Genomic DNA, 72,089 nt, shown 5'->3' with positions numbered 1-72,089 from the left:
TTCAGTGCTGCACCCAGGAGAGTCCCAGGCAAACCAGGAGGGTTGGTCACCTTAGGCTATTAGGAGGGTAATGCTGGTAAAGCATTTATCACTGTACCTGGCACATAGTAATAGCTTCGTAAATAACTGTTATCCTTCTTACCTCAAATGTTTAAAGAGTACATTCTGTTTGCCATATTTTGTGTTAGGCACTATTGACATAAATTACAAACATTTGTAGAGTTCACTTTATAGTTTATAGAGCATTTTCATGTAGATGATCTCATTGATCTTCACAACAGCCCTATGAGGGAGGTAAAACTTTTAATATCCCCATTTTGTAGGTGAGATAACTGGAGCTCAGAAAGATGAAGGACTTGTTCATGGTCACTCAGCTCGTAGGTTTCTATGGACTGAAAATTTGTGTCTCCCGCCCACCTCATGCACATGTTGAGGCCCTAACCCCAATGCTATGGTGTTTGGAGATGGGGCCTTTGTGAGATAATTAGGTTTAGATGACATCGTGGGGGTGGAACCCCCAAGATGAGATTAGTGCCCATATAAGAAAAGAGACTGGAGCTCATGCTCTCTCTCTGTCTGTCTCTCTACCATGTCAGGGTACTTTAATAAAGTGGCCATCTGCAAGCCAGGAAGAAGGCCCTCACCAGACACTGAATCTTCCAGCACCCTGATCTCGGACCTCTCAGCCTCCAGAATTGTGAAAAATAAGTATTTGTTGTTTAAGCCACTCAGTCTATGGTATTTTGTTATAGCAGCCCGAGCTGACTAAGACATAGGTGAAGGGCAAAAATGTGAACGTAAGTCCCTTGGCTCCAGAGCTTCAGGTAATCCTAGTCCACCTGGGCTACTGATAGCTCCTGCTCCTTCTCCTCATCTTCAGGCAGGATTCCTCACTGCAAGCAACAGAAACAGATTCTGGCTGACTTAAGCAGAAAAGGAGTTGTTGAAAGGATAACAGGTAGCCCACAGAATCTCCTGGAGGGCCAAAGGACCAGACTTGGACCTCTCACTTCAAGATCAGCTTCTAAGTTCACCATATATAACTGGCTCAGTGAACACTCGACAGCCACCACTCTGAGGAAGGGTTACCACAGCAGGCACCATCCAGATGACAAATGCCAGACACTGGGACTCTGCTGCTACAACTGCTGCCTCTGCTGCCAGCCACAGTTCACACTGATTCTGCACACTCTGCTTCTTTGCCTCACTAGCTTCCAATTCAAAGTCTATCTTGGCCTGGTGTGGTGGCTCACACCTGTAATCCTAGCACGTTGGGAGGCCAAGACTGCAGGATTGCTTAAAGCCAGGAGTTTGAGATCAAAGTCTATCTAAGGCAAGTGTGTCTGAGTTGCAGCACTTAGATCATGTGCCATGCCTTAGTTGCAAAGGATGCTGGAAAATTGAGTCTGGCATTTTCAGTTCCTGTGATGGGAAGCTGGCTGCCTGCCTCATAAGATGGAGAACTCTCCAAACATGATAAAGAAGTCCTGAAGCTCATCAGCCCCAACAATAACAACAGTGTGCTATCCCATCCCTTTTCCACTTTCTCTGCACCTCCAGGCCATCTACCTCCGAATTTCACATTTTATTTTATCTCAATATACCTTACTAAAATTATCCTAAGTCCTGTGATTTAGTTCAAGGTGAACTCTAAAGTCCTTAAATAGTTTGCATATACTTTTACACAAGCATCTTAAGCCAGGCCCTACAAAAAGCAGAGCCAAGATGGGATTAAATGTGCCAAGGATTTTGGCCGGGCACAGTGGCTCACGCCTATAACCCTAGCACTTTGGGAGGTTGAGGGGGGAGCATCACTTAAGGCCAGGAGATCAAGACCAGCCTGAGTAAGTGAGACCCCCATCTACAAAAAATAGAAAAATTAGCCAGGCATGGTGGCGCATGCCTGTAGTTCCAGCTACTTGGTAGACTGAAGCAGGAAGATCACTTGAGCCCAGGAGTTTGAGTTTGCAGTGAGCTATGATGATGCCATTGCACTCTAGTCAGGGTTACAGTGTGAGACCCAGTCTCAAGAAACAGAAAATAAATGTGCAAGAATTTTACTGGAACCACATGTGAAAACAAATGGGAGGGGAGAGTTTAGTTGAGCCATAAGTCTGCCAGGCAAGTCCAACCCTAAGTAAAGGAGAAAGGGAAGGGAGGTTGGGTGGACATGTTCTAGACTGCCATGCAGTCTAGGGAAGGTTGGGCTGTCCTGAAGCCAAAGTTGGCTGTCAGAGGAGTCCATGTCTCTCAGGAATATACCTGTTTTTGCATCCCTGCTGTGCTCAGTCTTCCACTGGGAACAACCCACGGGAGGTGTGGTCTCAGCACAAAGTAGGCAATGTGACTCTACTGAGCAAACTCTGGGGCCCTTGGTCTATCACACTCCTCCAGTTGGAGGTCTGCAAGGCACATTTTCAGGGTCCCCATAGCATGCTCTTCTCTCCACCTACAGTGCCTTCCATCCCCGCGTTTTCTTTTGGCCAACTCCTCTTGACCTCAGGCCTCAAGCCTCAAATATCATCTCTATGAAGTCTTCTTGGAGCTTCCTAATCACAGTGCCCCATGGCGTCTTCCCTCTGGCAGTCGCCTCACAGCCATCACTCTCTATAATTATCTGTATAGATGCCTGCCTCCTCCTCTAGGCAGAGCCCCTTGCCAGTGGGAACCATTTTTGTATCCCCAGCACTTGGCACATCTGTAAACGGTGGGGCATGCATGAACCAGTGGATAGAAAAGACAAATGGGTGGATACTACATTATCAGGCTCCTGCTCTCACTTAAGCAATTCTGACTAGGTGAGATGCACTAAAATTATCCTTACTTGTCATGATCTCTCATAGCCATCGCTGCTGCTACATCACTAGTTCAAGCCCTCTTCTGCCATCTACCATCTGGGCTGTGGCCACAGCCCATGAACTGACCTATGCCCTGTCTCTCCTCCACTTCATCCTCTGCACAGCATCAAAGTGATGTTTGGGAGACAAAATAGCCTTCAACAACTCTCCATGAAAACTAGGAAAATCCACATTGTTTGGTCTGAGCTCTAAGGCCCTTCATGATATGACCCTCGGTGACCTCTCCAGTCCCTCTTTGGCTGGGCCCCAACCTTCACGACAGTGTTGCCCATCATTTCCCCCAATACACGTGGCTGGTCCATGCCCCTATCTCCTCCCTTCTGCCTAGCAAGGCAGCAACCCCCTTTTAAGACACTCCTCAAAGTCATTTCTGTGTAAAGACTTTCTAACTGCACTCCACAAGGAGAATCGACCAGTCACACCTTTGTGTCCAGTTGCACTGTTAGTGTGGGACCTATAGCACTCCATCTTCCCTCTGCTCAACTGTGAGCTTCTTGAGGGCAGAGTGTTTTATTTGTTTCTGATCCCATGGGATTAGCAGAGGGCTTGGCAAAGAGTTTTTAGGTACTTAATAAATGTTTACAGTGATTGCAGGCATACATGAATGGATGAGTGTTTGAAGGACAGGTTAATTTGAAATATGTGCATTTTAATTGGGGTTATATATATGTATAAAGGCCAGGTTTAAAAATTTTTGTTTGTTGCTTGGTTGGTTGGCTGGCTTACCTAGCATCTGACCCCCTTTCTTATATTTGGAGAATTGTCTACCATGTGAGTTGGAGGGAGACAGATCTTGTCTCCCATTATAGAAGAGAAAAGGGCCAGATATTTGCTTTCCCAGCACCCCCTTACAACCAGGGTATGCACATATGATCCAGGCTCAATCAAGCAGGTACATGCTCCCAGAGCTTTGATTAAGAAACTTGCGCTACGAAGTAGGGAGAATGAAGAGTTCATTGTGGCAGTGTTGGAGGCAGTGGCCATAATGTCTAGGTTTGGGAGCAGCAATGCCAGGAGAGCGATTGGTGGCCTCTGAGTCCAGGGTTCAGGGTAGGGATAGAGGTGGCAATGGTGTCCTTACTGAATTGGTTCTGTAGCATGGTTTGGGCTAAGATAATACCTATCTTGGCTACTTTTGTTTCTGCCATTTTTTAAAAAGCTTTATCGAAATATAATTCGCATATTATACAATTTTCCCATTTAAAGTGTACAATTCAATGACTTTTAGTATATTTACAGATATGTGACACTATCCCCATAGTCAATTTTAGAACATTTTTATCATCTCAAAAAGAAACCCCATACCCTTTAACTTCCGCTCCCTCCTCCTCACACCTCCCTAGCACTGAGCAACCACTAATCTACTTTCTGTCTATAGATTCCCCTATTCCAGACTTTTCTATGAATGGAATCACATAGTATGTAGTCGTTTGTGACTATCTTATTTTACTTAGCATAATGTTTTCAAGGCCCATCTATGTTGTAGCATGTATTATCAGTACTTTATTGCTTTTTATGGCTGAATAATATCCCACTGTATACCATATTTTGCTTATCTGTTCATCCGTTGATTGATACTTGGATTGCTTCCATGTTTTACTTATTACAAATAATGCTGCTGTGAACATTCATGTACAAGTTTCTGTGTGGATATGTTTTAGTTTTCTGCCCGTTTTTGAGTCTAATTCTCCAGACTTTCTGATGACTCCATGAGCTATAGAAAACCATCTTAACAACTTTATTTCTTATTCAAATAAGATGTTGATTTCTGTTCTTCATAACCATGAGGTCTTTACTCCCTTCCCTTGGGGCCAATTTCTTAGCCCCAGAACAGAAGGGCTATAATTGGCTGATGTGACACACTTCCCAGCTAATCTTCAGTGTTAAGGTTGGCTTTCCCCATACTTTGATATAAAGAATGAGGTCCAGAGAGAGAAAGTGACTTGCTTAAGCTCACACAAGCAGTCAGTGGTAGAGCTAGGATTAGAATGCAGAACTCCCCAAGCCCACTTAATGTTCTTTCCCCTACACTATGCTTCCTTTCATCAACTCAGCGAATATTTGAGCCATAGTATATACGGAAAGAGCAGAGAATATAGGGTTCAAAGACATTATTTCTACTCCTGGCTTTGCCACTTCCTAGCTTTGTGATCTTGGACAAGTTACTCCAGGTCTCCGGGCCTCAACTATCTCATCCAAAAAAGTGGGAGTTGAAGGCTGGAGGCTGGCAGGGGAGAGGAATTGGATTAGAGGGTGCAATCTCAAATAAGTACTGCCTCCAGAAGGTGTTACTGTTTCACTTATTCAATTATATTTTATTCACTTATAAATAATTATAATTTATATAATTTATAACTTATAGCAGAAACATTAATTTGCATTCCAAAGAACAAATTATGTTGAAATTGTAGTCCTTTTTTCATTTTGTTGCTTTTTGACCTCACATCTTTTCCATATTCTTCTTATAGTTCTTATTGTGCTTTATTTTCACAATGGCATCTTAGGTTGTGTTCTTGCAACACAAACACATCATGCTTGCTTCATTTTCACAAAGAAATGTGCTCTTTGCCGTCACTCCTTTATTTGAAACTTATAGTCCTCTCAGTCTAGGTCTTATTTTCTTACTTTTGTTGAAGACATGGTCAAGAAATGTTGTACTATAAGTAAAAAAGTTTAGGAAAAATAGTAGTACAAGTACCTTGATCATTGGCAAAAGAATTTGGCCTACATGTAGGGGAGAATGTAGGAAGTGGTATGAACTAAGGGTCATGATTGGACATAAGATGGCAGCCAGATAATTAGATTTTTTTAAAAAAATGCCTGAATTATTATTTTTACCAAAAAATCCCCTATTGTTTAAATTCAGGCAATCAACCTACCTTCATTGTTATTCTCCACTTGAGGAAGGAGCACCAGCAGCTCCTAACGGGAAACGGCAAAAGGAGAGGTGACTGTGCCATCTGCTGCTCATTGATGGTATGTACCTGCCAGTCCTTTATTAGGGCTCAGGTGCCACCTCCCTAAAGGGTCAGCTCTGGAAGGCCTTGTTGGGGACATAGACTCCAATATCTTGATTTTATGGTTGGGGTGTTGGGGGCACATGGAGGTCTCACATCTCAACATCTGGAAACCATGTCAGTTCCTAGGTAAAACCCACAATCAGGATCTGTCCTCCAGTGAACATCAGGCATGTGCTGGCACAGAGCCCAAAGTGTGGCTGCAGAAGGACGAGGGGAGAGGGGAAAGGACTGCCATGGGAGTCACCAAAGAAATCTGGCGGCCACTGCGGAGCTCCAGGAAATGAGGCAAGGGCTAAGGTAAGAAAATGGAGAGAAAAGACTGGATTTGAGAAACAGTGCAGAGAGAAAATCAGACTTGGTATGACACTGGATCTCGAGAACAAAGGGGTGGGACTGCCAATGCCTGCCAATGAGTTGTACTTTGTGCTACCAGTTAATCTTCATAAAACCAGTTTGATCATTAATTAACCCCAGCCTCTTCTGGCTTCATACTGAAATCAAGACACAAGGCAATTTATTACCAGGTGGACACTAAATAACCTTCCCATCCCCAGCCAGTCACCCCTACTAGTCTATTAGGAATCCTGCATTGGGTAGGAGTCAAGAAGTCTGAGTGTGAGTCCCAAGCCCAAGTTCAGTCGTTTTCTGGCTACGTGACCTTGGGGAAAGTCACTAAACACCTGGAAGTTTAGTTTTCTCATCTGTAGTTTACCCATAGGAACAGTGGAGCAATAACAATGGCTCCTTTTATGCTGAGCCACGCTGCAAACGAATGAATGTCAGACATCTATCATCTTATTAAATCCTTGCAACCCCAGGAAATGGGCACTACCATTACCCCTGTTGTTCAGATGAGGACATTAAAGTTCTGAGAGATGGAGTAGCTTGCCCAAGGCCACATAACTAGAAAGTGGTAGAGCTGTAATTCAAACCCAGACAGCTTAGCTCAAAAGCTTTATTGTTCTGAATCTCTGTTTCAGTTAGCTTTTGCTATCAAATGACTCACCCTGAAACAGTGGCTTAAAGCATCAATCATCTTATTTGGTTCATGATTCTATAGTACAGTATATTTGTATAGCTCACAATTCTAGTCTTGGCCAGCTCAGCTGATTTGTATTGGGTTCCCACATGGGTCTATGGTTACCTGGAGAGTTGGGTGGTAGATGGATGATCTAGCATGGCTTTGCTCACATATTCGGTGTTTGGCAGTTGGCTAGGGCACTTGAATCTCCTCCATGTAGTCTCTCATCCTCCAGCAGGCTAGCTTAGGCTCATTCACATGGTGGTCTCAGGATGCTAAGCATAACAAGAGAAGGCATGCCTCCATGCTCAAGCATGTTTATAGTCACAGCAAATCACAAAGCCAAACCAGAGTCAGTGTGGAAGGGCACTTTCAAAAAGTTTAGTAGAGGGAAGGGGATAATTTTTGGCCATTTTTACAATCTGCCATAACTGCTGTGCTATAATATCTGAATATCTCATGGAGTTGATCAAATGAAATAAAAGATGTGAATCAGCTTTGTAAACTTCTATAAAACACCATGCAGATGACAGGTGTTGTTTAATTTTTAGCACTATATTCTAGTAGCACCACAAACTCTATATGTCAAATAATTATGTCCATTTTCCAGATGAGGAAACTGAAGTCCAGAGAGGTTAGGTGGCTTCCAGATGGTCACACAGCCAGAATCTGAACAGAGATTCTGTGTGTGTGCGGCACTATTCAGCAACTGGATTCCTTATTTCTTTGTTCTCTAATCAGTTTTCCTGAATAGGTCTTGTTTCTCCAACTTAACTAAAATTCCTTGAGGACTTAGAATATATCCTTTATTCCTTTTGTGGCCTCTGCTAGCATTGTGCTAAACTAAACACACAATAGGCATATGGTAGAGACTTATCAAATGACTGAATCATTCATTCATGTATGTATCCCCTTTCTGAGCAGACATTTATTAAGCACCAATTATTACATATGTCCTGGACACTTGGAATACAGAAATAAAATTACATACTATCCCTTTTTCTTAAGAAACTCACCTAGTAAAAGAAACAGTCAACCCGACACTGTAATCTAGTATGATGGAAGCTCAAAGGGCTTTGGGATCAAAGAGGAAGAGCCTTAAACTACCCTGGAAGCCAGAGAAGGCACCTGATTTCTTAATGGCAAAGGAAACTGGGGAGAGTACTTCTCAAGAGGTCATAGCATATGCAAAGACTTGTGAAAAATAACACAGTACATGCAAGGATTTATCAGGAATCTGTGTTGCTGGAGCACAGGTGAGAAGCAAGGAGGGGTAAGAGGTGAGGTTGAAGAGGTAAGAAGCTTAAACTTGATCTCAAAAGCACAGGGATCTGCCCAAGAGAAATGAAAACATGTTCACACAAAGACCTGCATGCAAATTTTTAGCAGCAGTTTTAGCACCAAAACTGGAAATAATCTATCATGTCTATCATGTGGCGAATAAATAAACAAAATGTGGTACATTCATACAATAAAATACTACTTACTCAGCAATAAAAAGTAACGAACTGTGGATATTTTACTAACATGAAAGAAGCTATATGAGTTTGCTTGGGCAGCCATAACAAAGTACCATAGACTGGGTGACTTAAATGGAATTAATTTTCTCACAGTTCTGGAGGCTAGAAGTTCAAGATCAAGGTGTTGGTAGAGTTGATTTCTCCTGAAGCCTCTTTTTTTTGACTTGTAGATAGCCATCTTCTCCCAGTGTCTTCACACAGTCTTCCCTTTGTGTGTATGTGTGTCCTAATCTCCTCTCTTTATAAGGACACCAGTCATATTAGATTAAGGCGCACCCTAATGACCTCATTTTAACTGAAGTACCTCTTTAAAGACTATCTTCAAATACAGTCACATTCTAAAGTACTGGAGGTTAGAACTGCAACATATGAATTTGGAGGAGACATAATTCAGCCCACAACAGACACAAAAACTTCATATTGTATAGTTCCATTTGTATGAAATTTCTAGAAAAGACAAATTTACAAAGACAGAAAGTAGATCAGTGGTTGCCAGGGCTGGGAGTGGGAGCAGGGATTGACTACGTAAGTGGGGATTGAGGGCATGAAGGAATTTTGGGGGGTGATGGAAATGTTCTAATATTGGATTTTGGTGATAGTTGCACAACTGTATAGATTCACCAAAACTCAGCAGGGTGCAGTGGCACACACATGGAGTCCCAGCTATTCAGAAAGCTGAGGCAGGAGGATCACTGAGCCCAGGAGTTCAAGACCAGCTTGGGTAACATAGCAAGACCTCATCCCTAAAACAATAAATAAATAGATTTACTAAAACTCAACCAAAATTCACTTAAAATGGGTGAATTTTATGTTAAAGTAGTGGGAGCCTTGGAAGGAGCTGGGGTGGGGGGTGCGGTGGGTGTCAAAGTCAGTTTGGCATTTAGAGCCATCTTTCTGGGGGTGAGTGTGGAGGACAGGCTGGAGGACATGGAACTGGAGACAGGGAGACCAGTGGGGAGGCTGAGCATAGGCCTGTGCTCAGGGAGGGCAGTAAGGATGGGAGCAAACCTGGCACCTGCTCTTAAGAGAGGTAATCTGTGGGAAGTGTGCCCCCTGGGGACGGCCACAGAGGGAGGACGGCTTCCTGGAGAAGGAAGTGTCTCGTGAAAGTGCCCAGCAGATGGATGGCCACTTTGTCTGGCTTAATGGGGTTCTCAGAGGCAGAGATGTATGGACAGAGGCTGAGGATTTATTTCTGGGTATGAATCAGCTCTGAGAACAATGGGGGGTGGGGGCAGGTAGTCAGAAACCCCACCCTCCACGATGGGAAATGAAGGCATTCTTCACTGACCTGCTACCCACACTTCCCAGCCCCCTCTGGCCACAGGGCAGTCTGGCGGCCCATCTGTGGCCTGACCACGACAATCCTTAACATGCATTACTGCTCCTTTCTGAGCCAAGCCCCAGCTGGACCAGGGACCAGAGATGAGTCAGACACAGGCCTGGCCTTGAGGAGCTCATGGCAAACTCAGGGAGAGAAATGTGTAAGGTGTGGACACCTCTTTAAATCTTTTAGCAACTGGTGACAAAATATCCTGAGAAAGGATTAGGAGAATCTATGATAAAATACCTGTGAGTACATAACCATAACCAAAGCCTCTGGCCTGATGCTTGGATGAGACAGAGAAGGTGGTATGGGGTTACATGAGACAAGGGAGGTTTACACACACACACACACACACACACACACACACGTTTCTAATATGGAAAAGGAGGCTGATGGAAATACCCAGGGCTGGGATGCTGGCTGAAGGAAGGGAATTTTGGAAAGAAAAACCTTGGGTGGGAAGATTTAAGTGTGAAGTATGGTGACTGTGCAGTGTACCCCCTCCCCCCACCACACATGCTTCTCACATCCTCAATAATCTACCCAAATCCCCAAACGCCTACTGAGATTGGATTTCTTTTGGAAATCAGAATCTGGCCCAGCCAGACAAGGAGCAGCAGCACCATCTGGGCTATGTGTATAATCAGCAGGAGGCTGTGAGAGGGATGCCAGGAGGAAGCCTCGGAGCTTTCAAACATAAATGGCTCAGAGTGGACGGCAGAGTCTCAGGCTGCAGGAAAACAGGAAGCAACGGCTTATGGCTGTGAGAGCCCGCACGACTGCAGTTTGACAGTCCTGAAGAGGGAGATGGAAGCAGGACCAGATCCTGAAGGGCCTTGAACACTCCCTCCTTCTCTGCTAACAAGTTGGGACTTTGTCCTAAAACCCACAGGGAACCACTGGAGGGTTTTCAGCAGGAAGTGACATCATCAGATCTGTGCTTTAGAAACATCCTCCTGGAACTAGTGTTAAAGATGGACCCCGGCAGCAGAAGACAGATCGGAAGAGAGATGAAGATGAGCATGAATTTCCTTTCTAAGCAGAAAGATAATTGAAAAAAAAAAAAGATTGATGACAGGAGGGTCTGAAATAAGGCAGGTACAAGGAGATCAGAGGTGTGGTGGAGGTATCACAGAGAAAGGGGAAATTCAGAGAGTGAGTTGGGGAAGTCTACCATTTGATTTTGTCTTTTACTCCAGAGTCTTGAAGAAAATATTGAAAGATAGGACACTTCAAATTAGTCAACCCAAAACATATGGAGAGTTTTCTAAAGTACTGTGTGAAAGGCTGTGCATGTAGGAATGTATAAAGCCTCCCTCTGGGATCTGCAGCAGCAGTGCTCTTTGCAGCTCTCAAGCCTGTTTAGGACTTGGGCTTGGGCCTAACTTTTGTTCCTAAAAGGCCACCCCTCTCCCCCCATTTCCAATCACTGGGCCTTTGAAGGAAGCTGGATTTCCCCGTTAGCTTATCAACAATGCTTACCCTGATAGTAAACTACATAGTAATTTCAATGGTGGAAGGAAAGTAGACAACACCTTCCACAAACAATATCCTGTAGCTCAACAAAAGAGATTATAGAGCAGAACAATATGTAATTCCATTTCATCCACCCGTCTATCTATTCATTCAGACAGTCAGTTATCAGTCAACAAATATTTGCTAAGGGCCTACCCTGTGCCAGCTTTGGCCAAACAAACTCAGTGATGAAAAGACCTTTGAAGAATTCCCATGCTGTGGGAACAGAGGATCTACTGCAGGCCCCCTCCTGCAGATTCTGGCCTTCAGTTCCTGCAGTCAGGCATCCCTCACCAAGGGTGCTCTAGATGGAGGAGACCCCACAGTGCCTGTCATGGCTCTTCTAAGACACATGCCCACCACCATCTCCAGCCCTATTGCCAAGGCAGACATGTTATGAAGTTCATGGCCATCTGCACCCCCACCCACTTCCCCATTTCCACATGAGGAACTGGCCAGAGTTGTCTCCACCCTTTATCTTCAGTTCTTCTCATTCTTCCTCACTCCTCAATGTACCGACCCCAGGCTTTTGTGCCTCTCATTCCTCTGGCCAGTGGAGGCCACATCCAATGCATTCCTCTCAATCCATACCCCTCTCAATCCATGCCATTGTGGGGAGGCATTTGACCCTGTCAGTAACCCCCTCCTTCAAACTCACTTTTGTTTCCACACTGAGCCCTCCCCAATGCTCCTTCTCCCTCTTGGTTCCCTTTTTAAGCTTTTCCTCTTTTGCATGTCCTTTAACTGCTGGTGTTCCCTGGGTTCTGCCTTCAGCTCTGTCCCTGTGTGATCTAATCCACCTCCCCCTGCCCTCCCATAGCCACAGTTACCATCTGTAAATTGTGCATCCCCAATCTAAGCCTGCATCTAAGCACAAGCACAGCCCACAGCCTACTGGACATCTCCAGTTGGGTGCACCCTGCTCATTTCCTCTCTTATAACATGGTCTTCTAACTGTCCGTTAACTTACTTGTCTCCAACCCGGGCCATATGTCTCTTGTGTTCTACTGTATCTCATATGTATACTGAGCTCATAGAAGGAACTCAATGAACAATAGTGGAATGAATGAATGAGCGTTTGTCCAAGAGGAACCTGCCCACTGGCTGCTTAGTACCCTGAAAAAGATTTTGATAATCTGAGATTTAAAAGAAAAAAACCAAAAACTGAAATTGATTGAGAAAATCAGGTTCAACCATTTAGGAATAACAAAATGGGGGAAGTGTTGAGAAAATCTATAGTTAGTGATGGGGCCGAGGCTGGGTGCAGTGGTAGAGATGAACCATGGCAACTACAGCTGTGTTTAAACTAAAATCATAAGGAAGTAGAAACTGTGGTTAAGCCAAAGAAGAAAACAGAACAGTCATACAGAAAGAAGCAGTGGTGTCAAGGGGGAGAGAGAGCAGCCTACTCCATCAGGACTGTGTCCAGCAGCCTTTGGCTTTCTTTATTCAATGCTAAATCTGAGCCTGCACGGCATTTCCTCAGAAAGTCTTCCTGACCAGCAGCGTTTGGGGATGAGAAAGCCATGGTCTTTGAAAAAAGGATCGATCATATGCTTCTTTTTAGCCCTGAATGCCAACCTCCCACCTCCACACACGCACTTTAAAAATTCAGAAGTGAGGTGCTTAAGACAAAACTTCTCATAACCAGTTTCCACTTATCTTCACTTTTACCATCACTACTCCAAAGCACCCTCCCAGCCCCCAAGGCAAGGGAGAAAGGGAAAAAATACACAAGATGTGGGTAGGGTGTCCTCCTGCTCTTTTTTTGAGTGTCTGAGGCAACAAAGGTAGAACTGTGAACCTCCGGTGATTGAGCTGAGGAATAAACCTGCTGGGGTGTGAGCGTGGCTGGGGACAGGGTGGGGCTGTGTAGGTGTGAGACACAGGAACTGTATCTGAGTGTCCTCTTGGCTCACTCAGTTTTTGTAACTGAGAGATTTTATATCGATTTTTATAGAACTGATAAGGTGTTTTAGAACAAACACCTAAGGCTTATCTAAAGGTCCTTGGGCTCCCGCCTTGCGAGCTGTCAGGAAGGTTGATGTGTCCGGGCCTTGGCAGCTGTGCATTCCACAAGACAGTCTGTGTAAGATACACATGTTCTCATAAAACGACTTTTTAATTTTAAATTAATTATCTATTTATTTATTTTGAGACAGCGTCTCGCTCTGTTGCCCCAGGTAGAGTGCAGTGGCATCATCATAGCTCACTGTAACTTTGAGCTCCTGGGCTCAAGTGCTCTTCCTGCCTCAGCCTCCCCAGTAGCTGGGACAACAGGCACACCCCAAGACACCTGGCTAATTTTTCTATTTTTAGTAAAGACGGGGTCTCACTCTTGCTCAGGTTGATCTCGAACTCCTGAGCTCAAGCAATGCTTGCTGATCGGCCTCCCAGAGTGCTAGGATTACAGGCGTGAGCCACCACACCCAGCCTAAAACAACTTTTTTAGAGAGAGGGAATACAGGCTTGTTATGTTTTGTTAAAAGCTACAATAAAGATAGCACTCTGATTTCCTTTCTTATGTATTTTGCCTAATGTGAAAGGAGGGTCTAGCCCTGGATACCCAAGTCCACAGTTTTCCCCATATTTCCTCTTCAGACTGGGTTAGCTGCCTCCTGCAGATTCCCCTGGGACCTTGTGAGTGTCTCTCTCTCTCTCTCTCTCTCTCTCTCTCTCTCTCTCTCTCACACACACACACACACACACACACACACACACACACTGTATTGCTGTTTGCTCTCCACAGACCGTAGACTCCCAGAAATGAAGACTATGCTGTGTCCCCATTAGTCCCACGAGGCCTGGTATATAGGAGGCCTTTAGAAGTGTTTGTTGAGTGAATGAATGAATGGATGATCTAATTACTAAATACATTATTGTTAATAAGTCCTGGGCTGCTGGGCTCCTGGGCCCCTGGGACTGTGGACTTTTTAATCTTGTACTCCTTGGTTCTGACCTGTTACCCTGCCTGGAATGTCATCCCCAAGAAACCTGTGGCAGCCTGAAGCCCAGCTAGTTGGTGGGGTTCCTGAGTTGCTCTTATGGGCCTCCTTTCCTGGCCAGAGGCTTAGCCTCCTTACCATATTCTGAGTCTGGGGATCCTGCCTGCATTTATGTTGATTGCTCCTCACCCCACTTCAATATTGAGCCCTGTCTAGATGTCCTACTCCATGCCCTATTGGAATTATTAGGCCCTCTGATTCCAATCATTTCTGGGATGAAGTGGGATGAATTGGGATAAAGAAGAAAGAGGAGGATCAGCCTTCTGACAACAACCTTGGGTTCTTTCTCGAGACATGGAGGCTGAGGAGTGTTAATCCTATGGCTCCCACTGCTGGTATCACCTGACACCAACGTCCCCAACAGTTTTGTCTGGCCTCTCCTTTGGTAAGCAAATACTTTGGCTGATAGATTGTTCTGGTTTCTGGAGAACCGCTCTTGTTCACAATATGCAGTACCTATGTTAAGCCTCATCCTTAAGGAATAGGGAGTGAGGTTTTTATTTATTTGTTTGTTTGTTTGTTTTTAAATAAGTGACATTTAAGGTGTAGGTAGGAATGATGGTTCTATTCCTTTTTGCAGATTGCCTTTTACATTTCAAATGGGGAAAATGTTACAGATGACAGGAATAAGCAGATGAGTTAATTTTGCATTGCTAAATGCCCCACTTTTTTTCAAAATGAAAATATGTTCATGTTTTTCTGACTATAAAAATGAAACAGACTCCTGTAAAAATTCAAACACATATAAGGAAAAAAGCATATAAAGAAGAAAACAAAAAGCAGCCAAATGCTGTCACCTAAAGACAAGCACAATGTTAAGACTATGGCCTTTGGGCACACTTGGGCTGGAAACACATCCCCACCACTTACCACCTACCTGGTTTGGGACAAATTACTTAACTTCTCTGAGCTCCAGTTTCTTTATCTGTACAATAGGGATAATAATTTAAGCTATGTGACATCTATAAAATAGGGATAATATAAGGTAAGTAATATTATTTACTTCATAGATTATTTTGAAGATTAAATGTGAATATTGAAGTCAAAGACCTAGCATGGTGCCTACACACTCATTGAATGATAATAGTGAATACTATCTCAGGTCTCCTTGTTTCTTAACTTAGTGTTTTTCCCTTTAAATCTGTCTTTAGTGTAATTGCATTTAAGTCAATAAATACTTATTGAGAACCTATAAATGCTAGTGTTAGGTCTGGCAGAGGGTAAACAGGTGGTAAGGAGGTGGCTAAGGGCAGAGAGCGGGAACTGAACTGTAGGTAGGAACCAAATTGTGGCTAGCAACTGTTCCCTGGTGGGAACATACATAGTAAAAAGTTCCTAGTAACCTTTAACTGAGGTAGAATTTATTACCATCTAATTAGCACAACATGGGTGGAGCTTCATGGAGAATTCTAGAAGACACATGTGCAGAAAGGGGAACTGTTATATAACCTGCCCTGTTATGTAACCTGTTATGAGATCTATTATGTAACACCAACTTGTCAATCACCCCCAAAAGCAGGAAATGGCAACCAATCCTGCCAGAGGAAAGGCGGGACAAACGAGTGGGCTTATTAAAGGCAACATGTGCTCAGTCTCCCCCAGTGTCCAGTTGGGGAGGCTGACCTGTTCCACTCTCTCTGGAACGTATTTTCTCTTTGTGTAAGCTTCCTTTACTTTCATTTCATCTTTTATGTGATAAACTGTATTAAGTTGCTCTGTGTTTGTGATCACTCCGTCATCGGCTTGACTTGGTACCAGTATTCATTCTTGATATTGGGAACTGGGGAACCAGGAAACATCTGCACAGATGAACCTAACACTAGTGTTGCTGTTTTTGTTGTCATTATTATTATATTAGGATGAGGCCAGTTCTAAAATTCTACTTGGTTATTTGCTTAAGGAAATCTTGTCTTAGAACCTATATGGAGTTGTTTCCTATTCACTCTTCCCATTAACAATATTACATTGATCTGAAATCTAGGCCTTTTTTTGGTGAAGGGATAATAGAATCTAACAGGATTGTTTGAGGACCAAATGAGTCACTATGTGAGGTACCCATGACAGGGTAGGTGCTCTATATATGATAATTATTATCTGAGCAATGTACATGAGCTAAAAGACTATCTTCATCTGTAGTTTATGGGAGTAAAAGTACAGAGGAATCCTCTTTTCTGGTTTACTTTTGATCCTAAAACTAAGCCTTCAGGTATTACTTAGATAAAACACTAATCTCCTGGACACAGTCCTAGGTTTATTTACTGGCATTTGCCAGCTGCAGTTTTCTCCTGAACCTAATGATAGATCCACATATACCCCTGACCTTAACCCTAACTCCTGACTTGAAAAATTCCAAGATTTAACTTCTGTCTGCCTGGACTCTAATGTTCCCGCATCATGTAGATACTCAACATATCCAATTTGTTACTTGGCTTCTACTGAAAACAATTCTCATTTGACTGATGTGCACAGGGATTCCAAAGTTCTGCAATACACTGTATTAGAGTTCACTGGACTTACTGGTTTTCTATATGCGTTGTAAACTGACTTACTGGTTTTCTATATGCGTTGTAAACTAATAATGAGACAGCAAAACATAGTGTTTAAGATCATGGATGCTGCAGCTGGACTGCCTAGTTTATAATCTTGGCTCTGTAATGTTGTGACCTTGAACAAGTTATTTAACCTCTCTGTGCCAAAGTTTACTCATCTGAGAAAAGCAGATAATAACATGCCTTACTTTAGGGCTGTTATGGAGCTTCGATGGGTTAGTATTTGTAAAGCACTTGGAACAGAGTCTGGCACATAGTTAGTGGTATATAAGTGTTTGTTATATAATAATAGTTACCATTTATGGAGCACTTAGCTATCTTTGAGGCACAGAACATGTTACTTTCAACCCCTTAAATCATGCAAGGTGGAGAAATGGTAATATTAATATTTACAGTAGTGTGTGAGAGCTGGCTGGTACTTGCTTATGACAGCTGAATGTTAAATTTTCAGAAAGTTTGCAGGTCAGTTTTAAACAGAGCCGTTACTAAAAAGTATATAAATTTACAATCAAATAAATTATGTTAAAAACAAATGTCACTGGGATAGCCTGACAAAGCAGATGAAAAAACTTTAACAGATTTTTGTTTGTTTTTAACAATTCTTTTTAGTATTTATCATCTAGAAGCACAGCTGTTCAAGGACACCAGGTGGCCCAAATGTTATAAACAGCCATGTGACCTCTCTTGCCTGATGTCAGAAGTCTAGACCTGCAGAAAGCCAGGGCAAACCCCAGCAGGCAATCTTTATTATCTTTAAATGATTTAAAAAACACTCTCTCAAGTGAGAATGGATGAAGTTTTCTATTCGTGTGATATATAAGAAACACATATGTGAACTATATCTGTGCGTCTTAAACTCTACCCTGTATATGTTTACATACTTCCTCTGTCCCATATGTTTTAAAAAACTCTCACATCTCCCTTTGCTTGGGGAGAGGGTGCCTTTAGAGCGAAAGCTCACCCTTCTCCGTTCTTTGGCCAAAGAATAGAAAAACTTGAATGCCTTACCAATTGGATGTTCTTTCTTTGTAGCTGATATAGAGAAAGAACACAGTTTTCGGTAAGACAAAGACAATAAATATTCAAATTTCATCACTTCCTAAGTGTTTGACTACATTTTATTACTATCTATGCCCTTAAGGTTATTTATCTTTATTGTACCTGTATGGTGGTGTTAGGGACAGGTGCAGGCTGGCAGCACTAACCACAGGAAAAGAAGAGGCGGGCAGAAATGAGGAGGCCACAGAGCATTTAGAACCAAACCTGCAACAGAAGGAACTTGAGGTTAGGGACTTTTCCCAGCCAGGAGCATGCACAGAAACTAGGAGCTCATGCCCAAAGGTAACCTTTTCCTCATTATACATTAGCATAGTAAAAATCACACCTACCAGCACCATGACAGTTTACAAATGTCATGGCAACCCCTGTAAGTTACCCTATAAGGATAAAATTGGCGAGGGCCCTTAGCTCTCAGAACTCTCCACCCCTTTCCCAGAAAAATAATAACTATTACACCTACCATTTAGCATGTCATAAGGTGTAGACATAAAAGTAGAAGTGTGGTAAAACCTCAGGGTCTTCTCCACTCCCAGAGACAGACCCCTTACCCCTAGGAAATGTACTTTCACTTTGTACGCTGAAAAGCCTGCAATAAAAGCTGTTTGTATAGAAGTGCTAAGTGTCTGTCATCACTTTGTTGCGCTGGCCCTGCTTGCAATTTTTCCAAGCAAGGAGCCAAAGAACCAGGACAACATCCCTCAAAAATCAACAGTGGAAATAATGGTCTGATATTGTGCATCTCTTCCTAACTCTGCATTTGGTGACATCAAGATCTATAGCTTGAAATCTGCTATGCGGAGTATTTATACCACAGGAGTTGGCTACCACTACAAATCAGGGCTTTCTTCCACTGCACACCACTGGACATTATATCCCTTCTTTTAAGATGATGAAATTGAGAACTAGAGAGGTAAATGATTTGCCTAGGGCCACACATCTAGGAAGTGATAAAGCTGGGATTCAAACACAGGTTTTTTGAATTTTGCTTACTTGCTTTTTAAAAGAAAAATTGTTTCCACATGCTTTCCATTCAACCGCCCTTCCCTGAACGTAGGAATACCCAAGCTGGGTAGGCCTCAGACACAGAAACAGAAAAGTTAGCCCTTCTCTTCCCCTCCATCTCCCCTACCCTTAATGTACACACACAACCCCTAGCCTATCCCCTCCTGTGCTGAGCTGTGCTCATTCCTTTCTAGTTCCATTATCCCAACGGATTTCATAATCCATTACTGCCTTGCCTGTGGTCCTTTTTTGCCCATTATGCCTTCTTCCCAGAATCTCCTTTCTTTTGTCCAAAGTTAAGATTAAACCCATTCTTTCCTTTTTTTATTTTTATTTTTTCATTCAAGCTCTCCCATCTTTCTGTATAAACCCATTCTTTCTAATACTGCTGCCTATTTTCTATTTTCCTGGTTTGAGAAGGCTTGACACTGTAATGAAGATTCCTCTCAGAGGATTGAAGACTATTTAAAATAAAATAAAATAAAATAAGATTCCTCAAATAATCAATTCCCTTAAACTTTTGGTTAATGTAAACATCCATGTAGAAAACTATACGTACATATCAGAAGTGTACAACTCAGATCATTTTCACAAATTCAACACACCCATGTACCAGCACCCAGATCAAGAAGCCTCATACCGCTTCCAGTTCCTACCCTCCCAAGGGTAACCACTAAGGTGACTTCTAAAAGTCATGTGACTCTTTTAATATTAGCATATTTAGGACTGGTTTGGGCTGGGTACCCTATACAGTATTATCATCTGCTCCTTTTTGGCATGAGGGTAGTATCATGACTCTTCTCTGGTCAATTATCTTATTTCCCACTCCTGTGGAGCAATAAGAGACCTAAATTCTGATCCCAGCGCAACCACTTAATAACCCTGACACCCTGGAAAATCTATTATATTATACTTCTCTCTGAGCCTCAGCAATCCACTCTCTAAAACACTCACAGCACAATCCATTTTCAGTATTGCTATGAGGACTAAATGAAATATCACTCTCAAAGCACCTAGTACAGTGTGCCTGGTATGTAATAATGTAGTAGCCAATTGTTTCTGACTTTATTGTGTGCAGGCACAGCATGAGGGCTTTATGTATGTTATCTCATTTATAACTCTGGCGAAATTTGATTTTCTCATCTTCACCTAGTCTTTCACCTGTCAGTCAAGGGCATCTCCATTTACCTAAATCTAGGTATTTTCCTTGATTCCTGTTTTTTCCACACTCCACTCATCTAATTCATCAGCAGGTTTTGCCAACTCTAAAAGAAAACTCCAATCACTCAGTTCTCTCAATTTCCACTACCATTACCCAATTTAAGCCAATGCTATCCTTTACCGTATCTCCAGGAGAATATAAATTACATGTGAACAGGCTCCATGTATTATTGATCACACCTGTAGTCCCAGCACGCCAGCACTCAGAACAGTGCCTGGCCCTTGGTAGGCTTCTGCTAACTATGACTTGAATGAATCCATGTTGCAACAAACCTTTGAAGTGAGTATTATTATTATCTTCATTTTACAGATGAGGAAGCAAGCTCCCAGTGGTTAAATAACTTACCCACCCAAGGTTACACAACAATTGGCAAAACCAGAACTGAAATCCAGGTAGTCTAACTCTAGAGCCTGCTGGCTTACCCTCTATGCCATGGCACTGAACTACCAGCTTCTGCTGAAGTCAATTATGAAGGGGTTTTTGGGTAATAATAGAAATTTTTGTTGAAATTCTCCAACCTAAAAACTTTTCTTCAAGTTTTCCTGAGAATAAAGTTCATGTGCCCCTTCACACAGCCTCTTAGGTACAGCATGATTTGGTTTCTGTTTCTCCCAAGTCTCATCTCTCCTCATTGGCCTCTTCTCCCAGCATTCCAGCTGTAATGAACTCTCTTCTATTCCTAACAGCAGTCCCTCCTTGTCCGTGCTTCAGTCACCTGAGGTCAACCGTAGCAAGAAAATATTACATACAATAAGAAATTTTGGGAGACCACATTTACTATTATTAGACTGTATTGTCATAATTGTTCTATTTTATTATTAGTTGTTATTGTTAATCTCTTATTGTGCCTAATTTATAAATTAAACTTTATAATAGGTACGTACACATAGGAAAAAAAAACATAACTACAGACCTCCCTTGGTATACCTAAATCCCTGCATATTCAAGTCCCCGCAGTTTGCCCTGAGGAACCTGCATATAGGAAAAGTCAGCTCTCTCTATACTGGGGTTTCGCATCCTACACCATTTTCGATCGCATTTGGTTGGAAAAAACCTGCGTGCAAGTGGACCCGTGAAGTTGAAACCCGTGGTGTTCAACGGTCAACTGTGTATATAGGGTCCGGTACTATCAGTGGCTTCAGGTGTCTGATAGGGGCCCTTAAAACGTATCCCCTCCCACCCCGCGGGAAGAGTGTGCCCCCAGTGCCTAAGAAACGCCTGGAATACAATAGGTACGTTATGAATATTTGCTGAATAAAGGTATCAAAGGGCAAGGACTAGTTTATCGATTTACAGGTGGAAAGGCTGTGGCTCCTACAGGTGAGGTGTTTTGTCCGGATCAGTCGTTAAGTGGATGAAATTTGAAACCTTGTGTCCAACTACTCTCCCGGACCAAGCCGGTCCTCCCAACCCCTCCCTTCCGCAGTTCCTACTAGCTCCACCTACTGCAGCCTGCGCCGTCTCCGTGACTAGTTTGACCCTCAGACGGCCGCCGTAGCGCGTCGCCTCTGTTGCCATGGGAAACGACCCCGGACGTGGGAGGGAGCAAAGACGTTTCCCGCCGGCGGGAGCTGCGGCTGTAGCTGAGAGAGGGGCTCCGAGGCGGCAGGTCCCAGGCTGCAGCACCATGGCGGACCAGTTTTATTTGGAAAATATAGACGAGTTCGTCACGGACCAAAACAAAATCGTGAGGAGATGTGACTGGGAAACGCGGGCGTGTGACTGGGGTGTTGGGCCTGGCTAGGGCAGCGGGGGCCTTGACCCCTCTGCTTGTGGCCCCGTGGGAACTGGCCAGAGGGAGACAGGTCCCCATGCCTCGTGCCCTGGGGCGAGCGAGGACCCGCCGCGGAGGTCCCCTGACACGCGCGCCAGTCCGCGTTCCTTGGGTGGGCGTGCTGAGAACAGTGCCCGGGGAGGGGCCGCGGGGATTGGGCGGGGAGGGCGGGGCGTTGGTTGAGAGTATTTCTAAGGCGTCCCTACACCTGTCTTATAAGGTGGCTGGCGTTTAAAGCTCTAAGTTTACAGCTGAGGAAATTGTGTCGTATCGAGGTTAAGCGACAAGTGTTTAACCTCCAGACACACGGTTTCCTCTCCCTGGAAATATAAGCACTGATAGAAGCTTGACCCGCCTTACAGGGGCGTTGTAAAGATTAAGTAAGGCGATGGATGTGAGTGCACTTTGCAAACCGTGATGATTGAGTGCCTGCTGTATGCTAAGGCATTTTGGATACATATTATTGTATTTAATCTTTACAGTGACCCCCGCCCCCGACACACCCCACTCTGGTCGGTGGTAACATCCCTAGAGGAGGAAATTGAAGCAGAGGGGCCAAATAATTTGTTTATTTGCTGTCAGTAATAGAGAGGCAATTTTCGAACGTAGGTCTGCTCTTCCACTGATGCCTTCTGCTACATTACACTGCCTTTGCCTAATGTATGTAAGTCTTCTAATTACTGGAAGCTGAGCATTTAGAATTGGAAGAGACTTTGAGAGATGAGAGTCACAGGCATACTGGATCAAGGAAGGATGAAAGCTTGTTACCTGTAGTTCCCAGTCTAATCTCTGGTAAAATATTCATGCACTTTATTCATTCTTTGCCTGACCCCTGCACCACCTGTTTGTATGGCTGCACCGTTCCTTATAAGTTTTGGAGTCATACACTTCAAAATTATCTAGCTTTTGGATGAGTTTTAGGATAGCTTTGGGTGGTGGCCCCCCAAAAAAGACAAAATGTGAAGAAAGGGCCTAAGTAAAACAAGGAATGTGAGGAATATTAGAGCTTTCTCTGTTATATATATTCAGCCTGCCTTTTTAGATTTTTTTGCATTAATCAGTCTGTGAAACAAACTTACTAGCATTTGTAAGATATATTGGTCCTGCCTGCTCAGATAGTTCTTGGCAAAACTGTGGTGGCATGTATTGTAGTTTATAAGGCATAATCATCTAGAATAGGAATCTTTAGGAGCAGGCCCTTTGGACTGATCTGCACTCTAGAGTCATCTAATAAAACATTTTTAAAATTCCTTCTTACAGGTGACATACAAATGGCTGAGCTATACGCTAGGGGTTCATGTAAACCAAGCCAAACAGTAAGTCCAATTTACTACCAATTTTAATCATATTGGAGTTTTTTGTTTTTTGCTTTGCTTTGTTTTTAACTCTACAGATAGACTCTAGATTACAAGTAATTTTCTGTTTTCTGGGTGAATGGGAAAGAATACTATTTTTACTAGCTTTTACTACTTTTTGTCTCTTTTAAGAGATTGGTGGACTTGTAAGCAAATGTGTGAGGATAAATTTACTGGATTTATTGACAGCCTTCGTCTCTGGTTAACATTGCTTTGTTATTTCAAATTGATTAAATGGGCTAGCTACTTTTGTTTACATCTCTGATTTATGTTTGTTTTGTACATCTTCACTACATTTTCACATATGCTCCTTAGGCCCATCTCTGGGTGTTATTGAAATACTTTCAAAATGAGGTCAACAGGTGTTTGACACAGCTGTATGACAGTACAAGATGGGGAGAACTATTTAAGTGAAACTAAAAAGAGTGTTTAGGATGGTGCAGATCATTGCCCTTCTTGAATTTTGCCATATCACCTTTTCTTGCTGAAACTTGTGATCCAACTTGAGGCCAAAAGAGAAAAGGCAAGCTTTGAATTAACTTTAGAATTTTTTGACCTGCAAGATACAGATATTGTCTGTGTCCCAAGGGGAGGAATTAATGAATAGGCTGAGGACACATATATTGGGTTAAATGCTCATTTAGTTTGTTTTATTCCTAAAGGTTGTCTGATTTTTCTCTATTTCTTGAGTCATAGGAACATTATTTGAGTCATAAGAACATTCCACGAGCCTTAGAAAGTCCCTGATCTCTGGAATGGGTTGATCTGTTTTTATCTGTGTTACTGTTAGATAGGTCTAGGAGTCTGATTTTGGCTGTGATGTTTAACCTTTCACGACCTAAAACTCTTAGCCCAGGGATGGATTTGGACTGGTTTTGATTATCTGAGCTTGTCCAAGACCAGTCCTGGCCCAAACCCAGGTAACTTTGGGAATGGACACCTATATAAGAGTTATTGTTTGTTGTGGTTATGAATATTTAAATTGGAAATGAAGCACCTGTTAGTATATAAGCTTGCTGGGCTTAAAGATACATATTGAGGATTGGAGTTCCTTAAAGATGAAATATAGGTGCCTGCAATTTTACTGTGGCTATCCTGATTACCTATAATTTTGTTTTGGTTTTTTTTTTTTTTTGAGACAGAGTCTTGCTCTGTTGCCCGGGCTAGAGTGCCGTGGCATCAGCCTAGCTCACAGCAACCTCAAACTCCTGGGCTCAAGTGATCCTCCTGCTTCAGTCTCCCGAGTAGCTGGGACTACAGGTGCTCACTACCATGTCTGGCTGCCCAGCTAATTTTTTGTTTCTATTTTTAGTTGCCTGGCTAATATTTTCTATTTTTAATAGAGATAGGGTCTCACTCTTGCTCAGGCTGGTCTCCAACTCCTGACCTCAAGCTATCCTCCTACCTCAGCCTCCCAGAGTGCTAGGGTTACAGGCATTTGCCACACAGCTGGGTTTTTATGTATTTATTTATGTATTTTAATTTTTTTTTTTGAGACACAGTCTCACTCTGTTGCCTGGGCTAGAGTGCCATGGCGTCAGCCTAGCTTACAGCAACCTCAAACTCCTGGGCTCAAGCAATCCTACTGCCTCAGCCTCCCGAGTAGCTGGGACTACAGGCATGCGTCACCATGCCCGGCTAATTATATATATATATATATATATATATATATATATATATATTTTTTTTTTTTTTTTTAGTTGTCCATATAATTTCTTTCTATTTTTAGTAGAGACGGGGTCTTGCTCTTGCTCAGACTGGTCTTGAACTCCTGAGCTCAAACTATCCACCTGCCTCAGCCTCCCAGAGTGCTAGGATTACAGACGTGAGCCACTGCACTTGGCCCCAGCTGTTTTTTTTTTTTTTTTTTTCTTTTTTTTGAGACAGGGTCTTGCTCTGTTGCTCAGGCTGTAGTGCAGTGCTGCAGTCATAGCTCACTGTAACCTTGAGCTCCTGGGCTCAAGTGATCTTCCTGCCTGGGCCTTCCATGTAGCTAGACAGGCACCTCAGCCCAGCAAAATTTTTTGTGTGTGTTTGGTAGAGATGGGGGTCTCACTATGTTGCCCAGGCTGATCTTGAACTCCTAGGCTCAAGCAATGCTCCTGCCTTGGCCTCCCAAAGTGCTGGAATTACAGGTGTGAGCCACCATGCCCAGTCTACCTATAATTTTTATAGCATTAACACACTGTCTAGCTCCTTCCTGTCTAGTCAACTTCATCCCATATCACTCTCTACCTCACTTATTATATTCTAGCCATATTTGCTTTTCTCTTCTTCAAATATGTGAAAATCATCTGCACTCTAGGATCTTTGTACCCTCTGCCTGGAATGCCCTTCTAGCTGTCCTTATCTTTAAGGGTTTCAGCTCAAATGTTACATGTTACTTCTTAAAAGGAGCCTTGCCTAATCCTCTATTTCAAATATCCCCACCCCTCCCTAACTCTTCATCATATCATTCTATTAATTTCTTTCATAATTCTTTTTTATAAAGGATATTTTGATATATAATTCATCCATTTAAAGTGTACAATTCAATGGTTTTTAGTATATTCCTAGAATTGTGCTATCGTCACCACAATCAATTTTAGAACATTTTCATCACCCCAAAAAGAAATCAAGGTACCCATTATCAGTCACTCACCATCCCTCCCCAATGCCTACCCCCTCAAGCCTGACGACAACCTTTAATCTTTCTGTCTATAGATTTGCCTATTCTGGACATTTCATGTAAATGGAGTCACATGTAGTCTCGTATGTCTGGTTTCTTTCCCTTAGCGTAATGTTTTTAAGGTTTGTCCATGTTACAGCATATGTCAGTACTTAAGTTCTTTTTATGGCTAAATAATATTCCATTAAATGGTGTGTTGGTTTCCTAGGGTTGCCATAAGAAAGTGCTACAAAATTAGGTGGCTGAAAACAATAGAAATTTATTGTCTCACAGTTCTGGAGGCTAAAAATCTGAAATCAGGTTTTTTGGCAGGGTCATGCTCTCAGGGTCATTCTCTCTGAAACCCATGGGAAAGAATCCTTCCTTACCTCTTCCCGCCTTTTGGTGGTTTGCTGGCAATCTTTGGCATTTCTTGGCTTATAGCTGCATAATTGCAATCTCTGCCTTCATCATCACATGGCGTTCTCCTTGTGTGTATCTTCACATAGCTGTCTTATAATAGCTATGTGGTATGCTTGTATTTTAGGAGCCCACCCTACTCCAATATGATCTTGTCTTAGCTAATTACATCTGCAATAACCTTGTTTCCAGATAAGGCCGCATTTTAAGATATTGGGGTTCGGACTTCTGCATATCTTTTTTGGGAGACACAGTTTAGCCCGTCATGTGGATATACCAAATTTTGTTTATCTATTCGTCAGTTCATTGATCAACATTTGGGTTGTTTCCACATTTTGACTGTTATGAATGGTGCTGTTATGAACATCTGTATACAAGTGTTTGTAAACAAATGTACACGTTTTCAGTTCTCCTGGGTATATATGGGATTGGAATTGCTAGGTCATATGGTAATTCTATATTTAAGATTTTGAGAAACTGATGAACTATTTTTCAAAATGGTAACACTATTTTACAATCCCAATAATGTATGAGGATTCCAATTTTTCTACACTCTTATCAACACTTTTTATTACGTCTTTTATTTTAGCCATCCTAGTGGATGTGATGTGATATCTCATATGGTTTTGATTTGCATTTTCCTAATGACTAATGATGTTGAACATCTTTTTATATGCTTAATGACCATCATATAACTTATTTGGAGAAATATCTGTTTAAAACTTTTGCCCATTTTTTTTTTTTTCTTTGGGTTGACTTTTTACTGTTGGGTTTTAAGAGTTCTTTATGTATTCTGAATATTAGACCCTGGTTAGATATATGATTTGCAAAAATTTTCTCCCAATTTGTGTGTTGTCTTTGTACTTTATTGATGGTGTCCTTTGAAGCATGAAAGTTTTTATTATTGATGAAATCCAATGTATTTTTTTCTTTTGTTGCATATGGTTTTTTTAATTTAAATTTTTATTTTACAAACTTTTTTAAATCGACAGATAAATTTTATGTATTGTATAAAGCATGATGTTTTGAAGTATATATACATTGTGGAATAGTTAAATCTAGCTAATTAATAAATGCATTAGCTCACATAGTTATTTTTGTGGTGAGAACACTTAGCATTCACTATCTTTGCATTTTTCAAGAATACAATGTATCATCATTAACTATAGTCAACATGCTGTACAATAGATCTCTTTTTTTTTTTTTTTTTTTTGAGACAGAGTCTCACTCTGATGCCCAGGCTAGAGTGTTGTGGCATCAGCCTAGCTCACAGTAACCTCAAACTCCTGGGCTGAAGCAATCCTTCTGCCTCAGCCTCCCAAGTAGCTGGGATTACGGGCATGTACTGCCATGCCCGACTAATTTTTTCTATGTATTTTTAGTTGTTCAGCTAATTTCTTTCTATTTTTAGTAGAGACAGGGTCTTGCTCTTGCTCAGGCTGGTCTCGAACTCCTGAGCTCAAACAATCCACCCGCCTCGGCCTCTCGGAGTGCTAGGATTACAGGCGTGAGCCACCATGCCCGGCCAGATCTCTTGAATTTATTTTTCCTAACTGTAACTATATATCCTTTGACCAACATATCTCCACCCTCATCCCCTCTCCCTCCTAACCACCCTAGCTTCTTCTAACCACGGTTCTATTCTCTACTTCTGTGAAACCAACTTTTTTAGACTTTACATATAAGTGAGATCATGTGGTATTTGTCTTTCTGGGCCTGGCTTATTTCACTTAAATTAACATAATCTCCTCCTAGTTTATCCATGTTGTCACAAATGATAGGATTTCATTGTTTTTTTTTTGGCAGAATAGTATTCCATTGTGTATGTATACTAACATTTTCTTTGTCCATTCATCTGTGATAGACATTTAGGTTGATTCCTTATCTTGGCTATTATAAATAGTGCTGCAGTAAACGTGGGAGTGCACATATCTCTTTGACATACTGATTTTATCTCCTTTGGATATATACCTAATAGTGGGATTACTGGGTTATAGTTCTATTTTTAATATTTTGAGGAACTTTCAACTGTTTACATAATGGATGTATTAATTTACATTCCCATCAACGGTGTATAAGGGTTCCCTTTTCTCCATATCCTCACCTTATTTTCTTTTTGGTATGTTGCTTTTGCTTTGGATGTAATATCTATGAAGGCTTTGCCTAACCCAGGTCACGAAGATTTACTCCTATGTTTTTTCCTAAGAGTTTTGTAGTTTTTACTCTTACATTTAACTCTATGGTCCATTTGGGGTTTTTTAAAATTTATCATTCCTAATTGTCACTATTTTTAAGTTTTCTGTAGATCATGTGCTTGTTAATATTAAAAATGCTTCAGTCCTAACAATAAGAATACCCTGAAGCTTTCAGATTAGGTATTAGTTCAAGGTAATTTTTAAAAGAAGCACTAAAATGTGTTAATGTTGACTATGTCTTCTAGAAATCATTTGGAGTTACGTTTTGGGTATGACGTAAGGAAAGGGTCCAACTTCATTCATCTGCATGTGGGTATACACTTATCCCAGCATGTTGTAATTCTTATTACTGTCTTGACATTTTCTTGGTTATTGTATGTGTCTCCCACTAGAATGTAAGCTCCATGAAGGCAGGAAACTTGTCAAGTTTATCATTGTTCTAATTACTATTGCTGTGTAACAAATCACCCCATTTAATGGCTAGAAATAATAATTTTATTACACTTATAGATTCTTTTGGTCTGGAATTTGGATAGGGCCCAGTGGGAATGGCTTATTTTGTTCTATGATGTCTGGCATCTCAGCTGCGAGGTCTCAATGACTGGAACCCAATTATCGGTAGGCATCTTTATGCACATTTCTGGCAGTTGATGCTGGCCATCAGCTGGGACTTTAGCTGGGGCAGTTGGCCAGAGTACTTGCACATAGTCTATCTATATGGCCTGGGCTTCCTCACAGTGTAGTGTTTTCAGGTAGTCAACTTCTTACACAGCAGCTCAGGGCTCCAAAAGCTTGTGCTCCAGCACAAGGCAGAAGCCAATTGCCTTTTCTGACTAGCCTCAGAAATCAAGCAGTGAATCACTAGCCCTCTCAGGTTCAAGGGGGGCCGGGGGATGGACTCTGGGGGGATGTAAAAGAATATTATGGAATAGGAGATGCTATCTCAGCCATCTTTGGAAGATAAAATATGCCATTGTATTTACAGTGCCTAGCACATAATGAGTGTCAGTAAATACTTTCTGAATGAATACTAAGCACTATGGGTTGTGGGAGGTTTTCTTGGTTTTTTGTTTTTTTTTTTTTTTTGAGGTAGAGTCTCAGTCTGTATCCCAGACTAGAGTGCGGTGATGGTGTCAGCCTAGCTCACTGCTACCTCAAATTCCTGGGGTCAAGCGATCCTCCTGCCTCAGCCTCCCAAGTAGCTGGGACTACAGACACACACCACCACACCTGGTTATTTTTTGTAGAAACAGGGTCCTGCCATTGCCCAGGCTGGTCTCAAACTCCCGGGCTCATGCGATCCTCGAACCTCGGCGTCTTAAAGTGCTAGGATTACAGACATGAGCCACTGCACCTAGCTAAGCACTATGGTATTTCACAAATATTTCTCTCACATAATCTTTGTAATAATCCATTGTGATGGGTATTATCAACTTTTTCTTAACAGATGAGAAAACAGACTTAGATGTTCTCTTGCACCTTTTTTTCCTTTACCTATAGTAGAAGCATTTATCACTCTTGGGCCTGAGAACTGTGACTGGGTTACTGATTTGCTTAAGTTCATTCAAGAAGAATTTTTTTAGTTATTACTCTATTTTTAGCATTATTTTAGGCTTTGTCATAAAATGGTAAACTTGACAGACAAGGTCCCTCCTCTTATTTGATTAAAACAAGGTAATTTCAGGCTGGGCACGATGGCTCACACCTGTAATCCCAGCACTTTGGGAGGCCAAGGTGGGAGGATCACTTGAGGCCAAGAGTTTGAGACCAGCCTGAGCAACATAGTGAGACTGTGTCTGTACAAAAAAATAAAGAGTTTGCTTTGAGCTTCTTGTTAATAATAGAGAAGAGCTGGGGTTGATGTAGGGAGACAAATGCATAGAGGGCAATGACTGTGATGATATAGGCAAGACCAAGAGTTGTGGGATAAAGTCAGTGCATTTGATCAGCAAGCTTGAGGGCCTCTTGGGCATGGTACCTGCCTATTGTTTCTTCTATGGTCCAAACTAGCATAAATAATCCAAAATGTTAATGGATCTGTGTTACCTCATCTGTCCTTCTAACACAGTTGTTTCAGTGGAATGAAACATTAGGAAGTAAGGTGGAGGAATCAACAAAAATGCTGAATAGGGCACATTTTTGTCCTTAAGGAGCTTATAGTCTAGTGGGGATGAAAGATATGTAAACTAAGTAGTTAGAATACAGTATGGTAGGTGCTATAATAATAGGTATAGGTTTAGTTAGAGCTTAGAAGGCAGGGGTGCCCTGCTGGTCTGGTGGTGTTAGGTAAGGTTCCACATAAGAGGTGAAAATTGAGCAGCTGTCTTGATGAGGAATTAGGTGGATGAGGCCTGAGAAGAGCATTCCAGGCAGAAGGAGGGGCATATACAAAGGAACAAGGGGAACTGCAGAATGTTTCATAAGGTGCAAATAGTGTGGGTGTGAGGGGAATTGTCAGAGGTACAGGGCCCAGAACCACAAGCGTCTTGCATGTTATTTATAGGGATTTGAGGTTGATCCTTAGGGGATGGGGAGTTTCTGAAAATTTTGGGACAAGGAATAATACTCCAGACAAGAATAGCCAACTACATGTTCAGTGTCAACAATGACTAATAGGCACCACAAATTTAACATGCCCCAAAAGCTAACTCCTATTCCTCCCCTCAACACCTCCTTCTGCTGCCCCCCCCATGAACAAAAGCTGCATTCTTTGAGTTGCTCAGCCCAATCATCCTTGACTCTTCTTTTCTTCACACCTCACAACAATATATTGGCAAGTCCTGTTGTTTCTCCCTTTAAAATATACCCAAAATTCATCTACCATTTACTACTTCCACTGCTGCCACCCTAGTCTGAGCCACCATCATCTCTAGGCTGGATTATTGTAGTAGCCTCCTGACTGGTTTCCTTGTTTTCCTCCTTGCCCCTCTACATTATATTCTCCACATAGCAGTTAAGGATCCTTCTAAATGTGAGATCACGTTAATTCTGCTCTAAACTTTCTAATGGCATCCTTTCATAAAGTCATTACAGTGACCACAAAGCCAGGTGCGCGCGCATGTGCACGCACTCTCTCGCTCGCGTGCGCTCTCTCTTTCTCTCTCTCTCTCTCTCTCTCTCTCTCTCTCTCCCCCCCCTCCCCCTCTCTCCCTCCCCCTCTCCCTCCCTCTCCTCCCCCTCTCCTCCCCCTCTCTCCCTCCCCCTCTCCCTCCCTCTCCTCCCCCTCTCCTCCCCCTCTCTCCCTCCCCCTCTCCCTCCCTCTCCCCTACTCCTACTACTCTCCTTCATTATTCCACTGCAGCGTACTGGCCTCCTTTCCGTTCTTTGGACCTTGCTAACGTTCTTGCCTCAGAACCTTTGCATTTGCTGTTCTCTCTGCTTGGAATATTCTTCCCTAAGATATCCACATTGGTGGTTCCCTCACTTTCTTCAGGGCTCTAATGAGGCTTTCCCTGATCCCCTTATATAAAAACAAGACTTCTTCTCAGCTACTGTCTATGCTCCTTACCTTACTTTATTTTTTTCCCGTAGATTTAACTGCCATCTGTGATTAATATTGTTTATTGTTTGTCTCTCTTTTCTAGAATGTAAGCTCTAAAAAGATAGGAACTTTGACTGCTTTTTTCACTGCTCTATCCCCAAGGCGTAGAACATGAAGTACCATTCAATAACGTTTTGTTGACTGAATGACTTAATTTGCATTTTTAAAATTTCACTGTGGCAGCATCATGGATAAGGAAAGTAGAGGAATAATTGATACTTGGAATTGAAAAATAGTCCAGTCAAGAGATTTGGAAAGCGTGGAGTCAAGAATTCCTTGGGAGAGGACAGATGCAGTAGCTCACGCCTGTAATCCTAGCACTTTGGGAAGCTGAGGTGGGAGGATCGCTTGAGGCCATGAGTTTGAGACCAGCCAGAGCAAGAGCAAGACTTTGTCTCTACTAAAAATAGAAAAATTAGCTGGGCATTGTGACATACTCCTGTAGTCCCAGCTACTTGGGAGGCAAAGGCAGGAGGATTTCTTGAGCCCAGGAGTTTGAGGTTGCAGTGAGCTATGAAGAGGCCCCTGCACTCAAGCCTGGACATCAGAGGGAGACCCTGCCTCAAAAAAAAAAAAAAAAGAGAGAGAGAGAGAATTCCTTGGGAGATAAAGGCGACAAGACTTGGCAACTCAATGGGTAGGGAGAAGTGAAGGATAATGACTTCTAGATTTCTGGCTTGGGTGGTTTGAGCAGATGATGTTGGAGACAGATGAAGCCATGAGTGTGAATGAAATAGACTAAGGAGAGTATGTAGTAGGGTCCTGGTTTGCCCATCCTGGTTTGCCTAGGACTGTCAGTTTTGGCATTGCAAGTCACGCATCCCAGGAAACTCCTCAGACCCAGACAAATGAGATAGTTGTTCATTCTAATACACAGAGAGAAAAGATAGCTAAAGACAGAACACCAGCAGTTAAGGAAAGGGAGGAGGTAGAGAAGTCTGTGCAAGAAATGGAGCAGAGGCTGTTAGAGGAGTAGCAGCAGACTCAGTGGGGCATGGAAGCCAAGAGAGGGAACACTTCAAGAAGACAGTGATCAACAGTGTAGGTTGAGTTTCTCTGGGGATTTTTGAGTTTCCAGCTGTCCTTGGCAGAAGTGTATGTTATAGAGATTCAGTAAATGTTTCTTGAAATAAAAGACACAAATGATATGTCTGTTTTTATTGTTGCTAAACTAAATTATTGATTGAGGAAAGCCAACTTTCGATAGTTGCTGGAGCATAGGGATAAAAATGAATTTAGAGATTTTACTGAAAGCAACATTATTTCTTCATTTAGTGTTTGGCTCTCAAGTTAATAAACATTCTGAATATTGGGCAGCATGAGTAAGCTGTCACATTCTGCAGTTCCAAACCAGCATTGAATCTGAGTAACTACAAATTGGAGTTTCAGAGCTGGACATTTGTGAGCATGTATGTAGTAGTTCTTAACGTTTTGGCGTAATGAATTCTTTTGAGAATTTGTTGAAAACCCTGACCCATCTCCTCCCCCTCCCCCCCCTGCAAAATCACAGAAATATTTGCTGAAGCTTTGGGGGTGGAGGTTTATAGATGGCCACCAGAATCCCAGGTTAAGAGAATCACTAATGTAGTACATTTTATACCTCGAGATATTAAGAGGCCTAGAAAAATTAATTAACTTGTCCAGGATCACATAGAGAGTGACTGAACTACTTTTTCTTTTCTTTCCTTTTTTTTTTAAGAGGTGGGATCTCACTCTGTCACCCAGGTTGGAGTGCAGTAGCACTATCATAGCTCACTGCAGCCTTGTACTGCTGGCTCAGGCAGTCCTTCTGCGTCAGCTTCTCGAATAGCTGGGACTACAGGCACGCACCATACCTGGCTCATTTTTTTTTCATTTTTTAGAGACTGGGTCTCTCTATGTTGCCCAGTCTGATCTTGAATTCCGGGCTCAAGTGATTCTCCCTCCTCAGCCTCCTGAGTCGTTGGGATTACATGCAAGAGCCACTACACCCACCTGAACTTCTTGATTCAGTGTTCTATCCATTATATATCATTGCCATTGTTTTAATGCAGGTTCAGTCCCTCTTGGCCTTTTATTATTAATAGATTTATTTTATTTCAGTTGCTGTGCCACCTCAATTCAAATTAACTCTAATCCCCATGTCCTATCTAAAGTCCATCCTTTTTTTATCTCTCAATAGACCACGCAAAGATGCTGCTGTTTAGAAAATTTAATGGACTATCAGATTTCATATATGTAACTTTTAAGTCATGAATTAAGAGTTGATGAGGTAAAAACTCTTACTAATGGCTTACTTTTGCCTTCTTTTCTTTGGAATAGGATGCTGTATGATTATGTTGAAAGGAAGCGAAAGGAAAATTCAGGGGCCCAGCTGCACGTCACCTATCTGGTATCCGGCAGTCTCATTCAGAATGGACATTCCGTAAGTTCTCAGAATCTTATAATGAGCTTAAATGGTTTTGAGTTACAAATAGTGTTATAACCTAATACAGAGGAGAGAAAACAACCAATATTCAGTAGTATGGAAGTTTTAAAAGCTACTTGAAGTTGATGATTATTTTGGATTTTTAGACTAAATCTAAAACTGAGAAGTTTGGATAATATTGTTGGCTATGATGCATAGACTATCATTATTACCCTGTTTTCCTAGGCAACGAGACGTTAGAAGACTGCTTCCTTCCTTTTGAAAATGGTGGTTAATCTTTAGCCTATTCAAAATTTAAGCCACAAATACAAGTGTTCACAAAATATAATTTTATTTTTTTGAACTGAACTTCATTTTCATTTTGAGCATTCATTTGGGTAAGCTGATGTCTAAGTGGCTGAAAGATAGGGGTTGTCGGCAGGGGCTTAGCTAATGGGGTGCATGGGCTGGGAACATCTTTATTCTGCATCTTCTCTTTATAGTCCCATCTGGCTGGCCATCCACCAACATGGGTCACTGCTGTGTTTTCATCGTCTTGACCATCAAGCTTTCTCAAGTGTGCTGACTTTCTTTTAGCTACTTCCATGTCCCTCTCAGGGGCTCAGGGATTATTGTACTGCTCGCATGCCTTGGTAGGCACCAAAAGTTCTGCTGAGATATCTCATTCCTTCTCTTGCACCAGACTGAACCCTGGGAACTTTAATAATTCCCTCTCTCTGGCTTCCTCTCAAAAGTAAGCCATACCTCCTCTGTTCTCACTTCTTTCAAACCTCCTATCTGAAGGTTCTTTTGTTTTTACCACCATGAGCCCCATGGGACTTGGTCCAAAGATCAGGGCCCCTTCTCAGATCCATTAATGTATATTTTCCTCTTACCTTTGACTTTCCCTTGGAATCATAGGTTCAGAGCCCTGCTTTGTCAAAATATTGACTGGATTTTTTTTTTAGTGATAGAGCATGTAAGATTTTAAACTGGAATGTCAATTTAGTAATTTACAAGGAGAAACAAAACTGCTAAGGGGATCAGACCCTTATATTCTCTAGCCAGTGTATTCTTTCCTGTTGGCAAGCTATTTGGCAAGCCAAATGATAATCAAGATGTTTGAGGTGTAGAATCAGATGTCATTATATCTCTGAAACACAGAATTAAGCAGACCTGATTCAATAACGCTCAGAGATAAACCTGCCTCCAGAATTCTCTCCTTGTATGGCTCTTGAATGGATACAGTTAAAGTTTACAGCTGAATGTCATATTTTCTTGTATTGCCAGGGTTAACTAACCTCATTCTTTATCTTTCTTTAGTTATGTCAACACCTTCAATCTAATTGTAGTCAAGTCTTTACCTGGGAATCATTGTGTTCCTTTAAAACAATGATTTGTATTCTTTTTTTGGTTACTGATCCCTTTGAGAATCTGAAAGAGAAATGCATATGTTGACATTCATAAAATTTTGAGAGCTCATAGATCTTCTGGGATAGGATCCAAAGTTAAGAATTTGTTTTAAGATAATGTTGATTTTTACTCTAATTGCTGCATTATAATGGGCTCATAATTTGGGAACCTTAGGTGGTTTTGTGGTTGGTCTTCAAAGTCCAGGGGATTCTTGGATGCGACTGAAAGTGCATTCAGATTGTGTTCCTCAGTGCATTTTTCTGAGATCAGTTTTCAAAATGATGTGTAACCTATAATCAGTTAAAAACTTGTAAGCCATAGCTTGCTTATAGAGGGCCTTCTATTTCTAAATTTAAGAGGGCATTTAAATTCTGCCTATCTTTTTTAAAGCAGCAGAATGCTTTTTCAAACAAAATCTTAATCAGAATCCTATATATAGAATAACTTAAAGAATGAGGTTGCTGTGGTTGAAGTGATTGTGAGGATTTTGGAACTCTAGATTTGTCCTCCTGATAGCCTCACTGGGAATCTCTTTGGAACTCTGTAGAATTAACTGACCAAGTGTGGATGCTTACCCATGCTTTTTTTCCTTATATTCCTCCTAAGGAAAGGCAAATTTTTAAGCACAATATCGGGTTTTGTTATTCAAATTCTTCTAATTTCTTTTTAAAGTTGTAAGTGTTTCTAGAAAGAAAAAACATTATAGCATCATAGGCTTTATGTGGGTTTTTAAAAAATATAAATTTTGGCTGGGCACAGTGGCTCATCCCTGTAATCCTAGCACTCTGGGAGGCTGAGGCAGGAGGATTGCTTAAAGCCAGGTGTTTTGAGAGTCGAGCAAGAGTGAGACCCTGTCTCTACCAAAAATTGAAAAATTAGCTGGGTGTGGTGATGCGCTCCTATAGTTGTAGCTACTTGGGAGGCTGAGGCAGGAGAATCCCTTGAGCTCAGGAGTTTGCAGTTGCAGTGAGCCATGATGACGCCACTGCAGTCTGGTGTGGGCAACATGGTGAGATTCTGTCTGAGGAAAAAAAAAAAAAAAAAAAAAAATATATATATATATATATATATATATATATAAAAATTTTATTTTTCCAATGATTGGGATTATAAAAAATGTTTAACAAAAGGCAGAAAGTGAAAGCCTCCTTCAAATCTCATCCCAGATATTCTTCCAGAGAATTTGAAAATTTCAAGGTAACATTTGGTTGATTATCTTTTTGTGACATGAGGGGCTGTCAACCTGACCTGTCCTTTATGAGTTCCCCATTAGCTTTTCATCTAACGATTTTAGTTGTATTATTGCCTAAATCATTAATTCACTAGAGGTTACAAAATAACGATGTTTTAATCCTTCTGTATTATTAGCTGGAGGCTTTCCTGTGAAGAATTTTCTCTGATCAACTAGCCATATTTTCCCTTACCTGCTAAAATGCTCAAGGCGCTTGCCCCTTGCTAGACTCTGGGTTTGTGGATGTTGAACTTACTCCTTGTGTCCACCTTACCAGGAATCCATTGAATCAAGGCTCCACTCTGGTCTGCATTGTTTTAGCACCAGTTGGCATTTTCACTCTGTTGTTTTTATGCATTTTCATATATCCCCTGAGGCAGCATTTAGCCACACTGAACTGTCTGGACTGTCCAGATTTTCTCAGGAGGTACAAATTGTGTTTTTAGGGCTCTTACTCCAAGTGGCATAGGTTTTGAGTGGTGAGTTCCTAATGCTCTGTAATTTTTATAATAAGCTCTGTAATTTTTAGTGTGCAGTTTTGCAGAACATGACATTTTTTCTTCCCTTGAATAAACCAACGAAAATGACATTTTTAGGTATGCTTGTTTTGGTTTTTTTTTTTTTTTTTTAAGAGAAAACACATTATGAAAACATACTAATGTTCCCAGTTCAAATTTATGATTACACTTCTTTTTTAACTTCTTTGAGTTTTATATTGCTCTTTTCTCTTATGTTGTAAATTTTGGTGGTTCCTAACATTAACATAAATATGTATTTACTTTAGCCAAATATATGAGGTTTAGAAAAGCAAAACCAATATTATTACTAATAATTTGATTACTGAAAATAGTTTAAGATTTCTTTGCAGTTTTTTGTCTGTAAGATATGTCCTGCTAAGGATGCACAGTCATCCTGTGTTTTAGAATCACTTGAAATAATTCCCCACTGTGGTAAAGCCACTAATTCAATATCTAGTTATATGCAGTTTGTTTTTCCGTTTTGCTTTCAATAAAGGTTCCCGCCTTTCCCTTGCAGGTATTAGTTTTGCCTTCTGTTTCGATTGTTTTTGTTGTTGTATATGTTTATAATATAAGCAAATATATATTCATATTACCCCCTTTCTTAGATAAAAGTTTTCAAACTGTACAACTTATTTTGCACTCTGCTTTTTTTTTGCTTAACAGTAGATCCTGAATACCATTCCATAGCAATTACAGAAATATTTCTCATTCCTTATAGCCACATATAGTGCTACATTGATAGATATACCTTAGCTCATTCAGCAGTCCCTTATTGATAGTTATTTGGGTTATTTACAGTCTTTGGCTATTAAAGTAGGGCTGTAGTTAATAGTTCAGTGTATATGTGTTTTGTATATTTTTGCTAGTGTGTTTTAGGGTTCTATTCCTAGAAGTAGGATTGCTCAAAGGGTAAATGTATATGTACCTTTGTTGGGTATTGCGAAATACCCCTCCATTTCCCCATTTCCATTCTCACCAACAATGTATGAGGGTGCCTGTTCCCACACAGCGCATGTTATGTTTTTCAGGGCTATATGCATTTCTTTTTCTGTGAACTGTCTGTTCATTCGTCTTGCCCATTTTTCTAAAGGGTGGTGAGTCTTTGTTTTCTTATTTTTAGAAGCTATATTTTAATGCTTTATAAGTTGCAGATATTTTTTCTACTTTATCATTTGTCTTTGTACTTTGCTTAAAGTTTCTTTTCACTCAAAAGTTGTTGATTTGTTAGTTTTTATGGGTTATTTCAATTATTTCTGGATTTTAAATTAAATTATATTTAGGAAACTCCCTCATTCTTAGGTTATAAAAGAATTTAATGTTTTCTTCTAGTGTATGTATGTTTTCATTTTTTACATTTAAATCTCTGACCCATTTGGAATTTATTCTGGTATATGGTGTGAAGTGCAGATCTAATTTTTATCTGGTTCCATGTGATTATGCAGTAATTCTCAATCACTCACTAAAAAGTCTTTTCCTCACGCTGATTTCAGATGCTGTATTTTTTTAATTGTAGTATTGAAATCTATATTATAATACTTTCCTTAACCTTATTGAGAAGTTTTAAAGTAAACAAATAAAAACTGAGTCTAACTTTATTAAACTGTAACATATATTTTAAGGAATAGCTAGTGTTTTCCTAATTTCACATCCAAACACAATTATATGTGAAACTTTAAAATTGCAAGTACTACTTTAAACACTAACGAAGTGTTATTTCCTTATAGTGCCACAAGGTTGCAGTAGTGAGAGAAGATAAATTGGAAGGTAAGTGTTTTAGTGATTTAGCAAGTTTTTCCTCTTATGGCATCAGTGTAGGTTCAATAAAAATCTGCCCCTAACATCTGCATATAATTTATTTAGCTATTAACTGAGGAGTCCTATATTCCTTTTATTAGTAGTTTTTGAAACATGTTAAAATATGATACTGTATCTGCCTAACTTCCCATTTTTTAAGGCCAACAGCTGCTGACATTTATAAAGCACTTTTATCACTGGATTACAAAACTTGTGACAGACATGCAAAACTATTATGAGTACCATATGGGACACTTTCATCAACTGTAAAAAGACAGTAGTCTAAATATTGTGTTGTATTCCATAACGGTTTTTTAGGAAGCAAATTAAAGAATGCTTTTCTAGAAGTCAGAAAGAGTTCTAAATTAAATAACTTCTAAATTAAATTTGTGGACTATTTCAAGACTATTAATGCTACTGTTATATTCTTTAAAAACGTAATTCAAAGGAATTTTATAACAGTTAGAGTCCTTGTGATCTTGGACCTGTTTCTCAAGACAAAACCTACACTGTTGTACTTTGTATATAAAGACTCCTCCCAGTGTGTGGGGTGGAGTGGGGTTGGGGGTGTTTTCTTACCAAGTTAACTCTAAAGTATTCAGGGTGGTGGGGATGTCCACTTTTTTTTCCCCCCTGAATTACCACAGTGGTAGGCAAAGCAAGATTTCTTCATTCTGTAGATACTTAGTGATTGTCTACTGTGTGTTAGGCATTGGGAACACAGAACAAGTTAGGCACAACCCCTTCCCTTGTGGAACCTAAAATTTGTTTTTGTGAGTTCTTTTGTGTTTTTCCTCTGCAGACTTAATAGAGTTGCTTTCTCTAAACTAAAATTGAAATACATAAATGAGTCTTCTCAGATAGTAGCTACTGATTCTTCTTTAATTATATGCTAGAGTGTAAGGTTCTTCCCTGACTGAAAAAAAAAAAAAAGAAAAAGATCATCATAGTCATCATCAATCATTAATTAATATTTACTAAGTGTCCACTAGATGAGTGATACCCTCACAGGTGCTGTACTTAGAAATGACTCACCACCACCTACCTTGTCATAATGTTCCCATTGCAGACAGAAGAGTTGATGTTATACTGTATATGTGGCAATTTGGCCTGTTAGAGTTTTTTGGACCACCACAGATTGCAAATGGTTTTAATGCAGAAGGGTTTCTTGTTAAAGTCCCCACATGCTATGAAGTTTGTGTATTAACAGACTACTTTTCCTGTTGACTTGTAGCAGTGAAGTCCAAGCTAGCTGTGACTGCCAGCATCCATGTGTACAGCATCCAGAAAGCCATGCTAAAGGACAGTGGGCCTCTGTTCAATACTGACTATGACATCCTTAAAAGCAACTTGCAGAACTGTAGCAAGTAAGCTCCTTAATGTTCCTTGTGGGCTTCTTTACGAATTGATTTTGTAAGATGTTTACACAGTGGCTGCCTCTTAAGAGTGAATGCCAAGTCTAGTAAAACCCCATTTATCTTGCAGTAAGACACATGCCTGGTTTTATTAGTACATCATAAGGTGAAAAATAGCAGCCACAACCCATATTGAAAACCTCAGTGGACTACCCATAAATCTATTTCTCATATATTTATCCTGTCACTGCCACCAGTAATGTTTGTTGTGCCCCCTCTAACTCCCTTACCCCAGTCTCTGCCTTTCTAAATCCTACCCATCCTTCAAGAACCAGTTCAGATGTTGTCCTTCTAAAAACTATTCCTAATTTGATATCCCTCTACTTTCCATCCAAAAGCAACTTTTTCTTGAGCCTCCATAACCAGGATCAGATCTTGTAAATCTTTTGTGTCCTTCACAGCATAGGGAGATAATGGCGTATAATGCATACACATTTTGGAAATTGATGGTCAAAGTCTTCAGTCATGGCTTTGTTGCTTAATAGCCCGATGACTTTGGACAGATTCCTTAAACACTTTGAAGTTTAGTTTCTTCATCCTTGAATTAGATGTAATAATGCCTATTTTGTGGGGTTTTATTGAGAGTTCAAGTCAGTTTCCCAAACATATATTAAATACTTACTATTTTGACAGATACTAAGCAAGATAATTTGAATTCAATATCTGATGAGTACCTATGGCATGTCACACACTGCAGAATGAATATGGCCCAGTACCTGCTCATGGAACTGATGGTCTGATGGGAGTAATGGTGTAGGAAGATGTTTGAAGAGGCTTTACCCACATTTGGATGGGTAGAGTGAGGGGGCAAGACAGAGAAATCTTGAAGGTTATGACATACAAGTTGAGGCCTGAAAGCCCAATAGAAATAGCCAGGCAAAGGAAAAATGGGAGAGTAAGGACAGAGCTAAGAGAGAATACATAATACTGTGCAGAACCATAATAATTTTCTATGGCTGGAACTTAGAGTGAGAGGAAATAATTAGATAGAAGACTGAAGAGGCCAACTAGGATAAGAAGTTAAGACTTTTATTCTGAGGGCACGGGGGAGCCACTGAAGATTTTTAAGCAGATCAGGTAAAGTGATCAGAATTAAATTTTAGAAAGATCACTGACTGTGATGTTGAAGATAGAACAGAAGGGAATAATCTGGAGGCAGTGTCATCAGGGAGGAGAAATATTACAATGATCCGGGGTGGAGACTGCAGTTACCTGAAGTAAAGTAGTGTAGTGGTGTTGGGGATGGAGAGGGATGGAGGTTAAAAAGTCACAACCATCAAAAACCTCAATGTGTTATAGTGGTTGGAGGGTGCCTGTTCATAGTGTTAAAAGAATGATACCCATGTTTCTGGCTTGGGCACGTGAGCACTAAGAAAGGGAATATAAGAGGCTTTGGGAGAGAGGGAAAAATGATAAATTGGGTTTTGGACATACCAAGTTTGAGAAGCCTGTAGGAAATCCAACTGGGGATGTCCATTACAATAGATAGGTGAGTCTAGAGCTAAGGAGAGAAATCTAGGGTGAAGATATAGAGGTTTTGGAATCAGAGAGAATAGGTAAGTAACTGGGCCATAACAGTAGATACAGTCATGCAGAGAGAATGTATAGAATAAAAGAATGGCAGAAAATAAAACTCTAGGCCACAGTTACTAGCTGTGTGACCTTGGGGCAAGTTATTTAACCTCTGTGCTTCAATTTCCTTATCAGTAAAGCTAACAATAGTACCAACCTTACAGGGTTGTAGAAGATTAAGTGGCTTAATATACGTTAAGTACTTAGAATAGCACTTAGCACATAGTAACCACTATTTAATAATAGCTTTAAAAAAGGGAAGGACAGGAAAAGAGGGGCCCCTAGGGAGAAGCCAGAGATAAGAGTAAAATCACAAGAGTATATGGGGTTCCAGAAGCTAAGGGAAGAGTTTCAGGAAGGAGGGATTGGTCAACCATGTGAAACATTTGCTGAGAAGCCTAGTAAGATTAGAACTGTGAAGTGTCCATTGGATTTAGTGATGGCCTTGGTAAGAGCATTTTCAGTGGAGTAACCAGATTCTGGTCAGCTGAGTAAATGGGGACAAGAGGAAGTGAGACAGCGAATGTGTGTAACTCTTTCCAGGAAATTTGACTGTAAAATGGAAGGAAAAGTGTGGGAGGTTTCTGTAAGTTCTATGAGAATGGGGATTGTGTCTAATTTGTTAACTGTATATCCAAAATGGTGCCTGGCGTATGATAAGCATTCAGTAAGTAATTGTTGAGTGAATTAATGATGGAATTAGTTGGTGTTTTTTTTTTCCTTTAGCTCAAAACCTTGAGTAAAATAGGCATACAAATATTTATTTTAAAAAACATATAATTATATAGCCAAAGAGTAATAATTTACAAGTCTAGTGTCTTTTAGGGAAGGATTTCAGGAAAACATTAATACCCTGATGAGTTTATGTAAAATATTAGATTTCAAAAATAACGTGTATTAAAATCTAGTTATAGCATGTCAAGCTCTAAAAATCAGATCTTATGTTGTATCTAGCAAGTAAACAAATAAAAACAAAAGTGACTCAAAAGTTCAAAATGAAATTTGCACAAGGCTCACTAAAATAAACATGGTAATAGGAAGCACTTCAGTGAAACGTTACCTAAATACTTAAAAGTATCCTCAGTAGAAATGTGAAGAATTTATTTCCAATAAAGAAGTATTTGGTCCTGAGAATTATGGGCCAACTGAGATCTGACTCATGATTTTGTGTGTTTTAAGAACTGCTGTGACAGGAAGAAAGTTGAAATTTTAGTGTAGAGCAGAGATTCTTCTCTCTTCGGACATGCTCCCAGCCTAACTTGGTTTCTTCCTTATTGCCAATTCCTGGTCCTGACCCTAAGGTGTGGAATGCAGACCAAACAGAGAAAGGGTTGTCTCAAGCCAACTTTAGATGTTGACAATGAAATAAAACATTGCCCTTTTCCTTGTACATGGAAGCACTGCAAGGCCAGAAAGGAAGAGCAGTGGGTGAAAGTAAATGATTTCCTTCTGTTCTTAACTCTGATGCACAAAAGATGTGTGTTACTGTAGGGTTTCTATAATAAATCAGTGGAAGATTTTTGGAGCTGTTGGGGCTGCTCAGTCTAAAGTTACTTCTTAAATGAAATGATTTATCAGGGATTTTTTTCTTAGGCCAGGTATTCTAGCAATTAATCTCAAAGTTGTGCCTGGTTGATTTAGAAGATAATTGCTATCACCACATAGTTTCTACATCTCCCCCATCTCCCACCCCAACTTGAGGTGATACACTAAAGAAGGGAAAGAAACCAGAAACCTCACTTTGTCACTTTAAATAGTCACTATTTCAACTTGTCTTTCCTGACACTTGCTATGTGCCAGGTCTTGTTCTGGGTGCTTGCAATTTAAAAAACAAATAAAACCATCAAGGAACTCTTCCCCAGTAAACAAGACTGAGGAAAATAAAATGTTTTTCTTTGTTAGGAAAAGTTGGGGAACTTTGCTTTAAGTATAACCCTCTGAGAAGGCTGAATCAGTTATCTGTTGACAATGTGGAATGTTACATTATGTATTTGTGTGAAACAGGTACATCTATAATGATTAGAGAAGAGATGAATGTTCCTTTTAATATGGCATGCAAACTGTTCCACCAAATTTCTTTACTTGGCCTTAGGCATACTTACTTATCTGATGCTGTGAGTTGGTATTATTAGAAATTATTAACAAATGGCTATAAAAGGACAGTAGGTTATAGGAGCCAGTGTCTCTGTTCCCAGCTTCTTCCATATTTTAAAGCATGACCCTCTCTGGCCAGGAGAGTTGCCAGGTAATTTGTTAATATTTAAAGCTCTTAGTTTTCATTCAGTTAATATTTATTGTATGTCTAGCTGTATAAGAGGAAAGTTTTTAAAAACATGAGCTAACCATTTGGTTTCCCAAGGATGGTAAAATTACTAAATATTTTATTGTTTGGTGCATTCTTTTTCTTTTGAATTAGGATGATTTTTCAAAGAAGCAAGAATATTCAATATGGTGTGGTGGAGGACACTGATTCCAACCCTATCTTTATTACTAACTAGATGTGTAACTTAAAACAAGTGACTTTCCTTCAGAGTAGAGGAGGGAAAACAGTGACTTATTTCTCTCTGGTATTTGTTTATATAATTAAGAGTTTTGTACAAAAAATTTCTAAAATCCATTCTAGTTCTAGAATTTCCTAATTTTATAATATTAGAGTTAGAAAGTATTGTAGAAAAAGCAAGAGTTCGAAAATAAGGTTGGATGCATTACTTTAACGTAACATTTCTGTCTTCAGGTTTAGTGCCATACAATGTGCAGCTGCAGTCCCTAGAGCTCCTGGTGAATCTTCATCTTCCAAAAAGTTTGAGCAGTCACACCTTCAGGTGTCAAGTGAGATACAAGCCAACAACGAGCTGACTATCAATGGTCATGGCCCACCTGCCTGCAAACAGATTTCCCAGCAGCCCAAAGGGATTATGGGAATGTTTGCCTCTAAAGCTGCTACTAAAACCCAAGAAACCAACAAGGAAACCAAAACAGAGGCTAAAGAAGTAACAAATGTAAGTCTTCCTTGAAGATATGCCTTTATTAAAGCTCAAAATGGGTAACTAGAAAAGTATTAATAGTTCTAGTGGTAGTAGTTTAATTTTATAAGGTTTTAATATTCAGTTCTGATTTTTCTACTTTAGTTTGAACCCTTTAATACTTGATATTCTCATCTGAAGTAGTTCCTTTTTCTTTTGACAATGCTTCTCATCAAGCCTTGGGTTCTGCTTCTGTAACATGGTAATTCCTGCTTGTGCACATCATAAGATTGTTGTGAGATCCAGATGAAATAATCCATGTGACAACACCTCAGAAATTATGAAGTTCAAAGAATTGTTTATTAGCAATATGTCATTTTGGGTAACATCTTGTACTCTGGGCTTTGCCATATATGTTTGTCTTCCTAGTGTATTTGCCATTCTTGTTCTATTTTATGCATTTTTTTCTTATATGCTTCATTCACTTCCCTTAGTTTTTAATTGTTTCATCATCTGAACTAACTTAAGGGCATTGACTTAAGACGAGTATCATTAAGATACCATTAAAAAAATCCAGAGAAATATAATTATTATTATTACTATTATTACCATCACTGTCATTTTCAAGCTTCTGTTCTTTGGGAAAGGAGAAGGGGAATGGAGGGAAACACTAACATATATTGAATTCCTACTGTGTGCCAGGAGTCTGATCTTTGTTTAAATCCTCATCAATTTTTTGAGAGAGATATTACTATTTCCATTTTGCATGTGATAAAATGGAAGCCTAGACTTAACTAACTTGCCAATGAGCGGTAAAACCAGGATTCACATCGACTTCTCATGGTTCATACAAAAGGGAATGTTTTGGGTTTTCCCCCCATTGTGTACCATACTGCCTCTGATCTGTTTTAATTCTGTCAAACTAAATAGTTTTTAAATGTGCTCAAGAAATATTTAGATACATCCATGGATAGTAATTTTATAAGAACTATGAGAAACTAAGCTTTGGAGATTACAGCAGGTACTGTCTTGTCTGGATTATTATTCTAGATTTGTTCTTTTGTCTAATGCTTAGACATTTGGCATGATTATAGAGACTACCATTGTGACAGTGTGGTGTGCTATTGAAGAGATTTCTCAAGACTGTGCTACTTCAAGAGCAACCTAAATGCTAGAAAAAAATCTCATGTGTTTTCGTGTGTTTTTGTAGGCATCTTCGGCAGGCAGCAAGGCACCAGGGAAAGGGAATGTGCTGAGCAATTTTTTTGGAAAAGCTGCTATGAGTAAGCATGTTCTTACTTTCCTTTGACTAACAAATGAATGTTAATGTAATAATATATCTTACTTGAGGTGAAAGCCACTTTGTCCAGTGTTTGGCCAGCCAGGAGACTAGTAGGTAGCATTCCTGCATCCTAACATAAATTTGCAGTGTACTGGCCAATCAGTACATTGATGAAGGTAACCCAACTAGAACAGTGGACTTTATGGGTGAGTTGGACTCAGTTGAGATTTCTTGGAGGGTAGTTTACTGTTCCTATTTTTATTTCCTGCATTGAAAAGAGAATGAAATATTTGCTTCAAGAACCTTTTTTTTAAAAAAAACTTATTTTTATTTTTTAAGAGACAAGGTCTTGCTCTATCACCCAGGTTGGAGTGAAGTGGCACAATCATAGCTCACTGTAGCCTCCAACTTTTGGGCTCAGGTGATCCTCCTGCCTCAGCCTTCTGAGCTGGGACGACAGGCATGTACCACCATGCCCAGGTATTTTTTTTATTTTTTGTAGCGATGGGGTCTCACTATGTTGCCCAAGCTGATTTTGAACTCCTAACCTCAAGCAATCCTCCCATCTTGGCCTCCTGAAGTGCTGGGATTACAGGTGTGATCCACCATGCCTTGCCTCATGGGGCTCTTGAAAATGAGTGATGAAAATACAAGAGACACTGCCTGGTTAAGCAGTGTTGAGGTTAATAACATGGATGCTAGAGTCAGTTTGCCTAGTGGGAACGTTATCACTCATGGGGTCACAAAAACAAATCTTCTGCCTTTTTTTAGTTGTTTTTGCAGATTACTCATAGTAACGAATTAGACCTCAGTGTGAATTAGAAGGGCCCAGGTAGTAATGAGCATTTAAAAATATTTATTTTTTGAGAAAGCAAAAGTCTTTATTTTAAAAAAATATTTAAATAAGAATTCTTTCATATGAGAGGAACCAGTAGTCACATATTTTCATACTTCTCATATCAAGTACACATTCCTTGAGGGTATGTGGCAGAATACCAGGAAGAATTTGGGAGCCACAGGATAATTATGGCACACTTTCTCAGAGCATCAGTTTTACAAAGATTTTGCAGGGAAGTGTTTTGTTATGTGCTTAGGCAAGCAGAATTACTCAGAATTCTGCTTTTCCATGATGGCTAAATTGGTGGTCAAGGGAGGGATTGGGATGACAGTTTTTTTTATTTGCCATAAAAGCTATCAGAGAAGAACATTTTTGTGTTCTGCAAGTATATGGAAAATGTGATATTTTCAGATTATTGGGAAGCACAATTATTGTATTATTGCAGGCACAATGTACAGGGAGAACGCTGTGAAAATATCATGCTGATGTCATTGGCCTGCCTGGCTGGTACTGGGCCACTATACCCAATCAGATTACGGTTTCTTGGGAACTTTGATGAAGATTGCATGTTTGTTGGTTGGGTTTTTTTTTTTTTTTTTAATTCTTATTTTTAAAATATATAAGATATGTGAATATTTGCTAAAAAATCAAACTTAATATATAGGAATATATACTTATTTATTCATGTGTTTAGCAAATATTTATTGAGCACCTTCTGTGTGCTTGGCGTTATTGTGCACTGGTGATATAATGGAGAAAAAGACAAATAAGTTCCTTTCTCTCTTAGCCCTTATATTCTGTGGGGAGAGACAAATAAATATGGAAAAATTAAATAGTTAATGATTGTAATTGCTAAGCAGAGAGTAACAGGGTGTTAAGAGAGCATGTAATAGAGTAAGGGGGAAACCTAGATATTTAAAAGAATTAAGTATTCACCTAATAAAAGAATTGCTTACAAAGTTAATTTACTTAACAGACATTTTTTCAGGGCTGAATGTGCAGAATAAAATTATGATTTTTTTATTATATTTGACATATAATAAGATCAATGCAATGAAAATGAAGTGTAAGAGTTAGATGAAGGGAGTTCATTGCGGGGGCTTAAACCACTTAAAACTTAATGCTGGGCAATAACAAGTGTTAGCAAGGATGTAGAGAAATTGAACCCTCATACATTGCTTTGGGGAAGGTAAAATGATATACTCCCTTTGGAAAATGGTATGGCAGTACTTCAAAAAGTTAAACATAGAGTTTACCCAGAAATTTCACTCTAGGTATCTACTCAAGGGAATTAAAACTGCATGTACACACAAAAACCTGTATACAAATATTCACAGTAGCATTTTTCTTATTAGCCCCAAAATAGAAACAACCCAAAGGCCCGTCATCTGATGAATGGGTAAACAAAATGTAATATATCCAGACGATGGAATATTACTCAGCCATAACAAGGAATGAAATATGGGTACATGCTACACCGTTAATGAACCTTGCCACATTATGCTAAGTGAAAGAAGCCAGACACAAAAGACCACATATTACGTGATTCCATTTATATGAAATGTCCACAATAGGCAAGTCTGTAGAGCAAGATTAGTGATTGTCAAAGGCTGGGCTGGGGTTGAGAAATGACTGCTGATGGGTACAGGGTTTCTTCTCGGAATGATGAAAATGTTCTAAAATTTGATAGTGCTGATGGTTGCAGAACTAAAACCCACTGAATTGTTCACTTTAAAAGGGTGAATTTTATGGTATGTGAATTATGTCTCAATTTTTTAAAGTAATGCTTTATATGTGATAAAAATTTATCATTGGTGACAAAATTAAAAAGTCATTATCAGTTATCTTTCTTTCCTTGAAAAGTTTTCGTATTTTCTTGAGTATTAAAAGGCAATACTTTTAATCAGTCAGATCATGTAAGTGACTTGATCATTTAGGTAACAAGAAAATATCATTAAATTTTCCTTAATAATTGCCTTTAAATGCTGCATTGGACTACCTCTTTACCAGCTAATTGACTAATTATAGCTGCATATATGTATAAGTTTGAGTCCCTAAAATTCTGTGAAACCACCACAAAGAAACTCTGGGTGCTGAACTTAATGTTTGATCAGTGGTATTTTAATTCTGATCGGTTTTCTGAAATTAGTAGACGCAATGCAATAGGTTTTCTTTCCTTAACCCATAAGATAGGTTGGAAATTTTTGGAGATTTTTCCTCCTAATGATGTAATTTTAAAACAGTTACTATTAAAACAATATAATTTCTTTAATAGAATGCAAAATTTCCGTAGATTTTAAAGATACACATAGGACTTCAGAGAAATTTTTGGGGGTTGGTTGGTGACCTCTAAAGCCCCTAGAGATACATATTTTTATTTCTATACAATGTGGAATATTTTGGTAGAAAAGTTTGAGAAGCACTGATACTTGAGAACAACAATATTAAAAATGTAAGAGAGTACACCACCATTGGGCTGGTGGATTCCACCATTCAGATTTCCCATTCGGGTCTTCAGGGAAGAAAAGTGTAAATATTAATAGATTGCCTTTTACACTTTGATCCGTCTTCTACACTTTGAAATAATATACAAGTTATTATAGTAAGCTGTATGTAATAGCCAAGACTGAGGTAGAATTTTTTTCCTATACTCTAGATGGTTTAAGGGGATGGAGAACCTGTGGCCTTGAGTCCCCATGTGGCCTTCTGGATTCTTGAGTGTGACCTTTTAACTGAATCCAAATTTTACAGAACAAATCCTTTTAATAAAGGGATTTGTTCTGTGAAGTTTGGATTCTGTCGAGGGGCTGCACTTGGGGATCTAGAGGGCCACATGTGGCCTTGAGGCCGCAGGTTCGCCACCCCACTAGGTTTACAGCTTTCTAATAGTATTTTCTGACTTTGCTTGCAAAAAGCTATCACTGAGTGTAGCAGGAAGGCTATGTTATGTGTTTCTCAAATGGCTAGGCCCATCCTACTAGCATTTCTTAGTCCTCTGTACTGCATGGTAGTTGTTTTTCATCTTGGCATAGGGAAAAAGATAAGGACTTTGAGTAGTTAAACAGACTTAGGTTCAAATCCTGACTCTTACCTTTTCTATCAGTGTTACCTTCGACAACTCACTTAACCAGTACTGATCTCTTTTAATCCTTACAATAATCTTGTACATATTATCCCCGTTTTTACAGAAAAGACTGACTTTTAGATAAAATAATTTGCCCAGAGTGAAGCAGAGTTTGAACCAAACTTTTTTGATTCCAATATAGTCTTTAAATTTTATTGTTAAGGTAGTAGTAAGATAATAAGAATATCCAGGCATTAAAAGATAGTATATAATAGAAAGTAATGGTCTTGCTACAAATTCTATGGTCACCATTCGTAAGCTGTGTATTCTTGGGAAGCATCTTTTGATCTCTCTCTTTGTTTTCCTCATCTGAAAAATGAAAAGGATGATACCTCATTAAATTGTATTTGTTTTTTCTAAGCCTTGCTTTTAGTATCATTTGGCTTTGGGACTGTGATATAATGAGGAATTAGCAGGAGGCAAAAGTGAGGAGGCAAAAGGCAGTTATAGTTAGAGTGGTAGTTAGGAAGGAGACATGTTTTCTGAATAGACTAGGAGCTCTGTTAGGACAGGGACTGTTTTTTTAATCCCTTTTGCCCCTGTTCCTAACATATTACCTGGCACATAGTAGACTGTTGAAAAAATGATGGATTAATATTGCATAATGGGGTTATATATCGTCTGCTATACTTTATTTGCAGATAAACTTAAAGTCAATTTGGATTCAGAACAAGCAGTGAAAGAAGAAAAAATAGTGGAGCAACCTCCAGAGTCTGTCACCGAACCAAAGCTGGCAGCTCCTGCAGGCCTGAAGAAATCCAGCAAAAAAGCAGAGCCTGTTAAGATGCAGCAGAAGGAAAAAAAAAGGTAGGAAAATGTTGCTTGTGGGGGAAGAGTGTCTCTACTGGGGGTGAGAAGGCCTGTTTGGGTTTATTGACAGCATGCAATTTTCAGTTGAGTACTAAATCCTGCTTAATGCCTTAGGGATACAACTGTACCACCAAAATGAAGAGAGAAACTCAGTAGCTTATCTAGTGAAGTGGAATCAGCCAGTTTGAATGATTTAGAGCCCAAAGTAACTTTTTTACCCCATTGATCTAAATTGATTGTCTTTCCTCCCTTAATTCATTTTGAATTTGTGGATATGGCATAAATGTTCCTAATTGTGTGTGTGTGTGTGTGTGTGTGTGTGTCTGTGTCTGTTTTTCCCTTTAGATTGCCAAATGAGGGGTTACTGTTTCTAGTCAAATTTAAGAGAAAAAGTTCTTTGTTTTCTTTTTATATCAATGAGTTTATTTTTCAAGTGGTAAAATGTAATTAGAAAAGAAAATAAAAAGCACACAAGCTATTAAAACTAGATCCAGGAATTTGAGACACTACCTCATAGTTGGTAGGAATTAGTCTGTTGAAAGAAATTCTAAAGGACACTGTCAGCACTGATAGGCCCAGAAAGACCTGACTTTGTGGTAAGGTTGGGGCTACTCGAGTTGAAAACATCAACAAAATGGTGAAATTTTAGAGGCTTAGGGCTCTGTCTAGTGGGCCTCGCCTACTGGGAACATATGATATGGATGGATTAAAATGTCCCAAGCCATGGTACAAACACTGTTGATGGTTATTGCCAGGAATGCATTCAGTGTTTCACTACTAAGTATGTTGTTAAATGTAGATTTTTAGTGAGGCCCTTGACCAGATTGAGAAAGTTCTATTCCAAGTTTGCTGACAGGTCTTATCATGAATGGGTGTTGAATTTTGACAGATACTTTTTCTGCATTTATTGAGATGCTCATATGGTGTGTTTTTTTAATGTTGTGAATTACATTGGTTGATTTTAAAATGTTAAACCAACCTTGCATTCTTGGGATAAGCCCTGGTTGGTCATGATACATTATCCTTTTTACATATTGCTAGATTAGATTTGGTAATAGTACACTAAGCATTTTTTGCCTCCTGTGTTTATGAGGGCTATAGGTCAATTATTTTCTGGTAATGTCTTTGTCAAGTTGCAGTATCAAAGTTGTGCTAACTCATAAAATTACAGTCATGCACTGCATAACGATGTTTCGGTCAACAGTGGATCACATATGACAGTGATCCCATAAGATTATAATGGAGCTAAAAAATTCTTGTTGCCTAGTGACAAGAATTTGTGACATCATAGCTGTTGCAAAATGGTAGTGTAATGCATTGTTCACATTTGTGGTGATGCTGATGTAAACATACCTACTGTAATGCCAGTTGTATAAAAGCATAGCACATACAGTTATGTGTAGTACATAATTGATAATGATAATTGATAATGATAATAAATGACTATGCTACTGGTTTATGTGTTTACTATACTATTTATCATTATTTTAGTAGTCCTACTTTTTTTTTTTGAGACAAGGTCTCGCTATGTTGCCAAGGTTGGTCTCAAACTGCTGGCCTTAAGTGAGCCTCCACCTCTGCCTCCTAAAGTACTGGGATTACAGGCATGAGAGGCATGAGCCACCACACACAGCATAGTAGTCCTACTTATGTAAAAAAAAAAGTTAACTGTAAAACAGCTTCAGGCAGGTCCTTCTGGAGATATTCCAGAAGAAGTCATTATTGTCATATAGCTCCATGTGTGTTATTGCCTCTGAAGACCTTCCAATGGGACAAGATATGGAGATGGAAGACAACGATATTGATGATCCTGACCCTGTTTAGGCCTAGGCTAATGTGTGTGTTTGTGTCTTCATTTTTAACAAAAACATTTTAAAAGTAAAAAAAATTAAATTTTTTAAAAAGCTTACAGAGTAATGTTATAAAGAAAATATTTTTGTACAGCTGTACAGTGTTTGTGTTTTAAATTGTTAATACAAGATTCAAAAAGTTAAAAAATTTTAAGTTTATAAAGTAAAAAAGTTACATTAAGCTAAGATTGGTTTATTATTGAAGAAAGAAAAATATTTTTTAATGAATTTATTGTAGCCTAAGTATATAGTGTTTATAAAGTCTACAGTAGTGTACAGTAACGTCCTAGGCCTTTACATTCACTCACTACTCACTCACTGCCTTGCCTGTAGCAACGTTCAGTCCTGCCAGCTCCATTCATGGTAAGTGCCTGTACAGGTGTACCATTTTTATCTTTTATACTATATTTTTACTGTAACTTTTCTATGTTTAGATATGTTTACACAAATAACTTGTGTTACAGTTGCTACATTATTCAATACAGTAACATGCTGTACACGTTTGTAGCCTAGGAACAATAGACTATATCATAAAGCCTAGGTATATAGTAGGCTATACTATCTAGGTTTATGTAAGTACACTCTATGATATTCACACAACAAAATCACCACACAATGAATTTCTCAGAATGTACTCCCATCATTAAGTAATGCATGACTGTAATTGGGAGGAGTTTCCTTTGTTTTCTGAAGGAGTTCGTGTGAGACATATATTATTTCTTTCTTAAATGTTTGATAAAATTCACCAGTGAATGCAGGCCTGGATTTTATTTGTAAGAAGGTTTTTTTTTTGTGAATTTGATTTCTTTAAAAGAGCTATTCAAATTCTCTAGTTGTTATTGGATCATTTTTGCTGAGTTGTGTTTTTAAAGGAATATATCTGTTTCATCTAAGTTGTTGAGTTTATTGGCATAAAGTTGCTCATAATATAGCCTTATTCTTTGAGTTTCTGTAGAATCTGTAATTATCACTACAGATTCCTTCATTGTTTCATCCCTGATTGGTAATATATATTTCTCTCTCTTTTATCAGTTTTGTAAAAAACTTGTTAATTTTATAAATATTTTCTATCTCGTTGATTTCTACACTTATCTTTATTATTTCCTTTTACTTTGGGTTTACTTTGTTTTTTTTGTACCTCGAGGTAGAAAGAAATGTTGATATTAAAGTTACATAAGACATAAGGTACTTGCTGACAAAGACTGTGTCTTGTATATATTTGTGTTTCTAACACACAATAGGCCCTTGAGAAATTATTTGTTGATTGAATGAGCAGAGTAATGGAATATCCAGAGGAGCCAAATAATGTCAAGATGGAGTCTAGATTTTTTATTATGTCATTAGAATCACTTTAAGGGATATCAATGCCTTTGCTCATGTTGTTCTTTCTGTTTAAAATATTTATCTCCCCTTTCTACCTGATGAACTTCTACTTAGCTTTTAAGTTTTCAGAATCATATACCATAACATTATTTTGTGTGCAGTAAAATTTATCGCATTGCATTTTGGCCAATAGTGTTTGCCAAAGTTTCTTGAGAACAGTATTTTCTTCCAGATCTTTGCATCCTCATTGTTTAGTAAAGAGCCTTGTATATAGCTAGTAGCTGCTTATTTAATGCTTGTTGAATGATTGAAAGGCTAATAGGGAAAGAAGAAATTTGAAAAGATTCTTGATTAGCCTGGTCGTAGCTTCCAGTGGTCTGTAGAGAGCTAAAGAAATTTTTTATTCTGGTCACCCCATGAAGTGACCTAGTTGTGGTCAGTTAGCAGAATATCCTTAAAAAGAATCCTTAGCGGACTACTGTTTTCTACCTTCTGGAATTAAGATCATGGGTTATAAAGCAGAACTCATAGGAGCCTATGAATACTTAATTTTTGGCCTCTGTAACACGTTTAATTTATTCCTGGATGGCAACAGGGGGAAGAGAGTAGAGTTATCTGATGATGAGACAAAGGAAACTGAAAATATGAAGAAAAAGAGGAGAAGAATCAAACTTCCTGAGTCTGACAGCAGTGAAGATGAAGGTGGGCATTACTATTAACTTTTGGCTTAGAGGATCAGTTTTTATTTTGATGCTCAAGTAGCTAAAAAAGTAATTTATTAGGGGTCACAGTGAGAGTAGTAGTCCTAGCATTGAGAGACATAGACCATTTACTTCTGTTTGAAATCTACTTTAGCCTTTTGACCACAACTGTGATCTTCTGGTAATTTGCCAAAATAACTAACTTTAAAGGGAAAGAGTATGTGGATTATCAATATTATTATATATACTATCTAAGACATTTCCTTCCTTCCTTCCTTCCTTCCTTCCTTCCTTCCTTCCTTCCTTCCTTCCTTCCTTCCTTCCTTCTTTCCTTTCCTTTCCTTTCCTTCCTTTCCTTCCTTTCCTTTAATTCCTTCCTTCTCTTCTCTTCTGTTTTCTTTTCATTTCTTTCCTTCCGATGGATATTTCTTTGGCTACCATCATGTGAATCTTTTAAGAATTGTGATATTCTAGGTATCAAGGGTATTGGTGTGATGTTCCATACCACGTAAGTAAGACCGTGGTAAACTAGAAGTATCTACAGTACCATTGTTGGAAGGAAATGACACTGTATACTCTTCTAGTTTTAGGCTGTGGGCAATGTTGCAAGATAAACAAACAGAATAAAGGCAAGAATCTCACCAGGAAAAATTAATAGGCTTTTTAAAAAGAATATCAAGTATTCAACAAGCCAAGATCTCTTCCCGAATTGTGTAAAGGAAAGTATATATTAATAGAAAGAGAAGGAGGCCAAAGAGAAAGACATCTGGGCAGAACTGGCACGCTGGACTACTCTACCCTGAAAAGCCTGCTTTGAGAGCCAATGAAGAAAGCTTGAGCTGCCGTAATCAGTTCTCGTGAATTCTTGCCATAATGGGTATAAAACATCTTAGGGAATGGGGGGAAATCTAGTCCAAAGGAATTCAGTACATAGACAAACACAAACAAACTGATACTAAGAGAGATTAAAGAAGAATAATAAATGCGAAAAAGGAACTTCCTATGCTATCAAAGGACAAAACTAAACTTGTGGGACTCTATCCTTACCAGAAACTACTCTAAGAATTGAAAATCGTAACAGAGGCTTCCAAAAAAAGGTATTAGCTCCACTATACAAGTGAGTGAAAAAATAAATTATATATACAGATGACAGTAATGCAAAAGAAATAAGCAGATCTAAGAAATAGTACCAGGAAGTTGAATCTGTGTGTGATACAGGTACCATCTTTGATTCTTCTGTGGATTTAGATCCTACCATTCATGCTTACATGTTAAGGATTACAGCCTCTGATATCCTGTGAGAGGTACAATACCCTTCAGAAATATAGTTTTTAATAGCTCTTTGGAATGAATGGGGGTAGGGCATTGTGAGCATCCTAGAAGGAGCAGTTGCTGTATTTTCATTCCATGTCATTTATCAAAATGCTTTGACCAAGGCTACTTAAAGAAAAATGGGCAACTCCATGCAGACATTTGGGAAAATAATTAGGAAGTAAATTTAGGAATTTGTGCAAATTGGAACAGTCTTCCCTATTTCCAATCAGGAAAAGACCTTGGGGAAGATTCTGGAAAAGTCTTTGAAGCCATCGGCCTAATATACATTAAAAAGGTTAACTAGATACTGTAGTATTAGTGAAGGAGACAGCTCTAAATTGAGGAATTAACTATGGTTAATTGAGCACTCATTACATACTTCTGAAATACTCTATAGTTCTGATCCACAGCCCACAAAAATAATACCTGTGGGTGATTAGAAATATGAGTGGGCTTATTTAGTTTTGAAAGGAATATGAAGAAATGTGATAGAGGCAAATAACCTATAATAACAGATGATACAGAGCAGAGGTTCTCAGATTTTTTTCTCTGGCAAAGATAGTTTTTGGCATCTGACTAAATTTATAAACCTCTGCCATTTGATTCTTAAATTTCTTCTTTGTCTCAAAGCCAGTGAGATTTTATTTTAAACCTTTACACAGTCTCTAACTTATTATTGCTTTATTTGTGTTACCCTGAATATGTCATATTAATTCGATACGCTGTCTTAAGCTAGAAATTAATAGAGGAGCAGCAGGAGTGGAGGAAATGCAAGGACTTTGGAGTCAGACCTGGGTTTAAATCTTACCTCCACCACTTACTATGTGACTTTAGGCAGATTACTTAACTTTTTTAATTCCTTGTTTCCTCATCTCTAAAGTGGGGGTGTTATCACAAACTATTTAGGCTTTTTATGAACATCAAATAAGATAGTATGTCAAAAGTGCTAGGACAGTGCTTGGTATATAGTTGGTTTTCTTATTATTCACTTTACTCTTCCTGTTGAGGTGTGCAATAAATGTTAAGCAGTAGTAGACATACTGGCAAGTACCTTCTTCCTGAAAATTCTGTTAATTTCATATTTGTAACTCTCTACCCAAGGGACTGGACTATTCATTCTCCCTCACCCTGGCAGGGTCATAAGTACCTTTAGTGGTTCTACATACTCTCTTTGTAAAGAAAACAAACAAACAAACAAAAACCCAGACCCAGAAAGAAATAATAATACCTACATTACTAGGAAGAAATATAGTTTTAACCAATATGTTTAAGTCTCTGCTAACATTTTCAGTCCTTTCAAGTTGCTTATGGAGAATGTTAAGCAAATGATCCTCCTTTTTAGGTAAGGATAGGCATTTTTTAAAATAATGAGTTCTAGGAAGCTGTGACTGCTTTCCAGGAATTCTAATTACCTGTCTCTGCCAGAGAACTCTTTGACAACATTGTTGGACCCTTGAAATTAGTTTTACCACAGTTTTTATTCTGCCCCAAGAAAGCTTGCTTTCCTGGGATAAGTGATGTTTGATTACTTGTGTATCTTTCATCTGAAGAGCTGCAAATTTGCGGCAAATTGATTGATTGATTGGGACAAGGTCTAGCTCTGTTGCCCCGGCTAGAGTATAATGGTGTCATATAGTTCACTGCAACCTCAAACTCCTGGGCTCAAGCGATCCTCCTGCCTCAGCCTCCCAAGTAGCTGGGACTGCAGGTTTGCGCCACCATGTCTGGCTGATTTTTTGAATGTTTTCGTAAGACAGGGTTTCTCTGTTGCTCAGGCTGGTCTCAAACTCCTTGCCTCAAGTGATCCTCCCACCTCAGCCTCCCAAAGTGCTAAGATTACAGGTATGAACCACCACACCTGGCCTGTTTTATTTATTTATTTACTTACTTACAAATATGTTTTAAATATACCGATGTATCAAGCATTACTTATGCTTATGTCAGTAAAAATGTATTGTGTCAGCACACCTTTTCTCTTTAGTACTTTCAGAGCACACTTGAACGAACCAATCAGGGCTCAGCTGTGTCAACCAATCAGAACTCAGCTGCACTTGGCAATTAGAACAAAGCAAGTATCAACCCTACAGTTACATAAACAGGGTTGATTGCAAACCCGAGCGGGAGCTTTTACTATATGTTCTCTGGAATGTACCTTCCTTTCTCCCCAGTTTGCAAACTGTTCACTGGAATAAAGTCTTTTTTCCCCCCCGCCCCCCCCCCCCAAAATGTGTTGAGTCAGAATGTTTGGCTTGTTAAAGACTAAGGCAGACACATGGATTGTAGCATATGAACATGGGCAAATTTTTTCTTAATTTGAACCTCAGTTGTATAAAACAGAAATAATGGTGATTTTTGTGGGGTTATTATGAGAATGAATGATATTTGCAAAGTCTAGAAAATTCTACATGTTTTCCCTATCTTTTCTTAAAATATTTTCTTTTAAGTTTAAACAAAGTAATAGATATACATAATTTTAAAAGTCAGATAAAATAGAAGTTTTATAATAGATAGTAATCTCCACTGACTCATCTAATTGACTGATGTTTCTGTTGTCAACTTTCTCCCATCTGCCATCCATCTTCCAGAGATTTGTTGAAATTTCTTAATCATTAAGGGCTCTTGACTCCTTTGCTTCTCTTCCCTGTTATAGGGGGTTATACATTTTATTCCTTTATTATCATAACTTTTCTGTTGGGGAATGTGTGGAAGGAACAGGGAGATAATATGTTATCTTCTTGGCCTGCATGTTTCTCATCCCAAATTTAGTTCAGAAAGTGATAGTTTTCCATTATTTTTTTTTTTTAATTATTGTTACTCTGTGTTCAATACCAGGGAAATTGTGGTGTCACTGCCTCTTTGGAGCTTAGAGTCCAGAGTAGGGATCTAGATAAACAGTTGCATACAATGCAATGAGAATGGTCTTATAGGGTGCCACTAGGATTGTTTTCCTTGGTTAAGAGTAGTGGTTACAGAACTGGAAATAGAATAATAGCACCTAAGTTTATTACTGTGAGTGCTCAAAATTCTTGCTTTGGTTTCCTCATTGACTGATCTTTCCTCCTACCACTGTAGCACATCTACCATTGTGGCCCAGCTTTGTTAATAAATATTCCTTCAAAGTAGTGCATGCTTGCTTCTGGGGTTTAACTTTTCTCTTGCTTGAACTCCCATCACGTTCTAGCCTCCCAGAGCTGGCTTAATAGCTGGACCACTTTCCTTTTATGTTTCTGTCTCTTGTTTCCCAGAGCTTATAAAGTTTGGGGACCCATTTCATACTTGAAGCGTATAATTTATTGTTTCATTTTGGCTCTTTTTCTGCTTCACGTCTTTAGGTCATTTGGCCTTGAACCCTCCCCTGTCATAATTTTTAACACTGACCTAATCAGCTGGGAGAATTTTAGATCCAAGACTTGTGCTAAGAATTTAAATATAGCCAGGAGATTCAGGGAGCAGGTGAGGCTAAGCAGCTACCCAGTCCCCTGACCAGCAATTTTTTTGTGGTGATTAAGCAATAGGTCAGCTGAGGATTTTCACTTCCTTTCTCGTGGACCTTACACTAAGACCACTATTTCTGGAACTATTGAGGAATGATGGGATTCCTCTGGTGGCGCTTTTTTCTCAGGTGATGCCACTTCCATAGCAATATTTCCTTCCTAAATGTGTTCTTTCCTGCTAATTTCAGTGTAGCACAACAAGCCTCATCATTGGGCAATCACTAGAAATAGTAGTTCCTACACAAAGTATTAAGCAGGTCTTAGTTGTTAGAAATTGTGATCATCATTTCAAAGATGATCCTCCCCTCACCCCCAAGTTTATACTCAACATCAGCCAGAAATTTTCAATCTAACAGATATCTCAGGTAATGCAAGTAATCCTGAGATCACAATCACAAACACTCTGGCATGGAACATTTGGTATAATCTGAGGATTATCTCCACTTAGATCTTGACTGAAAATGTCTGGTCCTTAATGGTAAGGCCACATGGGATATTTGGAATAACAAGGCTATGGAATCTGACTGAAGATTAAAACGTGCTGTCTCACAAGCTGTCAGACCTTGGCAAGTTAAGGAACCTCTCTGAACCTCTATTTACTCAACTGTAATGTGCAAATAATAATATCTGTCTCTTGGGGTTGTTGTGAGGATAAAGTGAAATACATGACACATGGTAGGTAATCTGATATTATAATTTTTTATAAATTTTTATAATATTTATAAACCAGCTTCCTACCCTGACTTAGCTGTAAAAGAAAACGTTTAGCTAAGGTACTTCCAACTCTAATAATTCTTGATTCTGTGATATTATTTGTATAAAATTAATAAAATGTGTATTTTAAAGATAACTGTATAACCATAAAGTTTTTAGTTATCATGAATTACTGCTTCCAAATTGCCCTTTGCTGCACCTGGAAGTTTAGAGAACCAGCGGGGAAGCCATGATACCTGATAGCGCTTGTAGTTCTCTCATCTAAGCTTGTTTCATTATTTTAGTCTTCCCAGACTCTCCTGGGGCTTCTGAAGCTGAGTCACCATCCCTCCCTCCTGTGTCTCCACCTCTTGAACCAGTGCCAAAGACTGATTCCGAATCTCCTTCCATCAAGGTAAAATTTTATACTGGGATGCTTGCATTTCCATTTGTCCTTTAGTGCCCAGGGACCTACAGCTACTATGCTTAATCAGTTCACTTGCTGTATACTTCACAAATGCCAGTAGATGGCTCTTGTCTCATTCTGCTCTCCTACAGGTTGTACAGAATGGACATTCCCTCCCTTCTCACCTGAAGGGAAATTTTGCTGTAGGGTATAGTCTCAGGAGGGTTGCAGATGTGGATCCCGGGAGCTGTTTTGTTTTTCATGACCTTCAGCATCTCTGCTGTGTTATACAACTCCTATTGGAATCCTGCAAAAAGAGGTCCTGCCTATATCAGAGCAAAGTGTGAAAGATAGAGGGGAACAAACAACTCATGCACATTTGTTGCTCTTTAGAGGCTCTTCTGGAAAAGGGCTGGGTAGGAAAAACTGGCAACCAACGGGGAAATACAGGGCTTTTTTGGTTTTTGTTTGTTTCTTGAGACAGGGTCTCACTGTCACCTGGGCTAGAGTGTAGTGGCGTGATCCTAGCTCACTGCAACCTCAAATTCTTGGGCTTAAGTGATCCTCCTGCCTCAGCCTCCAGAGTAGCTGGGACTATAGGTGCATGCCACTGTGCATGGTTAGTTTTTCTCTTTTTTTGTAGAGATGGGGTCTTGCTCTTGCTCAGGCTGGGGGAAATGAAGTTTTGAGTGATCTTCAGCTGTATCTTGTCTACATCTATTAGTGTAGATAAGAGATAATGGGTGCTAACAAGTTTTTTTCTTAGTGGCTATTAGTTTTCCCTTAATTTATTGTGTTCAGACTGCTGTCATTTAAATCTTACATTGATTTCCTCATTAGCTGAAGAGGAAATGGAATGAAAGAGTCCAGTGGAGATAAAGGGAAATTGGTATTAGTAATTCCTGTTTGAGACTAAATTAGATGAGTGTAATGTTGAAATGTCAGTGCTGATATAACAAGTATCTACTGCAAGGGCATAAGCCATAGAAAACCACTGGTCTGGTTTGGGGCCGTCTCTATGTGTTCCCATTATCTTCCCCAGTCCTCCGTTAAAGCCCTGACCATGGTATATTATAGTGGTCTGCTTTCCTTGTCTCTCTCCTCCACTAAAGTCCTTATCCTGTTTGTCTTTTTAACCATGGTGCCTGTACTACCCAACAAAAGTTTGTTGGCTGAATGAACATAGTTCTTTCCTTAGCATGTTACTTTCCTTCTCATAAACAATGAAGAAATATCAAGCCTGTGCATTGAGCATAGCTTGTCTGGGTGGTTGGGTTGGTCCCCAGAAATCAATGTGTAGTGTTGCTCTTTGAACTTTTTATCATAATGGAATATTGGAGAGTGATTGTTATAGATTTAAAAGCTATTGCTATTTTTCTCTGTAGCTTCATTGGTCAACTTAACATTGTATCCTCTGATCTTTTAGAGCTCAAGTGGAGAAAACAAAAGAAAACGAAAACGTGTACTGAAATCTAAAACTTTTGTGGATGCAGATGGCTCTATGGGTAAGACAAATTTTTGGCTCCAAATCCAGAGATAGGATCTCTTATTACTGTAGAGAGGTACCATAATCCTTTTTAGAGCAGTGCATCTCAAACTTTAATTTGCATATGAATCACCCCCCAAGTGATGCTGATGTTATTTGTGGCCCACACTTCAAGTAGCAGAGTATAGAGTATGCCATGACTAAATTCAGAACACCTGGGTTCTTGTTTGGTCTATACACTATAAAAAAATAAGCACTGAGATCTTGGCTAGAAGTCATGTCATCTTTGGTGAGGAGTCTCTTGATCTGTGCAATGGAAGTAAAATATCCATTTTGCCTAAATGTGGGTTGTTATGAAGATTCAGGTGATGTATCTTAAAGCACTCTCAAGATGAAAACCACAGTACAAACTTAAGATGTTATCATAGATGTCAAGAAACATTTGTTTTTTTGGAATGGTGGTTTTATAAATTTGAACAGTGGAAAAGAAGCACCTACAGATGTTTAGGGTCTGAAGAGAGTATCAAGAGTGTTCTGTGGTATTCAGTTCCATTTGTTCTTCGGAGGGGTATGACTCATCGAGATTGCTTCCTTTATATTTTCTGTTTGTAAGCCTTGTTAGGTAAAAGCATGTGGGTGTTACGAGGGCCAAGGGAGGAGTTAGAATTTAGGCTTTGAATTACTGGCTGATTCTTCAGCCATGTTTTAGCTTCTGCCCTTTCCACAATCAAATCAGACTTCTGTGAGCCTTTTAGGATTTAGCACTTGAGTGAGGCCTGATATTTTTGAGTTTGAAAAGAGCTGTGGGTTTATGCTCTTAAATATTAAACGTTGTGATGGTTGGCTAGCCCATGATTGTCATTTCTGCTTTAATATGGCACGTGCCACAGCTTGGATCTCCTAGAGAAGATTTGTTTTCCCTTTCTTGATTTTCCTTTTCTACTTCAAATTTCTGTTTTAAAAAGATTGTCTGTGAAGAATCAGCTTTTCCTAGGCAATGTGGTTCTCAAAACTAGTGAAGACATTCTGTTGGTCGTGTGCCCTGTCCCATTATTCCCCACCTCCTACTCCTCTGAAAAGGCCTCTGCCATTTTAATTGTAGCATGTGATTGGGGAATAAAAATCTTTACATGTGGAAATTCTGTCTTTTCAGTGCCAAATTTCTTGTGAGCCTATGAATTCTGGACTTTGAGTGGGTTTTTTGTTCTTTTTTGGCTTTTAGTCTTCTAATGGTTCATTTTCAAGCCTCTTGGTTTGGCCATTGGTGGTAACGTATGTATTTACTGTTGAATTTCTTATTCTCTCTTTTTTTTTTCTTCTAAATTTAAGAAGACAGAAGCATCAATGCCATGTTTTTTCTTCCTCCTCCTACCCCAAAAGAAAAAGTCAAATATATCTTTGTGAGAGTTCATTGGGAATTTGTAGATAATTACCTATTGCTTTGTTTAAAACATAGTACTCAAGTTTTGGCCAGGTGTGGGATGTGGACTTTTTTGCACTCCTGTCTCCAGACAGGACTATTAAGAGCCTTGGATGCAACAATGAAAACTGTGCTCACATAGCACTTTTTAAAAAAGGTTTTTAGTCCAAGCTCAACCTAATGAATCTTGGCTTTGGTTACCAACAAAGGAGTTCTGCTTTCCCGTCTCTGCTCAGACTGTTCCAGATGTACCAGCACAGAGGCTTGCCCTGTCCTATGCTGGATCAGATTTGTTCTATGGGTTTAAAAAGCTGATCTTTCCGTTTCAGTGAGTGTGAAGCAGAGACTGGGGAGTTGAGCCCCTGAGACAGGTTTGGGGTGGACTCTTGGACAAGGGGTTGATCTTTAAGAGCAAAGCAGTTGAATGAAAAAGAAATTTGATGTTGCTTATGCAAACCAGGCTTTTTTTTTTTTTTATGGCAGTCCCAAAAAGTGTTGTTCAGCTAAAATAAAAGTCCTATATTTTCAAGTTGACACCTTCTTTGTCCTGGAGTTTGAAGTAGCTGCAGCTTTGCATATAGAAATATGCCTTTTAGCTCTTAAAGTATACCAAATATGCTGCTTAAGAAATTTTGTTGGTGCTGCTCTGTTTTTTAACTCCTCCAAGCAATGTATTGCACAAAATTGGCAGTGAGACAACCAGTGGTTCCATTACTATTATAAGTAGCAAAATTGAGCTGGGTATTGTGGGTTGCATGTTTAGTCCCACCTACTAGGGAGGCTGAGCCAGGAAGATCGGGAGTTTGAGGTCGGGAGTTTGAGACCAGCCTGAGCAACACAATGAGATCCCATCTCTAGAAAATCAGGTGTGGTTACTTGCACCTGGAGTACCAGCTACTTGGGAGGCTGAGGTGGGAGGATCACTTGAGGCCAGGAGTTCAAGACCAGCCTAGGCAATATAGTGAGACCTCGTCTCTTTAAAAAAAAAAAAAAGTAATGAAATAATGAGCTAATTGATGGTGCTGAAGTGTAATATTATAGACATGTTGCCATTTGAATACAGACTATAGCTTATGAAGGAGCTAAGTCTTATACCACCAACTAGTAGTGAGTCATTTCCTTTCTGTATCTGTAGATGGCTCTTCAGACTTTCCTAATTTAAGGTATTTAATAAATAACAGCTCATAATTTTGTCTCATTCATTCAGTTACATAATGCTTTTAAAGATGCATGTGAGATGGGGGTGGTGTTCTGGGATCATAATTGCTAAACTAATAGGTATGCCATGGAAATTCCCTAAGTATTTTAAAGCAACATTTCTCAAACTTTGCTATGTGCATTACTGGAAGGTCTTGCTAAAATTGAAATTCTGGTTCAGCAGGGACCCGAGATTCTGCATTTCTAATAAGCTCATGAGAGATTCTGATGCCTCTGATCTGTGGAGCACTGTTTGAGTAGTAAGGCCTTTGAAAACACTTAATATAATTTAAAGCTTATCAGTATTTTTTAGCTTCTAACAGAGCAGGAGTCATCAAAGTGAATTGTAGGGTCTTAAAAGTAAAGACAAATTCTAGGAACTCTTAGGGAGGGGATTGTTAATTATGCAGTCTTAGTGGGATTAGATGGATAAGGGTGAAGGAATGCTCCACTGACAATAACACTTTAACATTTTAAACAGGGGAGGAAAGAACATTGATTCTCAAAGTGTGGTCTCCGGACCAGCAGCATCAGCCAGCATTACCTGGGAACATGTTAGAAAGGCAAATTCTTGGGTCCCGCCTCAGACTGAGTCTGAAACTTTGGAAATAAATCCAGCAATTTGTGTTTTAATAAGCCTACAGGTGGTTCTGATACACATTAAATTTGAGATTATATAAGTGGCAGACTAGGTTTTAGAACAGATACATTTGATTGCAAAGCTTATGCCTCTAAGACAGTTGACTAATGTATTTTATTAGAAAGAATTATCAATAATTAAGAACTTGAAACTACCTTCGTTCTTTAATGAGCTAAAGTACCTTTCACTTTAATCATTTGAGCCTTTGTTATGCATATTAGGTTATTCTTTTCAGCCAGAAAAAAAGTGTTTTCCTTCACTGTTTCTCTATCACTTGCTGCAACCAGGAAGGCTGAGAAAGAATTTAGATGGTATTGGTTTTACAGCTGCTGCAGCTCTCTAAAGTCATAGGAAGTTGTCATGATACTGTTGCTGGTGGTTGGTGTATGTATTGCTGTAGTATGAAAGAGACCCTCCTCAGTTCTGTGACGTCGTGTTTGGAAGGCACTGTCTGTGCCTGTGTCCTTTGGGACTTGCTCATAATGATTGCTCACTGATGTAGTTCTTATCCAAGTTTCCGTTGGTGGGGAGTTCAATGAATTTTAATAGCAGGGGAAAAGTCAGATTGTGCCTTTGGCTGATAGGGAGTAAGAGAACTCTGGTAACTTTGTTTCTCATTGTATCACTGTCCTTCCTTAAAACTGTCAAGTGTGTTATTTGACAGAATTTGCTTGGGACAGTTACCTTCATGATGTAGACTACTACTGCTAAGTCTTGGGTTAATTAGCAGCCATTCAGAACTAAGAACCAAACAGCTGAGTAAGCTCCAATTCTCTGTACTTAGGATGTGCAGAGAGTGGGTGACATCAGGATAGAGCTAGCCAAGAAGGTCTGTAGTGGTGAGCTTGGCTACACAGAATGGGGCAGGCAAGTAGACCAGAGATTTAACACCAGCAATGGGAATAGGCACTGTGGGTCAGGCAGATGAGACTTAAGAAGCCAGCCACAGTGTAGAGTTGTAAGTAGGTGTTTGAGATATAGACAATTCAGATGTAGAGCTAAGGAAGTTGGCTAGCATAGACCAGGACCCACATAAAGGATTTGGACAATTAAATGATAAAGTCTCATTTAAAAGCATGGGACATAGCAATGACGGAGGAAGAGTGAATGTTAATTCTGAGCCCCAACTAGAGGCTGTGAGCTCAGGATTCCATACTTCTTACCTGAAGCTAGATCTGGTCTCTCAGTGGGAGAAAGGTTTGGTACTAGGTAAGCACACCTGTCTTGATCAGAGGGTCTGAGGTGATTGGGGTGAGCAAGACATCTCATTCTCTTGATAGAGTAAATGACTCAACCCACCCATATTCCATTTTTCCTTATTCTACCAGTGACTGAAAAATTCTACGAGAGTGAATCCTGCACAGATAGTGAAGAGGAGCTTAAGATGAAGACATCCTCTGTACACAGACCCTCAGCCATGCCTGTGAAAAAAGAACCCAAAGAGGAACGAAAGGGCCCCAAGAAAGGGACTGCTGCTCTGGGCAAAGCCAACAGACAAGTGTCTATTACTGGCTTCTTCCACAGGAAATAAACTGCCATCTCTGGTAGGTCAGAGACTTGGAGTGGTCAAGGGAGAAGACCAAGAAGTATAGACTCTCTCACTTACTGTGTAAGTTCATCTAGACACTCACCTCACCTGTATCAAAAGACTGTTCTTTCATCCTGTGAGGTTTATACTATTTCTGGTTTTTAACCAAAAGGAAATTACCTGGAAGCAGGAGGCAAAAGAATATTTTAAAAGCTGTAACCTTCTAATGACATTTTTAAAGCACAATCTTTGACCTGTCCAGAAGAATTTATTCCAAAATTAAACTGGAACAGGTTTCAGAATTATCACTGAAGCCATTTAGTGGCTAATCCACTGTGCCCCACTCACCCTATCCCCTGATGTGTATATGGTGCAGGAAGTATTCCTTCTTGTTCCTTTATACTCTGTGAACTTGTGTGGGTACTTTTTACCCCTGAATTCTACTGGATGCGTTTACAACTCCCCCTGTCCTCCTATCTTCTGTTCTCTACACTTCTGTCCCCCAACCCTATGAAGCTGTTTTCTGTAAGTCTTTTAAATCTTTGTTGGACTAAAGGCTGAAACAAAAATCTCACTGTAATCCTCTTCCTCTGTCATATAGTACACTGACACTTGGCTACAGACCAGGACATTGCTTGTGTTCTGCCCCTTTCACAAAAGCTCTCTAGACCTTCACTCGCAATTAGTGGTTAGGGAAAAGCCTCAGGCAGAACACAAATAGAAATTTAATGATGTATTCAACTCCACCAGAAATTACTTAGTCAGCATGGACGATATTAGAGGAGTTGCCGTGTTGCCGACACAGAGTGTACTTTATACTGCTCTGTGTGGTTTGTTGGTCTCCCCCCCTTCTCACTCTCAATACCTAGAGAGTGAAACCTATACAGTGAGATAAAGTCTAAGAAGAGAAATCCCTTCCTTCATACAGTGTACAACAGTTACATAAAATTTCTCCTCAAGAAAGTGGAATGTACAGAAACAGCAATTTTCCAGGAAGTTAGTAAGGAAGATAGGACACACATTTGTGCATAGATATTGTTCCTTTGTATTTTTAGCTCCCTGATTTGCCTAAAAGTACAGGCTCTCCGAGAAGAGATGGAGAGATTGAATTGTTAGTAGGTATAAATAGTAAATAAAACATTTTTGTTTGTGACTTATGGAAAATCATCTATTCCAGTGATAACTTTCAAGCTACTTCCGTTATGGCTAGACAGGCAAGTGAGCTCAGTGGATTGAGGTGATGCTGCACTGATCTTGTAGGGTGAGCTCTGGGGAAGGGAACAGGCTGGACTGCTGGTGTGACGCACGCGTAACAGACGAGGAGTGTCTGACCTCCTTCCGCCTCAGCCTGGTGTATGTCGTAAGTGATGCAATCAGCCGTCTCCTGTTTAAGGTTAGGATTGTGACTGACCTTGGGATTAACGCAAGCTTCTTTGGCATGAATTTGATTAAGACCAGAGGTTTGGGAGATGAATCCTGGCATTATGTCTAGGACTTGAGAAGGAAGCAGCTTTGTATAGCAAGCTGAGTAAAAGGCTGACGTCATCCAAAACACTTTCTTTTTAAAATGAAAAGGATGGAGAGAAGAATGGAAAGCCTGGACTCAAAACTTTACAAAAAACTTCTGGAGAGGAATCCCTTTTAAATGGTTATTTTTGTCATTGCCTGTAGTCATTTTTCTAAATAGTAATGGAAGATTAAAGAAAAAGCAACAATCTAGTCTTTTTTTAAAAAAATTATTATGCTGGGATCTCTAATAAAACTGAATTTGAACTGGAAAAAATCTGGTGCTGGTTGGAGTTCCATTTGTCAAGGGATAATGGAGATCCTGTGATCTCTATGCCCAATATGCTGCCTAAACTCTGCAAGGTTTGAGTGGTAGCTTTTTTTCTCTTTTTGCATAATACTCTACCATGTTATCCACATGAGTTAAATAAATGAGAAGTTGTTTTAAAACACTGCTTCAAACTGAATGTCTGATGAGTCTATTATTTGACAGGATGACAGCAGTGTGTACAATTATTTAAAGTCTGGGAACAAGGCTGGTTTTCCATTTATATTGTTAAAACTGCATACCCATAGTCTGAGATGCACAAGTTTATTTGCTGCCTTCATCATTTTTTTGGCCCTGTGGGAAATCTTACTTTGAGCCAACCTCAATTTTTAGTTCATTTAGAAAGAAATCTAGTCCTGATCTTGCACACTGTATGAGTTTGGCTTCATAACTTACTATTATAGCTATATGACCTAAGGCAAATTTCTGAGCCTCAGGTTCTTTATCAAAATGGAGCTAAAATGAATTATCATGGGTTGTCAAGACTAAAGTAATGTGTATGTAGCATAAATTCAGTACATAGTGGCATGCACATAAGCTCTCTACAAATGTTGGCCTACTTTCTGATGTCATAAGTGAAGCAATCAGCCATCAGCTTCCTGAAATGTCATCAAGGATATGACCCAGATGGTATACTCTTTCAAAATCATTCTGGCCATCCATGTGGTCAAAGGGGAAGGTAGTTGTCCTATTTTAGAAAAGGTTTTAAAGAGAGTAGATATTTTTCTATTTGAAACAAAGTGAGATTTTATAGATAGATCTATTTACTATGGTGTATCTATGTGTCAGGCCTCTGACCTAGGAACTAGAAAATATAATAGAAACCATAGAATTTGGCACTTGTCCTCCGGATCTAGTGGAGGACACAAGCCAGTAAAATGAAATGACAGTGCCATATATGAGTACCACAGGGTCCTCCAAGAGTTCATAGGAGAGTGGGTGTCAAAACAGTCTTTCTGGAGGAGAGAAAAACCAAGCAGTTCTTTGAAAGATGGGTAGGATTTTACCAAGCAAAGAGTAATGGAAAGGATTTTTCAGGCAGAAGAGCAGCATGGCTTTTGGCAAGAAATGGACTGTAAAATTTGAGAATAGGGGAAAAAAATGTATTGAGAATGAAGTTGGGGTCCTGCTAAGGAGTTTGGATTTCATTTGTAGATAATGGGGGCCAATCAAAGAATTTTAACAAGAGGAGTAACATTAGAAGTTGATTCACAGTTAAGAGTGACAGCTGACATTTTCTTTGATTTTGTATGCCATGATAGTATTTCTACCCATGCATGCACATTGTATCTTTGTTCTAGTAGAGTATTCAAGTTAAAATTCTAATGAGATTAAAGAAAACTGTTATGGTTAAAACAAGGCTGCTTAATTCTGGCAGCGAGCGTAGATAATTGCAATGTCTCCCTTGTCTTCCCCCATCAACATAGATTTCTTTGGCAGAATCAGTTTTTAAAAAGTGATTTCAAAAGTTGGTAGTTCTTGCCTGATATTATCAATAATATGAGCCTCCACTCACCTCCCTGCAAAAACAGTGAGGTGGGAGGGAACGAGTGGAACGGTTCTATTCCTTTTCTATCTTTGTTTCTTTAAGAAGACATTAGTTATTATACAGGGAGAGCTGAAGAGAAGGGCCATATAAGGAAACTAAATAGTTTCTTCAGGACATGAGTAGAATGAGTGCCTAATAATGTATTTGCCAGAAACGTACTCTGTGTCAAGACTCGTTTTGGTAAACTTGTCTCTTTTCATTGGTTCCGGGATCTCAGTATGCTGTAATGCAGCTTTTACCACCGTGAAACATTCTGGGGCTGCCTCGTTTTGTTGTGAGAAGGCAGTATTGCTTTCTGAGTTATTGCCCTGGCAGCTCTGTAAATTAGCCCATGCTGTCACCGTGCCCTCTCTGAAGGGCACATTGTACCCAAATGACTGCATTTGGGATTGACTCTTGCCACTCCCTGCTGTATGACACTTCTCTCCACTTGTATCTGTGTCCAGTTTTTTGTGTTCTTAAGTGCAGGCCACCCACAGATGGCCACCCAGGCACCTTAGCCAGAGAAACTTGGTAAGGCTTCTGATCCAATACTTTTCCATTGGATCAGAACCCACCTTAACTCTAGAATTCCTCTTCCATTTCAAACCCTAAATGTTTTCTCACTCCCTCCCGCTCCCCCCACTTTACTTTTCTTGTTTGCTCCTGCCAGACTCCTTGTTTCTTGAGGCTTACCTTGGCTCCCCCACCTTTTTTAATACTCAAAGTTTTTCATGGCTAGTTAGCTTCTTTCTTTTTGGTCTTTTAGGCTTTTTTTTTTTTTCCTCAAGGCTTACCTTCCATATGGCATATCTTTTACTGGACTGCTCTTGAAGAATGGAAAAAAATACTTTGTTTAGTGTCTGTTTTAGATCATTCAAATTCAAAGCATCAAGCAGTTGAATGCTAGTTATGTTTAGTCCTGGACAGATACTTTGGGGATTTCAAGAGCCCAGAAGTTACCATTTTGCAATGACAGGACATAGACACTAAGTAGCATATAGCAGTTGAGACGATGGTTAGAAGAGTAGTAGACAAGGGTCTTAATTCAGAAAAGAATTGGGATAATCAAATGGGCAAAATTTTATAGTCCTGTGTAAAGAACAACAAAGGATTTAAGACAAGAAATAGGCTGAGAAAGGTTCACCATTTTAGTGGAGTTTATTTAGCTGTTTGAATTTCAGCATTTATACATTTATGGTATAGGTAAACCATGGTTCAGTGAATCTTTAATTAATGGAGTTATTTCTGTTCTACTTTAAGAATGAAAGTATTGACAAGAAAGCAAGCAGGTAC

General features: G+C 39.6%; 1 protein-coding gene across 3 annotated transcripts; it reads left to right on the top strand.

Annotated features, from left to right (window-relative positions):
• Positions 1-21,598: 21,598 nt before the first annotated feature.
• On the top strand, positions 21,599-68,584 carry POLD3 (DNA polymerase delta 3, accessory subunit). Of its 3 annotated transcripts, none has more exons than XM_045555475.1 (12): positions 21,599-21,785; positions 23,133-23,188; positions 34,332-34,434; positions 39,306-39,345; positions 40,610-40,742; positions 45,097-45,361; positions 46,536-46,608; positions 51,211-51,376; positions 55,148-55,254; positions 61,060-61,169; positions 62,587-62,665; positions 67,232-68,584. In XM_045555475.1, the coding sequence occupies exons 1-12, from the start codon at positions 21,615-21,617 to the stop codon at positions 67,432-67,434; spliced, it is 1,506 nt and encodes a 501-aa protein (XP_045411431.1). In that variant the 5' UTR covers positions 21,599-21,614; the 3' UTR covers positions 67,435-68,584. The 3 variants fall into 3 exon arrangements, with proteins under 3 accessions (XP_045411431.1, XP_045411433.1, XP_045411432.1); XM_045555476.1 differs by lacking the exon at positions 21,599-21,785 and adding an exon at positions 33,306-33,439 and having other exon boundaries at positions 23,146-23,188; XM_045555477.1 differs by lacking the exon at positions 23,133-23,188 and having other exon boundaries at positions 21,653-21,785.
• The last annotated feature ends 3,505 nt before the right edge of the window (positions 68,585-72,089 follow it).

The sequence above is a fragment of the Lemur catta genome, chromosome 7, assembly GCF_020740605.2.
Source record: "Lemur catta isolate mLemCat1 chromosome 7, mLemCat1.pri, whole genome shotgun sequence".
Lineage (NCBI taxonomy): Eukaryota > Metazoa > Chordata > Mammalia > Primates > Lemuridae > Lemur > Lemur catta.
This window is presented reverse-complemented; position numbering and strand designations above follow the sequence as displayed.

Coding starts and splice junctions, on each gene's coding strand:
- POLD3 (XM_045555475.1), top strand. CDS start 21,615: ATGGGAAACGACCCCGGACGTGGGAGGGAGCAAAGACGTTTCCCGCCG. Junction 21,786..23,132: donor TCACGGACCAAAACAAAATC/GTGAGGAGATGT, acceptor TCCTTCTTACAG/GTGACATACAAATGGCTGAG. Junction 46,609..51,210: donor TTTTGGAAAAGCTGCTATGA/GTAAGCATGTTC, acceptor CTTTATTTGCAG/ATAAACTTAAAGTCAATTTG.